The 72,089-nt window shown below is 44.6% G+C and overlaps 1 long non-coding RNA gene across 2 annotated transcripts; it reads right to left on the bottom strand.

Annotated features, from left to right (window-relative positions):
• Positions 1-19,117: 19,117 nt before the first annotated feature.
• LOC118089054 (uncharacterized) lies at positions 19,118-43,373 on the bottom strand. Of its 2 annotated transcripts, XR_004693079.2 has the most exons (3): positions 42,971-43,373; positions 36,826-36,901; positions 19,118-20,448 (listed from the first exon to the last, which is right to left on the bottom strand). It is a non-coding gene; the product is annotated as an uncharacterized LOC118089054 (long non-coding RNA). The 2 variants fall into 2 exon arrangements; XR_009557901.1 differs by lacking the exon at positions 19,118-20,448 and having other exon boundaries at positions 35,997-36,901.
• Positions 43,374-72,089: the final 28,716 nt, after the last annotated feature.

A 72,089-nucleotide genomic window follows, 5' to 3' on the forward strand; every position in this document is an offset into this window, starting at 1 on the left:
TGAGGTGTTCATAAACCGAGGTTCCACTGTACTTTTACCTTTTCATGCCATAAATAGGCGTGCTAACCAAAAATATTATAATGACCTTCTAAATCAAAAATATGTGAATTCTCCAATGTCATCCATTCCTTCAACCAACAAAGACAAGGTGCTTCATAATATAATTTCATATCCGGCAGGGAGAAACCTTATCTCTCTTTTGCATCTATCAATATTTAATATTTTATTCTTGTTTCCCCCCCTTGCTAAATGTATTTAGAAATATCATTTTGCCATGCATTGAAAGAATATGTCTTGCCGCTCACCAGAATTGATTGAAACAAAAATAACATTCTAGGTAATATATTAATTTTTGTAGTCAACACTCTACCTAACAGTGAAAGATTCGTTCTGTTCCAAATTTGCAATTTTCCTTTAATATCTTCCCAGGTTTTTAAATAATTATCTTTATACAGATTTATATTAGTTGCTGCTAACCATTCACCTAAATACTTAACCTTCCTTTCAATCTTCACAGGGCATAGTTATCTCATGGTAACTGCCTATTCTAGAAACTGGCATTGTTGCAAGATCCCGGTTTTTAAAAGCAGGCTATAACTTGCAGCAATGTGTTAACTACCCACCCATGGCAGGCAAAGTGTATTTATCATAGAGTTAGGCGATTACATCACTGCATTCTATAATGCATCAATCTGTGCGTCCCTCAGCTTTCTCTGGTTTTATCAACATGGTTGTGCGTGTATTGCAAAAGGCAGTGTTCCCATAAGAATTGCTTCATTGCCTCACTGCGCTGTTTCTCATCATGGACTGGCCCAGCAATGGAAAACAAAACGCTTTTGAGTTTCCCTCATTTCAAATTGCAACCGGCTTTTCAGTTGCAATTGTAACCCAAGAGCCTTAAAAATATCCCTTCCTCACTTAAATAAATGAATAAATATAAAATTCTCAATGGCACCTTTTTAGAATTCTTGCATTGCTACTTGGGAATTGTAGATTTGGGGCAGGGAAGGAAGCAGATTGCCTAGGCAGCTGTGGCACATTCTGCTGCCCTTCACATGGCACTGTGAACCACCATACGTACCTTGAACCACAGTGGGTACCTTGAACCACAGTGGTTTTTCCTCCAAATGGTGGAACCCACAAGGGCTTTGTTTTCCCAACAGCCAGACTTGCAGTTTGCCTTTGTAAAGGCCATATCCTCATGCTGGAGATGGAGAGAGCGTGCAATGTTTCATTTTGTTTTTCTCACTTGGCCAACCTCAGCCAAACTAATTACTAGGAGCCGATGTTCAGTTCTATAAATTCATTTTAGTCAGTTGAATTTAAGCAGAATTTTTGTGCTTCCCATTTTCCTTTGAGGTTTTGAGGGTTGCTTTATTTTAAATGCTATGTCATAAAAGGTAGTTGGGGTGGGGATCATTTAGATCAAAGGGAATGCTGGTTGACCCCAGAAAATGTCATTTGAGTTCATTTCATTATTTGCAGCTCCTGGAAGTTGTAACTCACCCACAACACATGGACCCAGAGTGGCATCCAACACCATTCAAACCAGATCCACTTGCACAACAGGAATTTTCCTCCTCTCCTTTCCCAATGCACCCCTGAAATCTACTCTAAAGGGTCCCCAAACCCTCTAGAGCAGATTTAATAGGTGTGAGGGAGGCTGCAAGGGAAGGAGAGGAAGGAGAGGTTCCGTTGCACAAGCAGGTATTTGTTGCAGAAGTGGAACAGGAGTGTCAACCACATCACATAACTTGATCTTCCCTTAAAAAAATAAAATCCTACATGCCCATACACATGCCTACAAATTGCAATGTATATGAATCACTCAGAAGCATAGCTGACAAGTCTCCCGCTGAAAAATGTGGGATCAGCAGCGGCGCAGCACCGGAAGTCGCTTCTACGCATGTCCGGACATGCGTAGAAGCGACTTCCGGTGCCGCGCTACCCATGTCTGGGCACCGGAAATCGGGCAGCACCAGGACCCAAAATGGAGCCTCCCTGGCAGGTAGGAAATCCGGGGGATTTACGGGGTTTTTTCCAATCCAGCGGGAAGCGGTTTAAAATACGGGGGTTTCCCATGAAAAACGGGAGGCTTGGCAGCTATGCTCAGAAGGTGTTATAACAAATCCTTCTTTTATTCTGCCTCCCTTTCAACTCCCACTTCCCCCAGTTGGGAGAAATTCCACCCCTACTCCCCACGTCCCCTCCAGCAGTTGGTTGCCAACTCACTTGGTGTAGCAGGCAAACTCACTTGGTGTAGCAGGCTATTATGAAACTAACAAAGCTTAAGCTTCAGGGCCCCAATCCCGCAGGGGCCCCAGAAGTGACTTTAGTCCAGGTTGCTTCAAATTTTGGGGTCTACAAGACCCGATTTGAATTGCATGACTCAAATGGATCTGAAGAAATGTGCTCTCAAATGAATCTCATACCAAAATAAAAACTTAGTTGGTCTTTAAGGTGCTACTGAAGGATTTTTTTTATTTTGCTTCGACTCAGACCAACACGGCTACCTACCTGTAATCAAATGGAATGATTTTTGTTGTAGGTATTTCAACAATCCTAAAATTTGAGAGTCAGTAGCACAGATGTTGCAAAGGTGTGGTGATCTGTTGTGGAACAACCCCATTGAAGAAGATAACAGGGGTTACCCAGACCTTGTTGCTGGTTACAAAGGGGCCCCCATGAGAGTTCAAGCTTCGGGGCCCCTAAAATGTAGGTCCACCCCTGCTGCTCCCAGCCAGTGTGGCCTTTGACCACAAAGAGATGGATGACACCCGGCACCTCCTCAGCTATATGTTGACTTCTGTGGGCCCTACAGTGAGGGTGTGTGGCAGGGGCAGTGGGGAAAAGGCTTGCCCTGGTCCTGAGAGCAGTGAACTCATCTATATCACTGCTGCCATCAGTGAGTTCGTTCCCTCCTCTGTTCTGGTGGAGTGTGGCCTTGGGTGGGATGCAGTGGGGCAGTTCTGGATCATGAAAGCTGACACCATAATAACATTTGTTAGTCTTTACGATGCCACACAATTCTGTTTTTGCTATAACAGACAACACAGCTTTCCCTCTGGAAGCAGCAATGGTAGGTGGTGCTGATCACATGGGTCTTTCTCATGAAATCACACACACACCCCATACACACACACACCTCTCACACACACAACAAGGCCCAAACACTCAGACCCCAACAGCCTCTGCTCAGTGACAAATAGTCTGTGTATGAAAGGGAAGAGTTTTAATAAAAGTCACTGTCATATGACAGACACAAGAAGCCTGTTGCATTAAGAATCCCATATGGCTGTGGTAAACTAGAATAATAGAAACCACATAATGACAACCACAGCATGACAACTCCCAGATCACATCTCCTCAACACTTTCTGATACTCATTCAGTGATCCCTTGTGGTATGTTAAGTGACGCTTTGGTCTAAACCACTGAACCTCTTGGGCTTGCCGATCAGAAGGTCGGCGGTTCGAATCCCCGTGACAGGGATGTCGCAACTCCTGCCAACCTAGCAATTCGAAAGCACGCCAGTGCAAGTGCAAATAGGTACCACTGTGGCGGGAAGGTAAACGGCATTTCCGTGCGCTCTGATTTCCATCACAGTGTCCCATTGTATCAGAAGCGGTATAGTCATGCTGGCCATGTGACCCAGAAAGCTGCCTGAGGACAAACACCGGCTCCCTCGGCCTGAAGCAAGATGAGCACCGCACCCCATAGTCACCTTTGACTGGACCTAACCGTCCAGGGGTCTTTTACCTTTTTTTACCTATGTTAAGTCTACCAGAGTTGGCTGAATAATTTCCTTTTTAATTAGCACTTTCCAAGCCCTGTCTCATGATTCTCCAAAAGTGAGAAGACTGCTGTCAGGAGCCAGAGTTAAGCGTAGGTCAGCAATAAAAAAACCACAGTGTGAGTGCTTTTTCAAAGCACTATTCAAAGAAACCAAAACAGTGCAGGAAACCCTTCCCAGTAGGTCTTGGCTCAATGAGGCAGATGCAAGGACCGAAGGTCCCTCCCCTCTTATCCAGGGTTTTTTCCAAGCAGTCACAAACTGTATCTGTGCACAACCAATCTCTGCTCTGCTCTTTTCACTACTATGTGTGTTCTGGGAGAACAGTGGGGAGGGGAGTTGGTCACAGCAGGAGGGGGAGACTCCTTGGCTTCTTCAGAAGCCTGCCTCATCTCTGCCTCTCAGCCTCCCTCCTCTCCAGCCTCTGCTTCTGTTTCTGTTTCTGGAGTGCTCTCTGCCATAGATCATCCTGCTCACTAAACCCTGTTGCCTCTTCAGCTTCCAACACCTCCTCCTCCTCCCAGTCTGTTCCCTCTGACCACTCATCATCATCCCACCACCGATTCCCCTGGGAGATTTTCCAGCTGGTGCCTCCCACTGTTCCTCTGCATCCTGTCAGTCCATGACAACTACCCTCCTGCCTACGTGCTAAGGTGCTCCAGTATCAGCAGCTTTTCCTGTTTGGACCAAGCACAATCCTCTACTCTGACTGCAACCTCAAAGTTAAAAAGGGCATATTCTCACCTATGCTTTGTCCCCCACCCCCCACAATTCTGCATCCAAAAAGTCTTTACAAACCTTGGTGTGTCTGAAGTAAATAAACTGCTAGCACATTTGCAGAACTGAACAGGGTTCAGTATGGCTTCAAACTGGATGGGGGACTGTGTGTTGAGATTCCTGCATTGCAGGGGGGTTGACTAGATGACACATGGGTCACCTTCCAAATCTACAGGTCTATGATCTGTATGCAGATATGTTAGATGCCCAGAGTGGCTGGGGAAACCCAGCCAGATGGGAAGGGTATCAATAAATAATTACTATAGAATACAAGTTGAGATAGTAAACTGTGGTAGTTGTTTTTTCTTTGATAGTGAACACTAAATGTTGACTTCCACTCACCCTTATGACTATTTCTCTTGAATAAACATGACTTAATTGGATACCTGTCTGGCTTAGATTCTTAGTTCCAGAGGCAAAGCCATGTTAATCAGTTTCAGCAAAATCAGCAAAGTGTCTAATGGCACCTTAGGGACGAACCCATTAATTATGTCATCAGTTTCATGGACAATAGATGCAGGAAATGTTATCCTCCGTTGCAGGTTGCTTTTTTTGAGGGCAGGAGTTATAAGCAGTGAGGTGGGCCAGCCCAAGGACGGGAGGCAGTTAATTTTTTTTTACAAAATGCGCGCACACAACCTAGATGTAAAGCTCTCCAGTTTTCAAGCAGTTTAAAAAAGAAAAGAGTTATGCCATCTAAGATCTAAGGTAGACATGAGATAATACAAAGTAGTCTTAAAGCAATGAGTGAGAGAGGAAATCTAGGGTTAAAGAAGTTAAGAAGGCAATAAAGAAGACAATGGCCCCTGAAGCATGGCGCAAGGCTGAATGTGGGCTGATGAATCTGGAAGAGCTTTCCAAGGAAGTGGGGGCCCAGCATAAGATTGCTCCACAGGTAAACCGGGAACCATCTCCCCCCTCCACTGTGGAGCAATCTTGTGTTGTGACATTTAGTGTGTCTGACTTGCCCCACCCCAAAGTCTGTACGTGCCACCTGTGACACAGAGGTAAACCTTCAGACATGGTGGGAAATAGCTTCCCACAGAGATGCCGTGATCTGCAATTACACTGGGGTGTTGCTAGTTCTTCTGTGCCAGCTTTGTAGTAGTATTATGAAATTCTGAAACCAAGGTTTGCCTTTTTTAAAAATAATATTTTCTTAATGTTGGGTGCCTACTTTGTTGGCCACTTTGTAAAGAATTGTTTTCTTGAAAAGCAATTTGCCAAAACTGCTGAACGAACGAACGAACGGCTAAATGGAGAGAAACAGAAACTGGCAGGTCCACCCATCCCTTCACCTCACACTAATATTTTGCGGCAGATCTCACTTGTAATCTTCAATCCCTTCCCAGCTAGGATCTGAAAAAGAGACAGCACAGCATCTGTTCTTTTCTTCCAGTTTGTTGGATTAGCTTTAATAATAATAACTGGAGCAAGCACTCCAGTTGGAGAACAGCCTTTACCAAAGGTGTCATCATGGGCTTTGAAGAATCTCGATCTCAGGACGCAAGGGAGAAACGTGCTAAGAGGAAGGCATGCTTGGCAAATCCACACAGTGATCAACTCCCGCCCAGAAACCAATGTCCCCACTGTGGAAGGACGTGTGGATTCAGAATTGGCCTCCACAGTCACTTACGGACCCATTGTTAAAACCGTGTTTATGGAAGACAATCTTACTCGGCTACGAGTGATTGCCAAAGAAGATTATTAGAATAAGCAGAGACTGTCAATGTCCATTTTTCTTCTTTCCACTAGAGGGAGCCCCAGCAACGTTAGTCTTATGGACATGCAAGTTCCTAATGGAACGGACATACAGTGGAATAATAATAATAGTAATAATAATAATTTTTATTTCTACCCCGCCCATCTGGCTGGGTTTCCCCAGCCACTCTGGGCGGCGTCCAACAAAAATTTAAAATACATTAAAGTGTCACACATTAAAAACTTCCCTGGAACCTCGTGTTACGTACCACCCTCCTTACGAATGCTTCGGGTTACGAGCTCCACTAACCCAGAAATAGATGCCCCTTGTTGCGAACTTTGCCCCAGGATGTGAGGGGAAGTTGCGCACCGGTGGCGCGGCAGCAGCGGGAGGCACCATTGGCGAAAGTGCACCTCATGTTATGAGCGGTTTTTCAGCTTAAGACCGGACCAGAACGAATTAAGTTAATAACCGGAGGTACCACTGTACTACGGTAGGTGGTGAACTCTCAGAGCATTGCACAGGAAATGTAGTTGGTCTAACTCAGGCATCCCCAAACTCGGCCTTCCAGCTGTTTTGGGACTACAATTCCCATCATCCCTGACCACTGGTCCTGTTAGCTAGGGATGGTGGGAGTTGTAGTCTCAAAAACATACGGAGGGCGAGTTTGGGGATGCCTGGTCTAACATTTATCTCCCACCTATAGCCATACTACTGAGCCTTAATTTGTTATCTGTGGCCCTCATCACCCAGTTCTATAGGGTGAATTTGGATGATGGGTGGGAGGGTAGTTGTTGTTGTTTAGTCATGTTGTTTAGTTGTGTCCGACTCTTCATGACCCCATGGACCATAGCACACCAGGCACTCCTGTCTTCCACTGCCTCCCGCAGTTTGGTCAAACTCATGTTGGTAGCTTCGAGAACACTATCCAACCATCTCATCCTCTTTCGTCCCCTTCTCTTTTTGCCCTCAGTCTTTCCCAACATCAGGGTCTTTTCCAGGGAGTCTTCTCTTCTCATAAGGTGGCCAAAGTATTGGAGCCTCAGCTTCACGATCTGTCCTTCCAGGGAGCACTCAGGGCTGATTTCCTTCAGAATTGATAGGTTTGATCTTCTTGCAGTCCATGGGACTCTCAAGAGTCTCCTCCAGCACCAGAATTCAAAAGCACCAATTCTTCGGCAATCAGCCTTCTTTATGGTCCAGCTCTCACTGCCATACATCACTGCTGGGGAAAACATAGCTTTAACTATATGGACCTTTGTCGGCAAGGTGATGTCTCTGCTTTATAAGATGCTGTCCAGGTTTGTCATCACTTTTCTCCCAAGAAGCAGGCGTCTTTTAATTTTGTGACTGCTGTCACCATCTGCAGTGATCATGGCAGGTAGTAGAAGGTTGCAAAGACGCTGTCACACTTTCAGCGGTGGTGGACAGGGGAAGGTATGGTCAGAGCGGAGGGACTGACACATCTAGGGTGGAGGCCTAGAAGTCTGAGCACTGTTCCTTGTTCCAGCCCTCTCACACTTCTGGAAAGCTTATCTGCTGGTTTGGTGGTTCCAGGTGGTGATCCTCCTGGAATGCCAAATTATTCCGTGATAAGAACATGCTCATCCATGGACTTGATCATGGATGAAGCGACTGGTCTGGCTGGCATTAGTGAGTGAGCTGGGGGGTGGGGCTGACCATATACTCAACTGGGCTCAGCTGGTACTTAGTACAGAACTAGGCAAAACTTTGGGGTGTTAAACGGGGGCGGGATTGCTATTGTCCATAAAAGCAGCATCTCCTTCAGAAGAAGCCTTCTTGATCTTGGGACAGGCTTAGAGGGTCTGCACCATGGGCATAGCCAGGATTAATTTGGGGGGGGGGCAGGCTTTATGTTGAGGGAGGGCAGAACCGAATTTTCTGCAATGCAAATGGTCAGTTAGTTAAGTATGTTTGTTTGTTTGTTTGTTTGTTTGAGGGGGGGCAGCTGCCCCCATGCACTCCCCTGGCTACACCCATGATGTTGGGCCAGAAAGACAGACTGTGGATGCTGCCGGTCTATCAAATGCCCTGTTTCCCAGCAGCACCCCTAATCAGGCTGGCCAAGGTACATCTGGGGGCCATGAAATGACTCAGTTCCATCCGCAGTCCCAAGAGGATGGAAGTGAATACAGTGCAAAGGTTTGATTCCACGAATGGTCACGAGAGGGCACAATTGTATTAAGAAAGGGATGCAAAGCCCTACTCGATGAAAGTGATGGATTGCACTATTTCTCCACAATTCTGGATATTAAATCCAAGCATAGGCTTGGATTGACTAAGGCAGCCTTCACCAACCTGGTCTCTTCCATATGTTATCACAAGCCAATTCCCATCGACCCCAGCCAACACAATCAATGGTCAGGGATGATGGGAATGTCATTGCAAGGCTTGTCTGAGAGAACAGGGGTCAGGAAAGGGAGCGTTACTGAGAGCAGATCCACGGGGAAACAAGGCACCATCTTGGTCCTTGCCTGGTCTGCTCTCCCAACCGGCATTGTGTGTGTTTGTGCTGCAACAGTTGTTTGACCTGTGGAATATCTACCTGCAGGAAGAGTGTTTGTGCTGTTTGTAGTGTTGATCAGGAGTGCCAACTTGAATAAAGTATCAGGAGGGGGCAGGTAAGCCCCCCCCCTTGCTCCTATGCCCCTTATGCCTCTAGCTTGTCCCCCAGATGTTGCTGATGAACCACAACTTGCTTTGTACCCCATGTGTGCTGGACCCTTGCCCCTCCTGGTTCATTAAAAAGGCCAGTGGGGGACTAGCCTGGTGCCTCCCCCCAAACCTCAGGTTTTTATATACATTATTTACACAATGAGTCCCGTCTTATTGGCTGATTCTGCTTCCCTCCTGGAGCCTGATTGGGCTGCTCCTGCATTGTTGCATTCTAGGATCCTACCAGCCTAATAATCTTAAGGATGTGGGATGCTGTGGTGCGGAGATCGCTCCGGCGCCCCCCCTCCCGCCCCATTTCTCGCCGCGGCTGGTGGGGTGTCGCGCGGCTCCGCCATGCGCCCCCCCCAATGACACGGCGCCCTGGTGCCCTGCGCCACCCAGCCTTCCTTTAGAGACGGCCCTGCTAATAGGTTGATTAACTTCCTCCTTGGGTCTGATTGGGCTGCTCCTGCAGGCCAATCAGGTGGTTGCATTCTAGGATCCTACCTGCCTATTGTTCTAGGATCCAAGCTTAGTACATAACAGCAGTGTTCCAGCAACCCTTAAGGAGGCAGTTATAATATGTTTATTGAAAAAGCCCCTCGCTGAATCACACCATACTGAATAATCACCGACCAGTTTACAATATCCTGTTTCTAGGCAAGGTACTGGAGTGTGAGGTGGCGTTATGAACTGGCAGGGCACCAAGGAAGGGGAAGAGGGCCCCGGTGAGGAGTGTAGCCACAATTCGGTACGCACCAGTAGACACTGCTGTTGTCCCACCCACTTTTGCCCTGTTCCCACCTAACGGCTGCATGTGTCCTTTCCACAGAAGGCTGCCAATGACGGAAAGTAGCTCTTGAACCTTCTCCATTCTGGCACTTTGGGTGTACAAGAGTAACCCATGCTTCTCTCTCCACTGACAGACAGCGGCTCTCCCGCTCCCTCCATTCCCAGACAAGATGTCTTTCTCAGCCCAGATACCCAAGGATACTTCCTTCAACCTTTAACCACTTGTGGCCTTTTAGAAGTAGAAGGGGTTTTTGACTTATTTCTTTTTCCTCTATTCTTCATATGGTTCTTAAGTGTCTATTGGTTACCCTGGGCAAGATAAAGCGAATAATATATCATCATCACCGATGCTGGTAACTAAAGCATCTTTTTCCTTTTCCCAAAAGAAAGGAAAAACCCCATTTCTCTCTCTTAGATCACTTCTGTCGTCTTCAGCAAAGCCCTGTCCTTTCATCTTCTGCCTCTAGAGGCAGGAGTTAAACAGGCAAGATTCTGGGCCCAATTATTATAAAGGGGCGGTTGAGATTGTTGTGACGTGGGGTTTGTGATTTCAGCTCTCTTGACAAAACATGCTGGAGACAGTTCTCTAGTAACAGCTCTTTATTAAAGTGAACAAGACTGAAGACTGAGGAGAGGAAAGCTACATTTATAGGGACAGGGGACTAGCTAGGAAGGGATACATTTTGGAGGGAACAATATCAAGCAATCACAGTGCTGCCTTTTGGAGGAAACCAATAAGACAGAGGATCCAAATACAGCAGCTTAAATGAACCAATAGTAGCTGTACCCTCTGGAACCAAAAGGCAGTTACTTTATCCTAATGCAAATACAGACAATAATAATACAGATATAAAATCCTTTGACTCAATACACAACACCCCTCCCCCCCTAGTGAGCACAGCAGACGTAATCCCTCAGGTACTGTGGGGTCCTACAACTTCTACCTGATCTCCTGACAACAGGTGTTGCAGGTTCTGGATTGGGTGTTACCTGTGGTGGAGGGGCTGCTATAGGGGTTTCGTCAGGAACAGATGGAGTCCCAGACATCTCAGGGTCCCCGACCTGTACCTCGTCATCATGAGGACTAGCAGACCCTGGTTCATTTGCTGAAGCCCCTGGTGACTGTACCTCTGGACCATTTTCACTCTGGTCTCGCAGCTGTGCGTCATTAGCCAGGGATGAATTATCTGACTCCTCCCTGCTGAGCGCCCGGCACCTCAGCTGATCTATATGTCTCTTCCAAACTTGCCCATTTTCCAAGGTCACATAATAGGACACAGGTCCACTAGCCCGGGTGATCACACCGGCCACCCACCGCGGACCTCGTGAATAGTTCCTCACCCAGACCAGATCTTCAGGGGCGAGATACCTTGTTGTGTCAGTCTCAGCCTGGGGGGTTGCTCTTGAATTACGGTTTGGCATTTTATCTGGGTGGACATAATCCAGCACCGTTACCAGTCTTCTACCTAAGAGCAGCTCGGCTGGCGACTTGCCCGTCACAGTACACGGCGTCGCATGCTGCAAAAATAACATTCGCGCAATGCGAGCTGACCAGTTACCCTCCATTAAGCGCGCAATGGATTCTTTGGCTGTTCTTACCATGCGCTCAGCCTGCCCATTGGAGGATGGGTGAAAGGGCGCGGATGTGACCCCTCTTATAAAGTTATCAGCCAAGAATGCCCTGAATTCTTGGGATACAAAAGCTGCCCCATTATCTGATACAATGGTCTCAGGTAACCCGTGGGTAGCAAACAGCTGCCTCAACACCTTGATTACGGCAGCTGATGCCATGCTAGGGACCATCGCCACTTCTAACCATTTGGAATATGCATCAACGATAACCAAAAAGACCTTCCCTTGGAATGGCCCAGCAAAATCTATGTGCAGCCGGCTCCAGGGAGTCCTGGACTGCTCCCACCAGTGGACTGGTGCTCTGGCCACTTCTGGCCGCACCTCTTGGCATGCCTTGCATGTTCGTACCCATTGTTCTATGTTCTGGTCCATTCCAGGCCACCACACATAACATCGGGCTAGCGACTTCATCCTGACCATTCCCGGGTGTCCCATGTGAAGCGTCTCAAGAACCCTGTTTCTCAGTGGTGCTGGGATTATCACCCTATCTCCCCATAGGAGACAACCCTTATGCATGGACAATTCGTGCTGCCTTGTCGCATAAGGCCTGAATTTTTCTTCATGCGGACCACCTGGCCACCCCCTCCCCACCCAAGTGAGCACACGGGAGAGAACAGCATCTTTCCTAGTTTTCTCAGCTATATCCGTAGCTGTTACAGGAGCCCCCGGAAGTGTTTCTAGCATCATAATGTGCTCCGCCGGAGCAGGATCCTCATTGCTCCCGCCAGGAAGGGGCAATCGACTCAGCGCATCAGCATGGCACAACTGTTTCCCCGGCACATGGGTCAAGGTGTACTGGAACCCATTCAGGAATATTGACCAACGCAACATTCTGGGGGAGAGAATTTGTGGCGTTTGTTTGTTGGGGTTGAACAACCCTAACAGTGGTTTGTGGTCCGTTTCAATGGAGAAATGGCGACCGTACAAATAATCATAGAACCTTTTGATTCCGGACACAATAGCCAGTGCCTCTTTATCAATTTGAGCATAGTTGCGCTCTGTGGGCGACAACGTACGGGAATAGAAAGAGATGGGCTTTTCCGACCCATCCGGTTCCCTATGACTCAGCACAGCCCCCAGACCGTATTGAGAGGCATCACATGCCAGGACCAGCGGCTTTGACTCATCATAATGAGCAAGGACGCTCCTGCTACTCAGCATTCCTCGCAAGGAGTCAAAAGCCTTCTGCTGCTCCCGCCCCCATCGCCACACATTCTTTTTCTGCAATAGTCTATGTAATGGTTCAGCTACCGAAGCTTTCTGGGGTAAGAACGAATGATAAAAGTTAATAAGTCCCAGGAATGACTGCAACTCCGTCTTGTTCTGTGGTCGTGGTGCCTCGATGATGGCCTTAATCTTAGCATCTGTGGGGTGGATGCCTGATGCATCAATTTTAAACCCCAAGAAATCCACAGTTGGCACCCCAAAACTGCATTTTTCTTTTTTCAGTTGCAACCCCACCTCCTTGAACTTGAGCAACACTGCACGGACACGCGCAACCAGTTCCTGTGGGTCTTTTCCAGCAATCAAAACATCATCAAAAAATGGCAAGACCCCCGGCAGACCTCTTAACAGGCGTTCCATGAGCCCTTGAAAAATCCCTGGGGCCACACAAACTCCGAACTGTAATCTGTTAACTCTGAACGCCCCTTTATGTGTGACAATAGTCTGTGCTTCCGCTGATTGTGGGGTTACTGGCAGCTGTTGGTAAGCTTGTGCCAGGTCAATTTTGGCGAACACCTTGCCCCCAGCCAGTTTAGCCAACAGATGTGATACGACTGGAATGGGGTATGAGTTTCCCCTGAGTGCCTTATTGATAGTACATTTGTAATCTGCACATATCCTGACTTCCCCATTTGCTTTAAGGGGTGTGACGATTGGAGTCTCCCACTTAGCAGAGTCCACGGGTGAGAGAACTCCCTGCTTGACCAATTTATCCAGCTCTGCCTCGATCTTGGGTTGCAGTGCAAATGGCACTCGCCTTGGTTTGAGTCGGATTGGAGCCACCCCGGGGTCCAACTCGAAGTCAACTGGGGGCCCTTTATAACAACCCAGTTTTCCATTAAAGAGACCAGAAAATTCCTTGCATAATACCTCACTCATCTCAGGGCAGGTTTGGATTGAATTAAGCCCTGAGATACTCAGTCCCAGGGCAGGGAACCAGTCAGTGCCCAGGAGACTGGGGCGACTGCCCTTCGCAATCACCAGTTTGAGTACAGCCTGTTTGTCCCGGAACTGTACTCTCACGGCACACATTCCCATAACATGGATGCGGCCTGCTGAGTACGACTGCAAGGTTGCCGGAAAGGGCTCCAGAGGGGGCAACTTACCCCTGGGGAAGAATGTCTTCGCGGTCTGGTCTGACACGATGGTGAATGCGGATCCGGAGTCCACCTCCATGTCGCACTGCTGACCCTCAATCTTCACCTTGACGTGTGCCTTGCCTTGCGCTGGAAACTGCACGGCCCTCCCGTTGATCTCCGTTACGTAGTGGCAGTCCTTTAGAAAACGAGTTGCTGTGGGCGGTCTGCGATGCTCCAGTCTAGGTGCTCCTGTCGCTCCCGACGCCGCCGATCTACAGACCCTGGCGATGTGACCCGTCTTTCCGCACGTCCGGCAGATAGCATTCCTGAAACGACAACTCTTCCTTTCATGGTTTCCGCCACAACCTGGGCAACTGCCTCGGCGATCTCTGTGCACTGTGCAGGCCTGACGCACCGACTCGACCCCACGGACTGGGCTCTGGCTCGGAGTAGCCTCTAGCTTGTCCATGGCATGCGCAACTTCTATCTGTGGCTTAGTGGCCTTGCGACTGGCATCAAGCTCCTCTCTTTCATAATTCTCCGTGGCGGTGGCCTCTTTCAAGGCTGAAGCAAGGGTAACCTCTTCTTTAGCCACGATGCGTCTTCTGGCTTTCTTGCTGCTCAGACCACCAATAAACCGATCCAGGAGAGTCTCTTCCAGATTTTGGAAGCCGCAGTGCTGAGCGAGCTTCCGGAGTTCAGCCAGAAATGTGGATACAGACTCCCCAGCATGCTGCTGCCTCTTATGGAACTCCATCCGCCGGGCCATCTTGGTCTCAGTAGGCGCCAAGTGGCTTGTTAGGCAGGCAAGAATATCTTTGAGAGATGTCTCACTCAGCTTCGCTGGAGCAAGTAATGCCTTGGCCAGCTTGAAGGTCTCGGGCCCACAGTAGCTCAGGAATGTGGCCCTTCTTTTGCTGGCATCGGTGATCCCTTGAGCCACTGCAAAGAACTCGAAGCGTTCGACGTAGTCTTCCCAGGTGTGGGGCTCTGATGGCTGGAAGGGCTCCAATACCCTTGGACTCTCCATTGTCCTAGCGGGCAGGGTCGTCTTCTCAGCTGGCCAGTGAGTCTTGTTCTCAGCTGCAATCCGGACTCTGAGGCAGGGTTGTGTTTAACCGCTCCTCAGCATTCCGGATCCCACCTTCGTCGCCAGTTGTTGTGACGTGGGGTTTGTGATTTCAGCTCTCTTGACAAAACATGCTGGAGACAGTTCTCTAGTAACAGCTCTTTATTAAAGTGAACAAGACTGAAGACTGAGGAGAGGAAAGCTACATTTATAGGGACAGGGGACTAGCTAGGAAGGGATACATTTTGGAGGGAACAATATCAAGCAATCACAGTGCTGCCTTTTGGAGGAAACCAATAAGACAGAGGATCCAAATACAGCAGCTTAAATGAACCAATAGTAGCTGTACCCTCTGGAACCAAAAGGCAGTTACTTTATCCTAATGCAAATACAGACAATAATAATACAGATATAAAATCCTTTGACTCAATACACAACAGAGATAGTGCAGATGAGTTGCTGGCAACAGCGTGTGTGCTTTTGCTATCATTATAGTGATCAGAGTTTCCCCAGGAAGAGTAAATCCAGATTAAATGAGGAAAAAATATGGGCAGCCATTTTGATGGCAATGGTGTCATGTGTGAAGACTGTCAAAATCATGTGTGCATGGGCGAATCACGATCTCACAATAAGCACCTGTTTGGAAGCACCTTCAGGGAACAAAGAAATGGAGCACTGGAAACAAGAAGCTGCTACCCACTTGTCAGCTTCGCAACGTGTCGGCTAGCCTGGCCTGCCTTCATTCCAGGCTCCTCCACAAGCACCAACACTAAGGAGCAATTTACAGCTCAGAGTCAGGTAAGGCTCAACCCACCCACAGCTTTTAAAGCAATGCCTTGGTGCACTGTGCATTCTGCATATCAAGTTGTCATTGCTCTTCGTTATTTAATGTTATTTAATGTTGCGTTGAACAATCAGGGTTGCTTAAGGGGAGCAAGCTACGCATTATTTCAGAATCTGACAAGCCTCTCCATGCCCTACTTGCTTGCTTAAAGCCAGAAGTTCCTGTTTTTTTACTTCTTGATATTTTTCTTCGTGGGAAAAAAATAGGCTGCATTTCCAGGAATGTTTGTAATTCCCATGAAGAATTTAAAACGTCAACAATTATCCGTGATCCTCTTAAAGCCAATGAAACTACTTTGAATAAATTGTAAACAGAAACTTATGTCCCGAATTATAACTATTTACAAAGGTAGCTGTTATGTATTGAAGTTCTCACCCTGGTTAGCAGGGGTATAGTGTATATAGTTTTCACTCAGGTCCATGTCAGTTGTTAGAATGTTGTCAGCTGGCTGCCTATAAAAGCAGACCAGCTGAGCTGTTCAATTAGTTCTGTTCCAGCTTACTAAGAAAGAGCTGCTTGGAGAAATTGCTGTGTTGTCTGCTATGTCTACCCACTATTTAACTCTGGTGATGAAGGTGGGATCGATGGACATCAGAGCGCAGCCAGATTCAGACACTCACTGAGCGGAATCACTGAGCAGAATCACTGACAGAACCAATTCAGAGCTGTTCTGGCTAAAGCACTGTGTTCCATCCATCGCCCTCCATGTCGGCATCGGAACTATGGCTTCATTTGTGCCTTTACCGCCGTTTGCCCCAGCCTCTGAATCATGGGACTCTCATACCTCGCTCGGTTCGACTGCTACCTCCAGGCAAAAAAGCTGACAGCAGGGTCAGAAGAATGTAAGCGAGGCCTCTTCCTCAGCCTCTGTGGACCCAAGGTGTTTGAAACAGCCCGAGCGTTGGTCGCGCCTCTAGCTTACCTTCCAAGTCCCAGAATGCAGAATCCGGGACCGGCAGCTGCGTGACAACTTCCGGTTGTCGCTTTGCCCTTCTATGGGCACAAAAAATGGCGGCCGCCGGCTTCAAAAGTCACATCTACGCATGTCCGGAAGTGCGTAGACGCAACTTCTGGTGTCGCTCTGCCCATCTATGGGCACCAAAAATGGCCGCCGCTGACACCGGAAGCTGCATCTACGCACTTCCGGACATGCGTAAACGTGACTTTCAAAGCCGGCGACGGCCATTTTTGGTGCCCATAGAAGGGCAAATCAGGAAAAAATGGCCACCGGCAGGAGAAAATAATGGAGAAAAACGGGAGACGAAGTGATACGGGGGGCCGTCGGGAAAAGGTAAGTAAAAACGGGGGTTTCCCGGGGAAAACGGGGTACTTGGCAGCTATGACCTCTAGCAGTCCAGGCAACGCCATGGGACACACTTCAAGAGAAGCTTCGCAACCACTACACTCTGAAGCCATCTAAAATTGCTGCCTGCCATGCGTTCTACCACTGGGACCAGGCAGAGGGAGAGTCAACCAACAGCTACATCGCCATCCTCCAAAAGGCCGCACTGCACTGTGAGTTCCGAGACTTAGAAGATGCCCTGATGGATCGAATAGTCTGTGGGGTCCGGGACAACCGTCTGCAACGGCGTCTCCTCGCCAAGCCAGACCTCACACTGCAAAAGGCTATTGAGGAGGCCGCGGCCTCAGAAGCTGCTGAACTCTCCACCCAGGAGATCCGCAAGGCCGGTAGCCCGCATCCTGCTAGGAAGCCAATTCCAGTGCACCACGAGGAGGCCAGCAATGACGATGCATCTTCCAGCAAAGACGATGACGTACATCAGACAATGCGGGAGCGCGGGAAGTTCAAACAGAGGTCCAAGGACCAACCAGAGTGTGCCGGTTGTGGAGGCAACCATCCCCGTGTCAAGTGTCGATTCGGAGATGCCATCTGTCGGCGATGCTCCAGAAGGGGCCACATCACTAAGGTCTACTGATCAGCTCCATCTGACAACCCCCATTCACTGTCTTGTAAGTCCAAGTCTTCCCCCCGGTCCACCAAGGGGAGCTGTTTTGCCCTCACCAACTGCCGCAACCCATCTGGAACCAGGATTGGCCAAACCGACTCACCGGCGCGAAGCAAGCTACACGTCACCGTGCTCATCGAAGGAGCTCCGTGTGACATGGAGATCGACACCGGGTCTGCCATGTCCATCGTGTCCTGGAGCACCATCAAAAGACTCGTGCCCAAGCTGTCCAAGAGGCAACTCGGCCCACACCGTATACACCTGAGAGACTACCAGGGAAACAACATCCCCGTGGTAGGCATCAGCAGGTTCCGGATCGCTTTCAAGAATTTTTTGGGCCTGCTCCAACTGGTGGTGGTCGAAGGCCTTATTTAACTGTAGCAGTGAGGCAGGTGGAGAAGGGAGGTATATACATTTAATACAAAAACAATAATAAATGATAAATAAATAAATCATGCTGCAGTTGGTATGGTCACCTACCTGCAGGAACCGCAGTGTGACAACAATTTTTCCTCCAATAAAATTTGTATAAAGAGATTATCATATGTATCTGTTGTGCTCTTTGCCATTTGCAAGTAATCCAAAATTACATGAAAACATTAAAGCAAAAATAAATCCACACACCACAGTACAGCTCGCAGGTTGTTTGGAAACAACCTCAATTTGCGTAATGCCCTCTGAACTATTTCATCACCCTTCAGTACACAGACTGGTAGCTCTCCTTTGGAATATCTTCATTCCCAGGATACTTTTGTGGTAATCCCACAAAAGGGCTGGAAGTTGAGAGGGAAAGTTGTAGAAGTAACTTTTAAACTAAAGATGAGAGCCAGATACTTCAGAATAACTTCAGTAGTTGTTATGAAAAGTGTTAAACGCTGAAAATCTCCCAAAGCACGTTTGAAAACATGACATGACTGGATTTTAACATTGCTATGTGCTTCCTAACTGCTAAGAAACTCCAGAAGTAGGTTAGGTTTCAGTTTCCTTTAAAGCTGGGGTCAGCAAACTTTTTCAGCAGGGGGCCACTCCACTGTACCTCAGACCTTGTGGGGGGCCGGACTATATTTTGAAAAAAAAATGAACAAATTCCTATGCCCCACAAATAACCCAGAGATGCATTTTAAATAAAAGGACCACATTCTACTTATGTAAAAAAACACTGACTGTCCGCGGGCTGGATTTAGAAGGTGATTAGGCTGGATCTGGCCCCCGGGCCTTACTTTGCCTACCCATGCTTTAAAAGTTTGAGAGTTAAATGTGTTGTATACATCATGAACATTTAACTCTTGAACCTTAGCATTTGTAAATCCCACTAAACTCAGCAGGGCTTACTTCTGAGTAGATATGCATAGGGTTGCTCTGTGAAGTGCTGAACTTTGGGTTAACTGTGTCTTATATTCCCCCCCCCCCCAGTGCTATATAGATAGAGCAATAAGAAGCCATGATCATCAAGGCTTGTTTTATTTGTTTGCTTAACTTTTAGTAAAACCCAAGCAGAGAGTTATGTACATTTTCTAGCACATCTCTGCATACCTCTCTGTATGTATACGGTGGTACCTCAGGTTACAAACACTTCGGGTTACAAACGCTTTGGGTTACAAACTCCGCTAACCCGGAAGTAGTACCTTGGGTTGAGAACTTTGCCCCAGGATGAGAACGGAAATTGTGTGGTGGCGGCGTGGCGGCAGCAGGAGGCCCCATTAGCGAAAGTGCACCTCAGGTTAAGAATGGTTTTGAGTTAAGAATGGACCTCCAGAATGAATTAAGTTCGTAACCCAAGGTACCACTGTGCATTTCTTTCCCTAAAAGTTACAAGGAGCTAAACCCACAAGAAAAATTTGCCATAGAAAGGCATTGTCTTGTCACTTCTTAGAAATCTGTCCCTTATTGTTTGAAAGTATGTAATTACATAGACTGTACAGGATCTCTTGTGCAAGCTCATTTTTCACAAGGAACACTCAGACTAATTGGAGGTATGATGAACAAGTTACAAAGAGGCTCTGGTTCCCAGTGACATGCTGTTTTCCTGGAAGCTGCCTGAGCTTCATCGCTATGCATCTTGGATAAAAGGGACCCGACTGCACTGAGGACAGACCGAGGTGAGGCACACTTGAGGAAATCTGAGTTTCCGGTGTTTGTCGGTAGCAGCAAACATTTAACAAAAGCTAATCTACAACAGATTCTAATCAGACCCAAGAGTGACCCTCAATAGCTTCCAAATACAGAAGACCCACCTCAACCACTTTCCTTCCAAACCACGAGCCATATAAATTCATACCAATTTAGGAATGCAAAGCGTCAGGGTGCAGAAGTGGGGAATCTGTCATTGACAAAGATCAGGAGTTCCAGAATGTGTTGTCAGCAATATGCTGATGACACATGGCTCTATTTCTCCTTTACATCTACAGGTGTGGTGGGTGGTGGATGTGCTTGATGAGAGCCAATAAGCAGATGCTCAATCCAGATAAGACTGAGACACAGGCTGGATCCATACACATTAAAAAAAAACAAAGTTTCAGGGAAATGTGCTGTAAAGCTCATAATGGGAAATCACATTGCTGAAGGACCGTATTCTACAATGCCATCTGCTGTCACGGTGTTATAACACATTTAAAATGCTTTAAAACAAAACAACAACAACAACCTAATGTAATTTTGTCCACTGTTAGTGGGTGGCTCCCCAGCCTAGATGAATGGGAGACTGCCTGCTCTTGAGGGGGTTACATTCCGTAACTTGGGGGTGCTCCTGGATCCATTACTGTTGCTTGAGGTCCTGGTGGCCTTGGTGCCGCAGAGTATCTTCTGTCAGCTTCGTCTGGTGGCTCAGCTACGCCCCTTTCTCGACAGGGATAGCCTAACATCTGTTTAGTAATCGGAAAATTGGGTAAAGGGATCTGGAATGTAAAATGATTTGCTTTATTTAAACAACCAGAATAGGAGGTGGAGGGAAGTCTGGGGATTGGGGTGGGGGTAAAAATGTGTTCTTTTTGATTATTTTTAAATGCTAATGAGAAATGTGTGGGGTAATCTGGTATTGATACAATGTGGCATATATTGGATTTTTTAAAATTGAAAACTACTGTAATAAAAATATTTTTTTTAAAAAAAGGTTGTACATCACTCTGGGATCTTAGGATAAAGGGTAGCATATAAATCAAATAAACAACAACAACAACAACAACATGGTTCTTCATGTCTATCATATACCAGGACCTGCATCAGTTCAGGCAGGGACTTTGCATATTAAACTTGTAACCCTTTCTCAATAGAAGGTGGATTAAACAGTTCCCAAATTAAGAATTTGCCAAGAGCAAACTCATCAGTGCATCGAGCTACAATAAAACTGACTCGGAAACATTTGATCCTGGCTTGTAGCAGCAAGCCCCAAGACACTTTGTATAATTGGTGCCTCTCCTCAAGAGTTCCTGCCTGCTATTAAATACTGTATAATGATAGAGGGAGAAGAGCCTTTTGGGCGCTCAGACTGCACCTCTCTAATACACTGTTCACACATCCTTTCCTTGGGTTACCTTACTTGTTCTTCCTTAAATAGAGCTCATTAAAATGTCTGAGATTACCTTTGACAAGACCCAAGGTGCACAAGGGGCAGTATTGTTCCTTTTTGCCCACTTCATCAAACCACAGCAAGGTTGAAGAATAAGCCCTAGGCTCTTTCAAACAGAAAAGGGATTTGGGAGCAAGATTCACTGAAGGCAACCTTGGTTTTAAACATAGGCTCTGTACACACCATTCATTTAAAGAACATGACTTCCCCAAAAGAATCCTGGGAATTGTAGTTTCCTCCTCTCAGAGCTACAGTTCCCAGATGACTTGGCAAATGACAGTTCCCAGGATTATTGGGGGGGGGGGCATCTTGTGCTTTAGATGTGCTTTAACTACCGTATGTGTTGTGTACACAGCCCTAGAATAAATCCAGCAATAAAACTGACCTTGCTTTGGGGCACACAACTTAGGAAATTCAGCATCATTTCTTCACTATTCCATCAGAAAGCAGAGATGGCTGAAGATGTTTTGCTGCCTAAAGCAAAGGACAAGATCCTCAGCCCACATACGCCCAATTTTGGAAGCCTACTGGACTGGCGGCTGAATACTGGCAATAGTAGGCCTACTGTGTCCTCCTCCACACCTGAGGGAATCTAGGGAACCCCCTAGATATGGGGGTCAAAAGGAGGTCATGGCCAGAGGACCCAGGAGGAACAGGTGGGATGGAGAGGCTACCACCATGGACATTGCTACAGTTTACCCACAGGGAACAAGCACTGGATCTTTTGCACTAGGCCCCAGATCTCCTGCCTTTTCCCCTCCTCTTTTTTTTAAAACTTTGGAAAATGTTTTCTCTTTACTCACATGGTGACTGAGAGCACCACAGTGCTGGTGAAACCCTGCTTACCCACATATCCACAATCTCCCCCGCCCCCTGAAGGCATCTGTACATGGGGAGGGGGGATTATTGGGTGTTTCTTGTTTTTCTTTTTGTTATTTATTTTGTGCTTTTATATTATGCTTTTATGCTGTGAACCACCCTGAGACCTGTGGATAGAGAAGGGCAGTATACAAACAACAACAACAACAACAACAACAACAACAACAACAACAACAACAACAAAGTCTACCGGTATGCAAGTTGTATGTGAATTAGTGCCAGGGGCCTCTGCTTAGATCAGGGGTGTCAAACGTTTTTCAAAGAGGGCCAGATTTGATGAAGTGAACATACATGAGGGCCGACCATTTTGCCTGACCTTCTTTGAACCATTAAAATCAAATGCAAATTAAATTAAATGCAAATTAACTATTTTATGCAAAAGTTTATTGCAAACGGCATAATTTTCATTTCGTCACATGGATGACTGACAAATCTAAACAGGTGTTAAATCACTCTGCCTTTCATATCTGAAGGCCAGAGGAGGGGGGAAAATCCAGGAATAATAATTTAATAATAATATTTTTTTATTTGTACCCGGCCCATCTGGCTGAGTCTCCCCAGCCACTCTGGGCGGCTCCCAATTGAATATTAAAACAATACAGCATTAGCACAATTACAAAAGTCAAAAACAAAACGTAAACCACATCAAAAAAATACACAACCAAATGGAAAACAATTTCCACATGAAAGCAGTCCTTTATAGAGCCCATCAGGCCCTGCCCTAGGCCAGGTGGGGAGTGGCAGGACTGGGGCCTTCAGGCGCTGAGCAGGGGAGTCCTCCTGGCTGGGAGCAGCAGCAGGAAGCTGAAATATATGTCAGGAACATTGCAAAGTACATTACATATTATTTATTGGTAATAAAGGTTGTCTGTCAACTTTTAAGTTGAAAAAAATATGAACAGGAACATAACACCAAGTTGGCACAAACCTCTTGATGAGGGTAGTAAACAAACCAGCATGCTCCAATAGACAAGAAGAATAGACAAGAAGGGTAGATTCACTATATTGGCCCAAATGAAGGGATTGGAAGAAATATTCCCAGGTTAGAGGCCCCAAACTCCGACCCTGCTAGCAATCTATTTACTGATTCTGGACCAGAGGAGCAAATGGGCATCTGGATTTCAGTAAGGCTATTGATAAAGTCCCCCCATGATATTCTTGCAGAGAAACTGATAAAATGTGGGCTGGATTAGGTAACTGTTAGGTCAGGCATCCCCAAACTTCGGCCCTCCAGATGTTTTGGACTACAATTCCCATCTTCCCCGACCACTGGTCCTGTTAGCTAGGGATCATGGGAGTTGTAGGCCAAAACATCTGGAGGGTCGCAGTTTGGGGATGCCTGTGTTAGGTGCATTTGTAGCTGGTTGACTGACCCAACCCAAAGAGTGTTCATTAATGGTTACTTGTCGTCCTGGAAAAAAGTGACAAGTGGGGTGCCGCATGGTTCAGTCGTGGGCTCGTTGACTTGGATGAAGGTATTCAGGGGATGATCATCAATTTTTCAGATGAGACCCAACTGGGAGGGGTAGCTAATACCACAAAAGACAGAACCAGGATTCAAGATGACCTTAACAAATTGGAGAACTGGGCCCAAACTAACAAAATGGATTTCAATAGGGACAAATGTAAGGTTCTGCACGTAAGCAGGAATAACCAGCTACACCAGTATAAGATGGGGGGGTGCGTGATTTGCCAGTAATACATGTGACAAGGATTTAGGGGTCTTAGTAGACCACAAGCTCAACATGAGACAACAATGTGATGCAGCAGCAAAAAGAGCTAATGCTATTCTAGGCTGTATAGTGTCCAGGACAAGGGAAGTAAAGTACCCCTCTATTGTGCCTGGAATACTTTGTCCAGTTCTGGGCACCACAATTTAAGAAGGATATTGATAAACTGGAAAGGGTGCAGAGGAGGGCAACCAAGATGATCAAGGGTCTAGAAACCAAGTCTTATGAGAAAAGTTGAAGGAGCTGGGTATGTTTACCCTGGAAAAGAGGAGACTGTTCCTTCCTATTCCTTCCCCTCAAATCGCCTTTTCCAGACTGCAATTCCCTTTCTATGAGATCATTTTCTTTGAAGGTAGCAAGTGTGTTATCAGCATACACATCCACTATCAATAGCCTTGGATCTGCAGGTCAAGGATGGAAAACAGTACCTCCAAGTCCATCTCCTGAGCATTCACACTGGTGTAGAAACAGATCTCTGAGTTCAAGTAGTAATCTTGATATTTGTCATTCAGTTGTTTAGCTACTGAATCTGATAGGAACTTAGCAAGTCCTTCTAAACCAATACAAAATAAGTATGTTTGTTACCAGCTGGAAATCATTATTACTATTAATTTGATTAATTACACATCCTATACCCTAAGGTCCCAGGGCAAGTCACAACATATTAAAATACAACATTAAAACAGTTTACCCTACATGATAGGGTAGGTAGCATCACTGGGAAGAGAGAAAATTCAATTAGGTGCATTAGGCAAGGTCTCAAACGAGCTGAAGCAGGTGCAGAAGGTGCAGTAAATGATCAAAGCAAGGAATGAAATGCTTCTCGTAAGAACAATGATTCAAGCGTTTCACTTCATTGGCTTAAAACAGGCATAGGCAATCTCATCCCTCCAGATGATTTGAGACTACAATTCCCATCATCCCTGACCACTGGTCCTGTTGTTATTATTATTGTTGTTCTTGTTGTTGTTATTGTTATTGTTATTTTTATTTATACCCCGCCCATCTGGCTGGGTTTCCCCTGCCACTCTGGGCAGCTTCCAACAAATACCAAAATACATTAAAATATCACAGATTAAAAACTTCCCTAAACAGGGCTGCCTTTAGGTGTTTTCTAAATGTCAGGTAGTTGTTTATCTCCTTGACCTCCGATGGAAGGGCGTTCCACAGGGCGGGCGCCACTACCGAGAAGGCCCTCTGCCCAGTTCCCTGTAGCTTTGCTTCTCGCAGTGAGGGAACTGCCAGAAGGCCCTCAGCGCTGGATCTCAGTGTCCGGGCTGAACAATGGGGGTGGAGACGCTCCTTCAGGTATATAGGACCGAGGCCGTTTAGGGCTTTAAAGGTCAGCACCAACACTTTGACTTGTGCTCGGAAATGTACTGGGAGCCAATGTAGGTCTCTTAGGACCGGTGTTATGTGGTCTCGGCAGCTTCTCCCAGTCACCAGTCTAGCTGCCACATTCTGGATTAATTGCAGTTTCCGGGTCACCTTCAAAGGTAGCCCCACGTAGAGCGCATTGCAGTAATCCAAGCGGGAGATAGCTAGAGCATGCGTCACTCTGGTGAGACAGTCTGCGGGCAGGTAGGGTTTCAGCCTGCGTACCAGATGGTAGACAGCCGCCCTGGACACAGAATTAACCTGTGCCTCCATGGACAGCTGGGAGTCCAAAATGACTCCCAGGCTGCGCACCTGGTCCTTCAAGGGCACAGTTATCCCATTCAGGACCATGGAGTCCCCCACACCCACCCGCCCCCTGTCCCCCCCCCAAACAGTACTTCTGTCTTGTCAGGATTCAACCTCAATCCTCCAACCGCCTCCAGACACTCACACAGGACATTCACTGCCTTCACTGGTTCTGATTTAAAAGAGAGATAGAGTTGGGTGTCATCCGCATACTGATGTTAGCTAGGGATGGTGGGAGTTGTAGTCCCAAAACATCTGGAGGGCCGAGTTTGCCTATGCCTGGTTTAAAAGGAAGAGGACTAAAAGGGATACAAGATCAGAAGGAAGAACTGTAGCTCAGGGGTGAAGCACACACTTTGACGAAGAATGACTTGAGTTCAGATTCAGAGTAGGGCTAGGAGTGTCCCCTGCTTGGCAACCTGGAGAGACGCTGCCAGTCAGTGTAGGCAATACTGAGGTAGATGGACCAATGGGCCAGTTTAGATTCATGGACCATACTGAGCTGGATGGACTAAGGCAGCTTCCTATTTTCCTATGCTAAAATATATATTGGACAAAGCACAGCATGAAGAAGCATCCCTGGTCCGGGGATCACAGTGGGAGAGGAGAGGGCAGGGAAGTTGTGCAGCATCCTTGCACTGGCAGGACTGTTGAGTTGGATGCCGCCCATGGACTCCATAAGCCTTTCTATCCATGTTTGCTTTCTTTAAGTAAGCTTGTTAATGCCCTGTTACCTTTTGTTTCCTTTATACCACCACCACCCAAGAGAAAAGAGGGAAAAAGCACAGGCTTTAAGAGTTTCACTTGATTGGTTTAAAACAGGCATAGGCAATCTCATCCCTCCAGATGATTTGAGACTACAATTCCCATCATCCCTGACCACTGGTCCTGTTAGCTAGGGACTCCAACACACGGGTTGGAGTCGGATATAGTTTGATAGGTTCCAACGCCTAAGCCAATCCCGCTCATCATCCATAATCAATAAAAGTTGTGGCCTTAACCACCCACTTATAACTTAATTCTTGTGTCTCGTGTCTTTATTTCCCGGGGAAGGAGGGACATTGCCACACAACCAATATAAAGATGAGCAACACGCTAATACTGCTACAGTACTTAATGCAATGTACCTAAGGGCTTTTAAGAGTTTTAGTTTCTTTTTCATTTGCCATCTTTCTGCTTTATGGTGCTTTTGACTGCCATAGAACTTTTTGAATATAAATTTGCTGCTTTTCTATAAAAATATAGAATTTTAAAAATTGGATCAAATTTTAACAAATTTTTCTTTTGACCACAGTGGGTGAAATTCCTAAGAATATTAGACAATCCAGAGTACATAAAATTCATCACAACAACAGGGAAATAGGTCTGGGGGCTTTTATGCTGGGCACCTCCAAAAATGTGATTTTTTTAAATATTTTTTTTAAAGGAGTAGTGATTAACTTTCTAATTTTGGAGTGGAATTAAATTAAATTTTCTTCTTGCCTCTGTGTGGATCTACAGCAGCTGAAGTTGCACCAATGCTTTACGTGCCCTTGTTTGGGCCTGAGTCACCACAGAGTGTAATTATGGCTTAAGGATTTAGATTTAGCACCAGGCTACAAGGGCTGGGTATGAATGAGCCTAAATATTTATTTCCTTGTCAGCTCCTGGTGATTGAATCTTAATTTAATTTGGTAATTGATGTGCAGCATCTCTGCTTTCATAACTGGTTCATTTACCTTGGGCAGGATAAGAATCAATGGCTCTGCTAAGCCGGGGAGATCTCAGCAAAGCTTAGCCACGCTTCTAGTCAACCTTATGAGAACAGATGGCGAAACAAATGCTAATGTAGCAATACAGTAGGAACAAGATAATTTCACTGCAACCCTAGAAACTCTGCCACCCACCCACCCACCCATCACAAGGGGCACTTGGACTTTCAAAAAGCTTCCAGCAAGGTACCTCACCAAAGATTCCTGAGTAAGCATTGCAGTCATAGAAGAAGAGGGCAGGTCCTCTTGTGGACCAAGAATCAGTTCAGTAGTGGCAAGCTGAGAGTAGGAATAGATGGGCAGTTCTCTGAATGGAGAGACTCAATCCATTCTGGGTTCATTTCAATCTGGGTTCAGGCCTGGCCATGGGACTGAGTTGGCTTTGGTGGCAGAAGGCAGAACTGCAGCAGTGTGGCCACGCTCCTGCTTCTTGATCTCTCGTTGGGTTTTGATCCCATGGCATAGACCATGGTACACTCTCTTTTTTCCCAAATAATATTTATTGATTTTCAAACATTTCAAAATACAAAAATTCACAAAAATAGAAAACAAAGAGCAAAAAGAAAAAAATGACAATATGACATAAACAAAAGAGAAAAAGAGGGGGGGGAAACATATCAATTCTTACATTAACTTGACATTATAGACTTCCTCGATTCCCCCCCCCCACTGAGTCCATTTTTAAATCTAAATTAAGCAATTTTCATTTATCATCTTAAATCATTCTAACACATTTTTTCCATTATCTCACAACCAATTCTAATCTAGGCAAAGGGAAAAAAACATCAACTATCCTCAACCTATAATTCATTAATCTGATTCTAAATTTATTTTCCCATCCATCACTAATTCTTCCTTTAGCCTCACAATTTATACCCCAAAATTTTTCCATACATTCAAATATTATTTATTCTATCAAAATAACCTTTAACCACTTTTATCTAATTCTACCCCCCCTTCCCCTGGACTCCGGATCTCCCAGATGCATCAACCAGTTCCATAAAACGTTCCAGTTTCGGACCATCTTAATCAATCAGAAAATAACCCATTGTTACTCCTCACTCTATTCCCACCCTTTCACCACCTATCCACCACTCTCCCTTCTTTGTCCCCTGCTGCCCCCCCCCCCATTTTCTAACTGTAGCACAATACCATCCAGCTATGTTTCCACTTTTCAGCCATGGTACACTCTTGAACCGGCTCTGAGGAATTGTAATTGGGGACACTCTGTTACAGTACAGTTCTTAACCTGAAACCGTTCTTAACTTGAGGTGCGCTTTCGCTAATGGGGCCTCCTGCTGCTGCCGCGCAATTTCCGTTCTCATCCTGGGGCAAAGTTCTCAACCCGAGGTACTACTTCCGGGTTAGCGGAGTTTGTAACCCGAAGTGTTTGTAACCTGAGGTACCACTGTAGTTCCAGTCCTGCCTCTGAGAACCACTTGAGAGACTAGCATTGGGAGAGTACATATTGCCTTGTTTCAGGAAATTGGATGGGAGAGGCTGAGAAACCTCTTCCCCCCCCCCCCATGAGCCTTCCCCACCATGAGGCAAAGGCAAAGGGTCTTTGCTGCACATTACCAAACTATCCTTTCCGTTTCCCCCGCCTTTCCCCCATTGATAAGGGCTTCCATCAAACCTCAATCATTTAGGTTCAAAACTCCATTCATAAAGTGCCTGTCCAATCAGAAACTCCAGATCCCTGACAGCCGCGCAACAGCGGCCCCTAGTGTCAAGAGAAAAACAGCCACATATCTGCAAAGGGGAGCTCAGCTCAGTTTGCAGAAGGAGAAATCACTCATTGTATCAATCTTCACAGTTCCAATGGCATTTAGGACCCAGGGAAGTGAGATATAAGGGGAGGGGTTAGTGAGCCCATTCCAGTCTGCCATAATCCCCGAGGTGTGCAGTCAATCCCGCAGGACCTTCCCAAGGAGTCATGACAAGTGAAAACCTTCTCAATCACAATGCCTACCCACCCCATAGTGGAATGAAACCCTAATAAGACAAAGGGGCATATTTAACTTGACCCAGGGGCCAAGGAATTGTAAATAGAATTGTGATGCAATAAGTGTGATTGACAGAAGCATACCTGGATCTTAGATTTCTGCCTGACACCACACCTTTTCTGTGACATATCTATGATGTCTTGATGATGCATTATGGGAAACTTTGGGAAACGTTTAAGAACTGATGTAACCATTGCTCTTGGCTATCTTTGTGGTAGTTGCAAGTCTTGTTGCAACAATAAAGATCACTCCTACTGGCCGCTGTTTTGCTTCTATCTCTTGGCTGAAGTCTTTCACTTTTGACGTCCGACCTGAGCCTGCAAAACTCCCTGCTATAGCCTCCCTCGTGATTATGCCACAGCTGTGTACACAGAGAGGGAGATAGCATCCACAGGGCACTATCTAAATCCCCAATGCTATTTAATATCTATATGAAGCAAGTGGGAGCAGTCATTAGGTGTTCTGGGTCAAGATACCACCTGTATGCTGATGGCTCACAGCTTTATTTTTGCATAACATCAGAACCATTCCCTGGACTGGTGCTTGGATGTAGTAGTGAGATGGAAGGGAAAAGGGGGGGGGGGGAGAGAAGCTGAGGTTGAATCCTGGCAAGACTGAGGTATTGTGAGTGAGTGGCTCCCTTAGGAGGGGAGAGGAAAGGTGATGAGTAAGAGGTGACGTGATAGTTTATAAAATTAAGCATGGCATGGAGGAAATCAACAGAGAAAAGTTGTTCTCCCTCTCCCTTTACCTCTCATGAAGGCAAAGACTATCAAGGGCTACTAGCCATTATGGCTATGCTCTGCCTCCACAGCTGGAAGCAGTTCTGAGTATCAGTTGCTGGAGGAGATGCTCTTTTGTTCAAGTCCTCCTTCCTGGTTTCCCACAGGCATCTGTTTGGCCACTGTGAGAATATGATGTTGGACTATATGGGCCATAGGCCTGATCCAGCAGACTCTTCTTCCAATGATAAGAACCAAACCATGGCTTCTGAAGCAATTCAGTGTGATTTAGTAGGGTTGCCATATTTCAAAAAGTGAAAATCTGGACAGAAAAGCTTTTTTGGAAGAGTTGTTGAGCTTATATTTATTTATTTATTTATTTGCTTGCTTGTTTGTTTGTTTGTTTGTTTGTTGCAAAATCTCTCTCTTTTTTGGGGGGGGGAGGGTTTGAGCTATTTAAGGACAAAAATGACACTGCCGACATGGGTTGCCAAACATCCGGATTTTCCAGGAAACTGTTTCTGACGGCCGATTAGCAGCTATTGTCCAGGAAATTCCAGACGTATGGCAACCCTAGGTGTAGAGATTTAAAAGGCCTGCAGACAAATGGGAAAATTTATAATTTATTTAGGAGACCACTGTAAGCAGATGAAAACATTAGCAGGATTATTAGAACACTTGCGGTGTAACAAACACGGTGGATAATATGGATAGATATAAAACATAGATTACGGTACAATATGCTGTTGAAAACGTTGAGATTAGGACCCACTGAGGGGATGGGGGGGGGGGAGTCATGGGATTCAGAGAAATCTCTGTATATGGTTTTGTTATGAATCTATATTTGGAAAAACAAATTAAAAAAATGAAAATGAAAAAATGAAAGGCCTGCAGACAGTGTACTGTATCTGCAAGAATGGAAACGTTTCTCCTTAAGCTTGGCATATAAAGAAAACACCTTGGGAGGCAAGGCTCTTTTGTAACTGACAGTTAAGTGGAACCAGCCCAATACATTTTGGCAGCTGAGGTGACCCACAAAATGGTACTTTCCCCCACCCCCAGGGGGTGAGTGAAGATCTACATCAGGAACAAGGGGCGGGGGATAAAGATCTACACTGGGAACAAGTGTGGGAGGAGACCAGCAGTGTCTCCTATTGGCCAAGAGCCCAATGTAGAGGCAGCATGGGAGGGGTCGATGTGGCCTCTAAGGAGCTCACCACAGCTGCGGTTGCCACTGTGGGAGTGGCAGCAGGCAATGCATTCCTTGGAGACCAGAAATGCTGCCCTTGACGCAGTTGCCTCACTTTGCCTCATGAGTTGGCCAGCCCTGCAGCTAGGGTTGCCAGACTCAATAGAGGACAGGACTTCTGTGCCTTTAATTGCCCTGCTCTCCTTTGAGTCTGGAAACCTTAAAGAGAAACCAGCAGACCCTTTGTTTAATTTCCAAGCAAAGGGTCTCCTGGTTTCTCTTTAAGATTTCCAGACTCTAAAGTTGTTGTTTAGTCGTTTAGTCGTGTCCGACTCTTCGTGACCCCATGCACGCCAGGCACTCCTGTCTTGCACTGCCTCCCGCAGTTTGGTCAAACTCATGTTGGTAGCTTCGAGAACACAGTCCAACCATCTCGTCCTCTGTCGTCCCCTTCTCCTTGTGCCCTCCATCTTTCCCAACATCAGGGTCTTTTCCAGGGAGTCTTCTCTTCTCATGAGGTGGCCAAAGTATTGGAGCCTCAGCTTCACGAACTGTCCTTCCAGTGAGCACTCAGGGCTGATTTCCTGAAGAATGGATAGGTTTGATCTTCTTGCAGTCCATGGGACTCTCAAGAGTCTCCTCCAGCACCAGAATTCAAAAGCACCAATTCTTCGGCGATCAGCCTTCTTTATGGTCCCACTTCCATACATCACTACTGGGAAAACCATAGCTTTAACTAGACGGACCTTTGTTGGCAAGGTGATGTCTCTGCTTTTTAAGATGCTGTCTAGGTTTGTCATTGCTTTTCTCCCAAGAAGCAGGCGTCTTTTAATTTTGTGACTGCTGTCACCATCTGCAGTGATCAAGGAGCCCAAGAAAGTAAACTTTCTCACTGCCTCCATTTCTTCCCCTTCTATTTACCAGGAGGTGATAGGACCAGTGGCCATGATCTTGGTTTTTTTGATGTTGAGCTTCAGACCACATTTTGCGCTCTCCTCTTTCACCCTCATTAAAAGGTTCTTTAATTCCTCCTCACTTTCTGCCATCAAGGTTGTGTCATCTGCACATCTGAGGTTGTTGATATTTCTTCCGGCAATCTTAATTCTGGCTTGGTATTCATCTAGTCCAGCCTTTCACATGATGAATTCTGCATATAAGTTAAATAAGCAGGGAGACAATATACAACCTTGTCGTACTCCTTTCCCAATTTTGAACCAATCAGTTGTTCCATATCCAGTTCTAACTGTAGCTTCTTGTCCCACATAGAGATTTCTCAGGAGACAGATGAGGTGATCAGGCACTCCCATTTCTTTAAGAACTTGCCATAGTTTGCTGTGGTCGACACAGTCAAAGGCTTTTGCATAGTCAATGAAGCAGAAGTAGACGTTTTTCTGGAACTCTCTAGCTTTCTCCATAATCCAGTGCATGTTTGCTATTTGGTCTCTGGTTCCTCTGCCCCTTCGAAATCCAGCTTGCACTTCTGGGAGTTCTCGGTCCACATACTGCCTAAGCCTGCCTTGTAGAATTTTAAGCATAACCTTGCAAGCGTGTGAAATGAGTGCAATTGTGCGGTAGTTGGAGCATTCTTTGGCACTGCCCTTCTTTGGGATTGGGATGTAGACTGATCTTCTCCAATCCTCTGGCCATTGCTGAGTTTTCCAAACTTGCTGGCATCTTGGGTGTAGCACCTTAACAGCATCATCTTTTAAAATTTTAAATAGTTCAGCTGGAATATCATCACTTCCACTGGCCTTGTTATTAGCAGTGCTTTCTAAGGCCCATTTGACTTCACTCTCCAAGATGTCTGGCTCAAGGTCAGCAACCACACTACCTGGGGTGTACGACACCTCCATATCTTTCTGGTATAATTCCTCTGTGTATTCTTGCCACCTCTTCTTGATGTCTTCTGCTTCTGTTAGGTCCTTACCACTTTTGTCCTTTATTATGGTAATCTTTGTACAAAATGTTCCTTTCATATCTCCAATTTTCTTGAACAGATCTCTGGTTTTCCCCATTCTATTGTTTTCCGCTATTTCTTTGCATTGCTCGTTTAAGAAGGCCCTCTTGTCTCTCCTTGCTATTTTTTGGAAATCTGCATTCAGTTTCCTGTATCTTTCCCTATCTCCCTTGCATTTTGCTTGCCTCCTCTCTCCCACTATTTGTATTTTTTTTAAAATATATTTTATTAATTTTCCAATTAAAACCAATTATATCACATTCATTATTTCAAATTATACACATATATATATCAATCAAACCGAATGTTATGCCAAATCGTCTAAAGAATTTTTTATTTGGGTTCCCATGCTTCAAGAAATTGGGGATTCCTCGCAACCGTCCACTGCCGTCTTTTTTCTAAAGTTCAAATCGTCCTCCAAGTTCATAATAATCCAGATCTTCCCCTTACAGTCACATAGATGTTTTCCACTTTCAACCGATGGTTTCCCAGCTGCTGAGATAAATATCAAACGAGGTTTCACAAATGTTCTTTCTCCTGTGTGGGCCAATCAGTCCAGCCTCCCCATAAATCTTCTTAGTCTGTAGCTCCCTGTTGCGTCGAAGCAGCGCCATCTTAAAAAGCTCAAATCACTTTCGTTTTCTCTCATAGCCATGAAGATTAACGATCTTTATGAAATTTACAGCTTTTCCAGACAGAAGACCCAAACATCAAACCATAAACTCTTGGTAAATTAATGGATCTCCTTGCCCTATAGCTGAACTTAGCTTCAGGTCGCTGCTCCAATTCAAAGTGCGTCACAGCTCATAAATCCTCCGAACGCGTCCAGGACTCCTTCCGTCCGACTAGGGGGGGGGGGGCTTTTCTCATCGGCAACTCCACATCTTTAAAAAATATGCTCAGTAACAACAGTTTATAAAGTTCAACTCACACAGTCTTTTGCTTCTCTTTCACTCCAAACAAGCCAGGACATCGCGTCTGGGAAGGTACGAAGTAACTCATATGAAGAAAAATAAAACTCCATTCCCTTATCGCTCCGTCCCCATCAATCCTTCTTCCAGATGATATACAGCCTTTAACTCCTCTCCCTCAGCAGCATAGATTTCTCAGCAGTAAACAGCGCTTCTTCCCCTCCTTCTGAAGTATGTCCATAGATTTAAGCCTAATTATCTTCTTTAACCATGGAAATCCCCGCCATGCAGATTAGCGTCCGGGAGTCCTGGCCCTCGTAAGTGCTTTTCAGCCCAAGCTCCCCCCACTCCATAAACAGTCGGAGTGGGTCTGGGGGCATCGCGGGCCAGCGGCCCCTCTCCGTAACCCCCGGAGAGGGTAGGGGGTTGCCATTTACTCCCCTAGCAACCGCCAAATTCCTTACGAAGGTCAGAGGGATGGAAAACAGGTCCGCCATTCCTGCCGGCGGAAACCGGAACTCTCTCCCACTATTTGTAAGGCCTCGTTGGACAGCCATTTTGCTTTCTTGCATTTCCTTTTCCTTGGGATGGTTTTCGTTGCTGCCTCCTGTATAATGTTACGAGCCTCCATCCATAGTTCTTCAGGCACTCTGTCCACCAAATCTAAATCCTTAAACCTGTTCCTCACTTCCACTGTGTATTCATAAGGGATTTGATTTAGATTGTATCTTACTGGCCCAGTGGTTTTTCCTACTTTCTTCAGTTTAAGCTGGACTTTTGCTATAAGAAGCTGATGATCTGAGTTACAGTCAGCTCCAGGTCTTGTTTTTGCTGACTGTATAGAGCTTCTCCAACTTTGGCTGCAGAGAATATAATCAATCTGATTTCAATGCTGCCCATTTGGTGATATCCATGTGTAGAGTTGTCTCTTGTGTTGTTGGAGAAGAGTGTTTGTGATGACCAGCTTGTTCTCTTGACAGAACTCTATTAGCCTTTGCCCTGCTTCATTTTGAACCCCATGGCCAAACTTGCCAGTTGTTCCTTTTATCTCTTGATTCCCTACTTTAGCATTCCAACCCCCTGTAATGAGAAGAACATCCTTCTTTGGTGTCATTTCTAGAAGGTGTTGTAAGTCTTCATAGAATTGGTCAATTTCAGTTTCTTCAGCACCGGTAGTTGGTGCATAAACTTGGATTACTGTGATGTTAAAAGGTCTGCCTTGGATTTGTATTGAGATCATTCTGTCATTTTTGAGATATCATCCCAGTACAGCTTTTGCCACTCTTTTGTTGACTATGAGGGCCACTCCATTTCTTCTACGGGATTCTTGCCCACAGTAGTAGATATGATAGTCATCCAAACTGAATTCGCCCATTCCCTTCCATTTTAGTTCACTGATGCCCAGGATGTCAATATTTATTCTTGCCATCTCATTTTTGACCACATCCAGCTCACCTCCATCCATGGTTCTTACATTCCAGGTTCCTATGCAATATTTTTCTTTACAGCATCGGGCTTTCCTTTCGCTTCCAGGTATATCCGCAACTGAGCGACCTTTCGGCTTTGGCCCAGCCGCTTCATCAGCTCTGCATCTACTTGTACTTGTCCTCCGCTCTTCCTCAGTAGCATGTTGGACGCCGTCCGACCTGAGGGGCTCATCTTCCAGTGTCATAACTTTTATATGCCTGTTGTCTTTGTCCATGGAGTTTTCTTGGCAGGGATACTGGAGTGGCTTGCCAGTTCCTTCTCCAGGTGGATCACGTTTGGTCAAAACTCTCCACTATGACCTGTCCATCTTGGGTGGCCCTGCATGGCATAGCTCATAGCTTCTCTGAGTTATTCAAGCCCCTTTGCCACGACAAGGCATTGTTCCAATGACTCTAAAGACTCTAAAGAGAACAGGGCAATTAAAGGCACAGAAGTCCTGTCCACTATTGAGTCTGGCAACCCTACCTGCAGCTAGGGATGAGGGACAGTTGGATTCTATCAGCACCACCACATCACATAATTATCCTCACAGTTTCAACCCTTTTTTACATAAACAGCCTCAAAACAACTGTAAAAGCACATTTTCACCAAATATAAGAGCAAAAATAATAACCTAAAATGCACATAATATTCATAAAAAGGTAGTTCCAATCTACACCAGTGAAAGGATGAGCACAAGAGGAGTCACAGATGTACCTAATAGCCCTCCAAATTAAGGGTATAAATATTTTTGCCTGGCACCTAAGAACAGCCATCGATAATTCTAGGAGTGTTGACTTGGGGAGAGCATTGCTTAGGCAGAGAACCACCCACATTTCGTCATCTCGTACCATCCTCCTCCATGTGTCCCTGGGAGTAGGCACATGGAAAAGAGCCTCGGATTATGAACACAAGTTATGTCTTGGTTCATGTGGAGAGAGGCAGTCCTTGTGAAATTAGGGTCTTTAGCCACACAAGGCTTTATCAGTCAAACCCAGCCCTTTCAATTGAGCCCATAGCATGATTGGTTGACAGTGTGGTAGCACTAAGACTGGTGTTATATGTTCAGACTGTCTTGCCTCAGTCTGCTGTCTCACAGCTTAATTCTGCACCAGCTGCAATTTGTGAAAAGGCAGCTTCATGTATAACACGTTGCAGTAATCTAAACTAGAGGCTACAAGAGCACGGTCAGCAGATGTCTAGATGCAGGCATGGCTGGGTCACCACCCAAAGCTTGTAGAAGCTACTGTATGCCACTGAAGCCACCTGTGCCTCAAGTGACAATAATGGATCCAGAAGTAACCCAAGCCAGGTATCTGCTCCTTCACAGGGAGAGTAACCCTACCCAGAGCAGGCCAAGCCTCACCCATCCAGTCTAGCGAACCACCCATTATTAGCACATCACTCTTACCTGAAGGAAGCTTCAGTCAAACTGGCTCTCATCCAGTCCATTGCCAGTTAATGATCCAGCACATCTACTGCCACACCTGCAGTTGTAAAAGAGGAACAGAGTTATGCATCGTGAGTGTATTGCTGACAGCACATTTCATCCTTTGAAAGTCATCCTTCAAAATTCACAGTTCTCCATATTCTGCAATGCAATGCTCCGGTGAGACAATTTGTTGAAAGGTACCATTGTTAACTTATTGTTATTTTCAAAGGACAGAATTTTGGAGTGTGCTGTCGACCAAATGCATATACTAGGATAAAGTGTGCATGAAATCACATATTGGTGAAAAATTACAAAAATACATTATATGAGGGAAAGATGTTTTGAAATAATTTTGAATTTTCATGAGGACTTAAAAAAAATTACAAACTGGTATGGAAGTGTGGAGAACCAAATTTAAAGTCTGGAAAAACAAGAAGCTGAGAAAAGCCAAAATTGAGAAAGGTATTACCAGGAATCCTATCGGAGTGCCTTGGGCAAGGGATGTTGAATGAATGCATTCTGTGTTCTACGAGTGGTGCTTGCTTGGAAGATGCTGGATGTTTGCCCTTTTGCCTCTACCATCTGCCCACACATTGACACCTGCCAAATCAGCTTTGAGCTTTAGCTCCCCCTCTGACTTTTGGTGACAAATAGAGCAGAATGCCTAGGGCAAAATTCTTGCATCAATCCTCCTGAAATTTGGCATGTTCTTTACGTAGGCATGTTCTCATGGGCATAGCCAGGGTTTTTGTTGGGGACAGGCAGGACTTTTGTTAGGGAGGACAGGACTTTTGTTGTGGGGGGGGGGAGCACCTACATGATTGGTCAGTTAGTTAAGTATTTCTATTGTTTTACTTGATGGGGGGGCTGCCCCCCTCTGCCCTCCTCCTTTGCTGCGCCAATGGCTCCTTTCTGTCTATTTGCAAACAAATTGCTCACAAAACAATAGCGAAGACTAAATGTATCCTTTTTCAGTCACCCCAAATTGAAAAAGCTGCAATTGCTGGGAAACCACTGTAGCTATCTTTTGAGATTTAGTAGGATTCTAATTCTACTCCCCCAAAAATGTTGTTGATTTTTAAAGTTATAGATAGTTCCTTAAATTCTTTTTTCAGGTACCCAGCACACGCACGCACACATGCACACACGCACGTGCGCGCACACACCCACATACACCCACACACACCACTTGGATTTGGAACAAAGGCAAAGCAGCCCAGTCCTGAATCAGGCTATTTTCCAAGACGCTGAATCACCATCAAGCCAAAACTTGTGGTTGGTGAACATCCCTAGTAAAAACCTTCCTTTTAAAGAAAGCTTTCGGTTTGTAGATAATTGTTATATTGCATTGGTTTTAACACTTGAAAATTTTGTGAGGAAAGGCAGGATACTACCGTTTTAATTTTGTTCCTTTCTCATTATTGGTTTTTTTCCTACTCCATCAAAAGTATTTAGATATTTTAGACCCGTATTGGGCAACCTGCCTGCAAGACCAGGTTGCCAGTGTTTCAAAAGTTTGCCATTAAAATGCTTGTTATTTTTAAATGAATTCTGGCAGCTCTCAGTACGTTTCCGAGCACAATTCAAAGTCTTGGTGCTGACCTTTAAAGCCAGCAGGCCCTCGGTGCTGGATCTCAGTGTCCGGGCTGAACGATGGGGGTGGAGACGATGGGGGTAGATTCTTCTTTTGCAACCCTAGCTTGAATTTTAAAAGTGTCAGATTCAAGCCAAGGCTGCAAGAATCTGGATCTGTCAGGAGCCCTCCCCTACCCAACACGTGCAGAATGGATTGCAGAATTCATTTCCAATGGTGGAACCTCTGTTGGAGCTGAATTCTGCTCTCTCTGGCAAAACATTTCAGATATGATCAGAACATTGGATGCCCAGTGGAATTACATCACTTTTGGATGGACACACTTTTTAGCCTCACGTGTCTTGTGTGGCAATGTCCCTCCCTCCCGTGAGAATAAGACACAAGACACAGATGATAGATTTTAAGTGGGCGAATAAGGCCACAACTTTATTGGTTACGGATGTTGAGCGGTATTGGCTTAGGCATTGGAACCTAACCGACTATATCTGACACCAACCCATGTGTTGGAGTCTGGGAGAAATTAACAACCAGTAAGAAGCCCAGTGATGTACATCTACCGGAACCCCTCATGTGGCCGCTGTTGGGGCGTGCCTTACAGCCCTGACCTCTCCAGGCTCCGGACCAAGCTCTGCCCCCGGAAACCTTTAACGGAATATTTCTCCATTTGCTGGGCAGGCGACCAACCGAAGTCCATAGCAGCGTCAGCTTAACCTAACGGGTGGGTGGGCGGGTGAACCGAATGCGCTGGCAAGCGGGGGGCAAAGAGGCCGAGTTCCCGCCTCCGGGCTGTTTAAAAGGGGACAAGCCCCGCCCCCCGGCCGTCCTAATTGGTCGGCTTGGGGCTGACAGAGGCGGGAACAACCCATCACGAGGGGGCTGAGCTCTCAGCCCCCATCGCGAGAGTTTGGTCAGGGCCTGCCCACAACACCACCTCCGTCGCAGGTGCAGAAGTGGATTTGTCCTGCCCCCAGACAAGGAAAGCTCATGTTGACAGTCTTTATTGACAAAGAAGCACTTACAGCAGCTCCCACAGCACTCCAGGGACGCACAATCTTCTAGCATCTAGGCAGCTGTCCTCAGATTTCTGCCTTGTGGAACAGTTGAAGCAACAGGGGGACCCCCCCACACACACACACACACCAGCAGCAGCTTATGAATCCTCATCTGATGGGGCATGTGCTCAACCTGAGGCGCCACTTACACAGAAGCCATTGCTGCTTTTCCCTCCTAAAGCAGTGTGGGAGATCATGGCAGGGAATCTACTGGCCCTGGCTCAGTCTCTTTCTCCTCCGCCACATCCCATGCACCTCCCTCTGTCTCGGGCTGCCCTGTCCCTTCCTCCTCCTGCTGCCCTGGCTCCTGCTTTGCAGGCAGCATCAAACACCTTAATTCACTGGCCCCCTCTCCAGGGCCGGTTCTAGGTAGAGTCCTGGTGGCGCAGGGTGCCAGGGCACCGGGCCGGCAGGTAGGGCGCTGCGCGGTAAAGCCGCGCGGAAGCCATGCTGTGTCCTGCGAGGGCGGGGGTGCCGGAGCGATCTCCGCCCCTCAGCACCAGGGCGCGCGACCTGCTTGAGACTGTCCTGCCCCTCTCCATAGACACAAGGATAATAAACCACTAGCCTACTCACAAGAGATTAGTGTGGTGAGTTGTGCTGTTGCTCGATGTTTTCTAGTATGTTTTTCATGCTTGAACATGCTAATGTTTCTGTTCAGCAACTTTTCCCAACAAACAATTTGTATGGAGCACACAGAGCTTATTATATTCTTGAACCGGCTGTTGCACCCAAGATGGTAAAGAAATGGTAAGAAAGGCAAAACGATTGCAAGAGGTTTGTTACGCCTGGAGCTGCACAGATGGGTAACACAGACACAATTGTGCTGAGAAAAGTGCTGCTCACAAACCTAGTAATTGCAACATACCTTTTTGCATAACGTCCCTGAGAACTAAGTGGGAGCTGACAGAGGCTCATGTACTGTGGTTAGATAACAAGGATAAGTAACAGGGCAAGAACAGTCTAGCAGCATTAATTTGACTGTGCCCTTTCTCATTAACTGGGTAAAAACTTTCAGGCAAAAATTGTCAAAATTGTTGTTGTTTTTACTGATGGTGCAGAAGGGGTAGGAGTTGAAATATGTCGTAGCATAAACACACAAGAAGAGTTGGTAACAATGTGGCTCACAGAGAAGCATCAGATGTGATAATTTCTCCACCTAAGAAAGTGTTATAGCCTAAGGTCTTGACCATTTCAGTTTTCGCTATTTTTTATATTTGCCAAAGTAAACACAAGATATTCAAATGTGATGCTATCCAGCTATTAACTCTGATGTGCAATGCATATGTGCTATAGTGCCTGTCAGCATTCAAATGTGAATTTTGACAATACCAATGGTGTATTTTTGAATGTCAGCATCCGCAGGGCATCACTGCTTTGAGACAGTCACCTAAATATCAGCATCCACCGGACCCCCTAGCCAGGTGTTTGCTTGAGAACACATGGAGAACACTGGTTGGCCACAGTGAGAAGAGGATAATAATAATAATAATAATAATAATAATAATAATAATAATAATAATATATTTATTATTTATACCCCGCCCATCTGGCCGGGTTCCCCCAGCAACTCTGGGCGGCTTCCAACAAAATATTAAAATACAGAAATCCATCAAACATTATTATTTTTTAAGCAATTTAATAGATTTTTCAAATAAAGACATTAAACACATTAAACAAAACAAAACATTCCACAGCAAACACCACACACACAAATTTTCTCTTTTTAACATCTATTCATCTATCTCAAATTCCCAATGCTCTGCCGAGCTTTGACTTCCCTCCCTCCCCTCATCTGGTTTTCTTATCAACTCTTGTCTCACAGTTCCTTTACTCCTTCTACTTAAAGTCATTTCGTAGGATTTATTTCAGTCCTGCAAGTGTCTTTAAACTTCTACAGTTCCTCTCCATATAGTCCATGAATTTACTCCAGTCTTTTTGGAACCTTGCCTCTCCCTGGTTTCGGATCCTGCTAGTCAGTCTTGCTAATTCCGCATAGTCTATCATTTTTGTCTACCACTCTTCGATCGTCGGTAACTCCTGAGTTTTCCATTTTGGGGCTAACAAAGTCCTAGCCGCGGTTGTCGCATACATAAATGATACTTGATCTTCTTTTACAATCTCTTGTCCTATATGTCCCAATAAAAAAGCCTCCGTTTTTTTGGGAAAGGTATATTTAAAAATCTTTTTCAGTTCATTATATATCATTTCCCAAAATCTTTTAATTTTTTTCGCATGTCCACCACATCACCATCCTTCTCTTTACATTTCCAGCATGTTTTACTACTCATCCTATACATCTTGGCTAATTTTACTGGTGTTAAATACCATCTGTACATCATCTTCAAGATATTCTCTTTCAGGGCAGTACATGCAGTAAATTTCAATGTTTGATTCCACAATTTCAACCACGCATCATATTCAATATTATACCCAAAATCTTTTGCCCATTTTATCATCACATCTTTTGTCAGTTCATCTTTCGTATACCATTCTAACAACAAATCATACATTTTTGACAACAATTTTGTCCTGCCTTCCAACAATTCTATTTGAAATTTTGACCTTTTGTCTTCAAAACCTATTATCTTATCATTTATAAACACATCATTTACTTGGTGATATTGCAAGCATCCAGTCAGAAATTCTTTAATTTCATCATAAGGTTTCAGCTTCCATCCCTTTTCTGATTTCCTCAGTATCTCCTCGTAAGTGGCCCTCCTCCCCTCCATATTTATCTTTTTAACCATCAACACCTCCACTGGTGAAATCCACCATGGGGTTTTGGTTTCTAACAGCGGTTTATTTATTTCCCACACCTCATATAAAGACCTCCTTATCACATGATTTGTAAAACCTTTATGAACTCTTTTTTTATCATACCAAAGATATGCATGCCAACCAAATCTGTTGTCGTATCCTTCCAAATCTAATAAGTCTGTATTTCCCAATGTTATCCATTCTCTTAACCAACAGAGACAGGACGCCTCATAATATATCCTCAGGTCCGGCATGGAGAATCCACCTCTTTCTTTTCTATCCACTAAGATTTTATATTTTATTCTTGGTTTTCCCCCCTGCCAGACGAAGCTGCAAAGCTTTTTGCCATTCTCTGAATTGTCCTATTGCCTTTATTATAGGAATCGTTTGAAATAAGAATAACATTTTGGGTAATACATTCATCTTAATTGCTGCTATTCTTCCAAGGAACGACAACTTCATTCTATTCCAAATTTCTAAGTCCTTCTTTATCTCCTTCCACACTGGTTCATAGTTGTCATTAAATAAATTGATATTTTTTGCTGTCATCCATATTCCCAGAAATACATCAAACATTAAAAGCTTCCCTAAACAGGGCTGCCTTAAGATAGTGAATTAGATAGTGAATTAGGATAGTGAATTAGATGAGCCATTGGCCTGATCCAGCAGGCTATTCTTATGTTCATGTGGAGAGAGGAACTGAACAGCGCACACTAACCTCACTTCCAGTGCCCACATCCCCACCAGCTACATCCTCATCAAGTGTTGGGAACACTTAGGGTCCTTCCCACCAGTGGAATCTGCTCCATTGGGGGCAATGAGGTATTGCCCCGCCAGCCTCAGTCTGTTTTCAGCCATCCTCTATCTGCCTTCCAACCGGTCCAGAAGGTGGCACTTGCGGTCACCTTCCTCCTACTCAGTCTCCAGGTTCCCTTTGTAGAACTTGGCCCAGAGGGGGATAGGTATGAAATGAGCTGCCTCTGTCTGCCGTTGACTCTGGCTCCATCAACTGCTAGCTGCCCTGCCTGCTGTCCTACTAATCCTGTAAGCCCTGGTCACAAAAGGTTCCCAGTTGCAGGGAGAATTCTAAGTGCACTCGGAAGAAGGATTCCCCTGCCTACAGGTTTGTGGATAGAACTGCCAGGGAGGGACGCTGATGGGGTGTGTGTGTATGTGTATGTGTATGTGGCATGGGTGTGTGACACGGGTGCAACCCATGTGAGGCAATAATGTCCGAATATCTATATCTGTATATCAGAAAAGTAGGGTGGTGTCTCTGTTTTCAGGGATTCACAGGAATAATCCAGGATTGTCAGTATCTCCATGTAAATCTCCACATCCTCAAAACTAGTTCTTGAATATGTTAAGGTTAAACAGCAAGAAAGAGTTGGCCTTCAAGAGCAATTGTTGCGGTTACTATTTTACCCCTGGAAGCTACAAAATGGGCAATATCCCACCTCCCAGTACTTTCTGAAGGAGAGGGAGCAGCAGAAAGGAAGGCTACATCTGTAATGTGGAAGTCATAAAGGTCTACAAAGGCTTGGGCACTCCCACTGATGTGTGGCATACCTAGAGAAGGTAGGGATCATGGGAACTACATTTCACAATTTCTCCAAATGCACTGTATATATATTGTGTGCCCACAGAGAAGCCTAAAACCTTTCTGCCACAAAGGGAATCCACCTCTCAGTCGTGCCTCCACCTATCAACCACACCTTTTAAAAGATCCAGCACACACACTTTCTAATCCTTGGTGGACCTCAGTTTGCTGTATTTTTTTTCTTCAGAGTTCAGGTGCACATATAGAGAAGGAAATACAAAGGCAGGAGACTCCAGGAAGGAAAATTGTCTGACAGGTGCACACCTTGTATGTTTCTGACTCATTCTTTTAATTTTAAAAATGCTCTTACTAGTTGTGCAGGGATCAGGTTAGGCTGTATTATTATTATTATTTATTAATACCCCGCCCATCTGGCTGGGTTTCCCCGGCCACTCTGGGCGGCTTCCAACAAATACCAAAATACATTAAAATATCACAGATTAAAAACTTTCCTAAACAGGGCTGCCTTTAGGCATTTTCTAAATGTCAGGTAGTTGTTTACCTCCTTGACCTCCGATGGGAGGGCGTTCCACAGGGTGGGCGCCACTACCGAAAAGGCCCTCTGCCTGGTTGCCTGTAGCTTTGCTTCTCGCAGTGAGGGAAACGCCAGAAGGCCCTCGGCACTGGATCTCAGTGTCTGGGCAGAACGATGGGGGTGGAGATGCTCCTTCAGATATACTGGACCAAGGCCGTTTAGGGCTTTAAAGGTCAGCACCAACACTTTGAATTGTGCTCAGAAACGTACTGGGAGCCAATGTAGGTCTTTCAAGACTGGTGTTATGTGGTCTCGGCGGCTGCTCCCAGTCACCAGTTTAGCTGCCGCATTCTGGATTAATTGCAGTTTCCGGGTCACCTTCAAAGGTAGCCCCACGTAGAGTGCATTGCAGTAGTCCAAGCGGGAGATAGCTAGAGCATGCACCACTCTGGTGAGACAGTCTGCGGGCAGGTAGGGTCTCAGCCTGCGTACCAGATGGAGCTGATAGACAGCGGCCCTGGACACAGAATTTACCTGTGGCTCCATGGACAGCTGTGAGTCCAAAATGACTCCCAGGCTGCGCACCTGGTCCTTCAGGGGCACAGTGACCCCATTCTGTACTTCTGACAGTACTTCTGTCTTGTCAGGATTCAACCTCAATCTGTTAGCCGCCATCCATCCTCCAACCGCCTCCAGGCACTCACACAGGACATTCAATGCCTTCACTGGTTCTGATTTAAAAGAGAGATAGAGTTGGGTGTCATCCACATGCCAGAGTCTCTTCTAATTCCGGGATCTGGTGATGATTCATCTGGCTGAGGCAACCCAGTTAGATGGGCTGAGTACTACTACTACTACATCTGGAGGGCCGCAGTTTGGGGATGCCTGCTTTAGCCTATGGTTTGCTAGTAAAACTGAATTACTGTGTTGTGAAATGATGTCTAAAAAGTGGTCACCAACATGAAAAGTTTGGGAAACTCTGCATTACATCATGAACTACTGCGGTAACTTGAACTTTTACTCTTTCAGTTCAATCATCAATTTATGTTACTACTGATACATTATATTCAAATGATCCTGTGCAATACCAGCACTTTCCCACTGTCTATATCCCTGTATGTTGCAATATATGAATTCATAAAGTTGAACACCACCCAAAATTGCTAGCAGTGCAAGATTCTAGGGCTTCCAGGCACTTACCCAGGGTTTGTTTTCCTTGGAATGAGGGGCACTGGAGACATTGGTGTCTTTATGATATATGGTTTATTTACACTTATATACAACCTGAGCCTATGATGGAAGGTCTCACAGCCTTAATACCCCCATAAGATATTGCTTCTCCCATACCTTCAGCCAGCGGCAGAGCTAGCCACTCGGGCACCTGGAGCGGCGCACATGCCATGCACCTGGGGGGGGTGCTCTGCCTAGAGGGTGGGGCGATCCGGCATGGCGGCGATCACGTGTGGTGTGTGTGTGCAATCTGGCACAGCAGCGATCACGCCTGGGGGGATTTTGTCACACACCCCTCAGGGATGACACCCGGGGCGGACTGCCCCCACCGCCCCCCTTCCTATGCCCCTGCCTACAGCCTTGAATTCAACCAGCGATCAAGCATGGCTCTCCCTCTTCTGCCTGCAGCCTGCTTTTAGTTTCTAGCTCTCACACATCCAACTATGGTTTCTGTCTTTCTAACTAGCAGCCAGCTGAGGGAGGGAGGCCCACCGATTGCCCTCTGGGACAGAGCCATTACCTTAATGACCCATAGTTAGGTGGCCATTTACCAAGAAGCTGCCCAGGGGGGAAGAAGAAGAAGAAGAAGAAGAAGAAGAAGAAGAAGAAGAAGAAGAAGAAGAAGAAGAAGAAGAAGAAGAAGAAGAAGTACTCTGCCCATCTAACTGGGTTGCCTCAGCCAGATGAATCATTGCCAGATGAATTACATCCAAGAGTATTAAAAGAACTGGCAGAGGTGATTTCAGAACCACTGGCAATAATCTTTGATAATTCCTGGAGAACAGGCGAAGTTCCAGCAGACTGGAGGAGGGCAAATGTTGTCCCTATTTTCAAAAAGGGGAAAAGAGAGGACCCAAACAATTACCGCCCAGTAAGCCTGATATCAATACCAGGAAAGATTCTAGAGCAGATCATTAAGCAAACAGTCTGTGAGCACCTAGAAAGAAACTCTGTGATCACTAAAAGTCAGCATGGGTTTCTGAAAAATAAGTCATGTCAGACTAATCTGATCTCATTTTTTGACAGAATTACAAGCCTGGTAGATGAAGGGAATGCTGTGGATGTAGCCTATCTTGATTTCAGCAAGGCCTTTGACAAGGTGCCCCATGATATTCTTGTAAAGAAGCTGGTAAAATGCGGGCTAGACAATGCTACCATTCAGTGGATTTGTAACTGGCTTACTGACCGAACCCAAAGGGTGCTCATCAATGGCTCCTCCTCATCCTGGAGAGTAGTGACTAGTGGGGTGCCACAGGGTTCTGTCTTGGGCCCAGTCTTATTCAATATATTTATCAATGACTTGGATGATGGGCTTGAGGGCATCCTGATCAAGTTTGCAGACGACACCAAATTTGGAGCGGTGGCTAATACCCCAGAGGACAGGATCACACTTCAAAATGACCTTAACAGATTAGACAACTGGGCCAAAGCAAACAAGATATGGTGAAAATTCATGCATCTTACATAAATACGTTATCTTAAGAAATCAGTTCACATACTTGTGCTAGGAGAGAAAACAACCCGCCAACCCTACAAACCTTGCAATTAAAATTTGCTATCTAAATGTACAGAGGTTCTGAACCTGGGTGAAATCTACCACATCAGTGTTTCTCAACCTTTTTTGGGCAAAGGCACACTTGTTTCATGAAAAAAATCACGAGGCACACCACCATTAGAAAATGTTAAAAAAATTAACTCTGTGCCTATATTGACTATATATAAAGTAATTCTCCCACGGCACACCAGGCAACATCTCGCGGCACACTAGTGTGCCGCGGAACAGTGGTTGAGAAACACTGTACCACATCACCAGGTTAGAAGTTGGAGTTTTTTTCTCAAAAGCTTTTCCACTCCTGGTTTACTCAGTTTTAGCATGACTTGACATCCCACTTTGATTTCTTCTTATTGGTTCCCCCCCCCCTTGTTGTTTAGCATTCTAATTCATTTTTAAATGGTCTGGTGTGTTTGATGTGGGTGCCAATGAGTCTCTCTTGTTGTCAATCAACTTGGGTGAAGGTTTTCTGTATTAATGCAGCTAACAAATTTAAATAAAATAATTTCCATCGTTGAGTTGGGATGTGGGCGGGGTGGAGTGAGGGGGTCTGGATCTGGACCCCTCTTCTGATAGTTCAAAAGGCTTTCACTAAACAGCTAATGAGTCTCGTTTAATTTCTGTGTTTATACTTTTGGCTTCAGCTATTATTTTGGGTGTCTGTGTGATATGGAACTAGTAAAAGAAGAAAGAATGTACAGTAAAGTATTGTTATCAGATGTCCCCGTTTCCCAGGGACAGTCCCCAGATTTACAAATCTAATCCCGGACAAAATCCGTCCCCAGAATGTCCCCGGATTTCATTTAATGTCCCTGGATTTATATTTTAAGTGTTGTGGATTTATTAGTAGGGAATGAATGTTGTGTGATTGGTTCAACGGCACAAGACACATCACATGGGGAATTACGGCGAGGCAAAATGGCGGGCGTCACGGCAGCAAGCAGCTACCAGGTTGCCTCCGGGCTGCTGAGACTGCCGCTGCCACCGCCACTGCCAAGGGGGAACCGCTGACCTCCCCCCCCCCGGCAACCCAAATCGAGCCAGGAGCAAGAGCACCCGGCCACCCGGACGACTGCCCAGTGGCACCCCAGGGCCAGGAAACCCCCAGAGTCGATGCAGGGAGAAGGAGGAGAGGAGAAAGAGAAGGAAGAGAGAGAAAGAGGAGGGAGAAAAAAGAGGGGAGCCCCGATGTTGCCAGGCCGCTGCTGCCGCCGCTGAAAAAAAGAGGTCGGAGAGTACCAGGAGGGCAAGGACACATGGCCGAGCCCAGGCCTGACTTGAGCCTACTCCGCGGCGGTTAGTGCTCCAAGAGAGCAGGCTGAGGCCCAGAGGAAGGCTGCACGACAGAGGAGACCACAGAAGAGAAGATACTACTACTTTTTAAAAATATATATATTTAACTTTTTTAAAAATAACTTTTTTTCTCTTTCTTTTTTTTAAAGTGTTCCCAGATTCTTTGAAATAAACCTGGTAACCTTAATGTAAAGGCAGGGAAAATCTTGTCCCCAGGGCACAACTCCTTGCCCATTCAGGAAGACTGGAAGGGTGTGGGAGGCAGGGTTAGCAAGTACAGCAAAGTTTTGAAACTTTGTGCTCTGTGGCATATTAGGAAAGTTACTTTCTTGCTTTTCTGGTCAAACAGGCACACTGTGTATGCACAAGTAGAGAAAATACCTCATCAGCAGGTTTTTGACACTCCAGGTATCAATGCACTTGATGAATTTCACCCATTAGAGCTGAGTACATTAAACATGCATCATTATTCACCAAAAGCTGACAAAGTTGGTGACGTTACTAAGAGGTTAACATATTATTTTAGGGACCATGTGTGATCATGCTCCATAAATATGAAATAGGCATGTTTGAATCAATTCCTGTCCAAGGGGATTAGATAAAAATACTAACTGCATGCCTAAGCTAGTTGCGGCAGCTTGGGAAACTGAAAAAGTTAAGTGCAACTGGCCCCGCCTCCCAACAGGGCTGATAGGTTAACTTGGGTTTGGCGGGAACCCCCAATGACTAGCACAGGAAGGCGGTCCAGCCCAACCAGCTGGTGAGTCCCACGTGGCCCGAGGTGGTGCGAGGTGCACAGTCCCACAAAGGGCACTACCAAGGAAGGTCTGAGCACTCATTATGTCATTCAAATAATAGGTTTATATAGGGGTTTTGTTTTTGTTTTGCCTTGGCATACACCACATAGGTGAAGCCTGCTCTTTGGCTAAAAATATGTTTAAAGTGTGGGGTTAAACCACAGAGCCTAGAGCTTGCCGATCAGAAGGGTTGGCAGTTTGAATCCCTGTGACGGGGTGAGCTCCCGTTGCTCGGTCCCAGCTCCTCCCAACCTAGCAGTTCGAAAGCACCTCGAAGTGCAAGTAGATAAATAGGTACCGCTACAGAGGCAAGGTAAACGGCATTTCCGTGTGCTGCTCTGGTTCGCCAGAAGCGGCTTTGTCATGCTGGCCACATGACCTGGAAGCTGTACGCTGGCTCCCTCGGCCAATAATGCGAGATGAGCGCGCAACCCCAGAGTCGGTCACGACTGGACCTAATGGTCCCTTTACCTTTACCTTTATGTTTAAAGTGTAAAAGCATTCTGGAAGACCACCACCCTGATCCAGTAAGAGATCTGTGCACAATGCCGGTATGATTGTTGGTGTACACCAAGATGTCACAACTCCATCTGCATTGAGGGAGTCACCCAAACCAGACTGAATTGGCTGGGTGGTCTTTTTTTAATGTTTTAAATCCACTTTATTTCTTATTAAAACATCCACAAATCATAATAAACAAACATAATCACAAATCATAACAGGCACACACATTCATAAGTAGCAAATCATGATAAACCAACTCATAATAGATAGTAAACCAACACACACACTTACATACCAAAACCGACAAAACATACAAATCATAAGAAAGAGGGGGGGGGGAGGATACAAAAAAAGAATAATAAAAAGACAACATAGCAACAAGAGAGGGGAAAAACAACAACAAAAAGAAAGAAAGAAAAAGAAACTTCCCATCATTTCAATATCGCTTCCCTAAGTTAGTATATTATATTATTATGCTTCTTCCTCGATGCATTCTCTGCAGTTTATCATTACAGTTTATAATTACAATTACAATTAAATTGTGGATCTCAGTCTAAGCATATCACCAGTTTTGTATTAATACCTTCCTTTTGTAAGTACTCTTCCACATACCTCCATTCCTCTTTATGTTTTTGCTTTGAGGTACCCCTTATCGCTGCCGTCATTCTTGCTAAGTTCATAACTGAACTTATGAACTTGGCTGGGTGGTCTTTTGATGTGGCTGTGGGTGCACACCCACCTCTGGAGGTTATCAGTTGTTGCACAGGACTAGTTGTCTGTCATTACAGCTGGATTAGGCCCATACGTGTGCTGAGAAATCTGCAGCCTACAGTATATTTCAAATGAACAGCCCAGTCCCATGTAGCCTACTAAGTTAGACCCACTAAGTTAGTCCAATAGGACTCCCCCTCCCCCCGGTAAAGCTGCTACACATCAGTAGACTTTTAAAATATTAAAATACTTTCACTATTTTTGTTCTATATCAGGGGTCAGCAACCTTTTTCAGCCGTCCCTCAGACCATGTGGTGGGCCGAACTATATTTTGGAAAAAAATATGAACAAATTCATATGCCCCACAAATAACCCAGAGATGCATTTTAAATAAAAGCACACATTCTACTCATGTAAAAACACGCTGATTCCCGGACCGTCCGCGGGCCAGATTGAGAAGGCGATTGGGCCGCATCCGGCCCATGGGCCTTAGGTTGCCTACCCCTGTTCTATATACTGTACATTCAAATTATGCTTCCTTATGTGGCTACGGATATATAAAAGAGCATAATTTCACATTTTCTTTGTAAAAAGAAAACACACACCATTGCCTTCTCTTGCTTCAAAAACAACTAAAATTGATTCTCACACTTTGATCCTGTAGGTGTAATGCCACAATTTGATCCTTTGATACGTGTAGGTGTAATGCCACAATGCAGATATTATTATTATTTAAATTTATCTATCATCTACAGCTTCTTGTGACACAGAGAACCTAATCTCAGGCCGGACCTGTAAGATTGGGATTGGATCACACCATCTGCTATTTTAGGGTGTCAGGCTGCAGGGAATCCAGTCCCTCCCCCAGGGGCAGCCAGTAAACAGACAAACAAGAGGAGTTATTACCAAGTAATTTATTCCATACTTTGCAGAGAGAGGCAAAGGAATGCAGCCTCCCAAAAATAATGGCATTGCGCCAAATAAAGTCCAACCCCCTCCATCCCTCCTATTCCATGTCACCCTTGCGACGGCTAATCTGATCTTTCTGCCTCTCAGCCTTCTGTTCTACTATCCTCAATGGAGGGGGCGGTCAGGAATGCTCTCGAAAGACACTGAGTCTGTCAGCTGTCTCTCTTCTGGTGCTGCTTCTTCCTGCTGCTCTCCCAATATTTCCCAGCTTTCCCCCTCTGCAGCTTCTGAACTATGTCTTTCTGCAAACCACTGTTCTAAATCCATACTGTCCTCCTGTTCTCATAGAATCATAGAATCATAGAGTTGGAAGAGACCACAAGGGCCATCCAGTCCAACCCCCTGCCAAGCAGGAAACACCATCAAAGCAGAACCTTCTCGGGAAGGTTCAGGAGAAGGGGGGTGACTCCCACCATTCCTCCTCAGTCTAGCCCCTGACATCGGGATTCTCCTGCCCCCACCTGCCAATTTGGGGAGGCACTGTGAGATTTTGGGGGGGAGCCCCACTGCGCAAGCACTCCAAGTACAATTCAAAGTGTTGGTGTTGACCTTTAAAGCCCTAAACGGCCCCGGTCCTGTATACATGAAGGAGCGTCTCCACCGCCACCGTTCAGCCTGGACACTGAGATCCAGTGCCGAGCGCCTTCTGGTGGTTCGCTCATTGTGAGAAGTGAGGTTACAGGGAACCAGGCAGAAGGCCTTCTCAGTAGTGGCACGCACCCTGTGGAACGCCCTTCCATCAGATGTCAAGCAAATAAGCAGTTATCCTATTTTGAAAAGACATCTGAAAGCAGCCATGTTTTAAATATTTAATGCTGTATTGTTTTAATACTCGATTGGGAGCTGCCCAGAGTGGCTGGGGAGACTCAGCCAGATGGGCAGGGTACAAATAATAAATTATTATTATTATTATTATAAGCAGAAGTCCTACGGCTCGTTAGGTGAATCCCCATCCAAGTTCCTAGAGCCAAAGCACATTCCAAAGCCTTCTTGAAATTTAGATTCCATACACCCCCTCACATGTCAAGAGAAGGATCAAAGGGACTCACAACCCAGCTGAGTGAGAAAGCAACCCATTGAAATGCATATCAGATGAGCACACGGTGGATTAAGAAGGTGTGAAGGTTTGGTGGAGGTTGTGGTATGACACACAGAAAGGAAAGCGCATGGAGGTAGGGGAGAGATACACCCTATCCCGCATGCACCCTGTCCAGCACTCTTTCACAACAGCCGCCATCCTTTCCAGCTTCAGGCAGCATCATTAAAATACTGTATTAATATCATTCAGATGCCGAGACAGTGTTCTCATTTTCCCAGGTTGTTTCATGATTTCATTTTCTTCCTTGCATCATTTCTCAAACCTGCTATTCCTGTTATGGATGGGTATTTTTAAAAAGCACAAATACTTTGTTTCATTTTTGTATTTTTAAAATATTGTTTTATTTATGCGTTTGTTCCTGTTCTGGGACTTCTTGGGAACTGCCCTTCCATGCACAAGCATATCCAACTGGAATTCAGGCAACAGAGCAGCATCCTCCATGGCACTTAAGGGCAGCAGACTAGATACAGATGTATCTAGGTGGCAGACACAGTTCCGTCCTATGGCAGAGGGGAATGGCTTGGGGGCTCAGGAGAAATAGCTGAAGGGGTGTGTGTTGCCATTGCTCCCCCTCCCGAGCACCTGCCGCCTGAGGCAGTTGCCTCACTCTGCCTAACGTTAGGGCTAGTGTTATCCGAGGCAACACATATGACCAAGTACAATAATACAATGTCAAATATCAACTCTTTATGAAATCTGTACAAACATTAAACGAAACGAAATATATAAAATATGAACTCTCTTCAAAACCAAATAAACAGAAATCTTATAATTCTCTGAAAGTCTTGAAATATAAACTCTTAATGGATTCTCTTCAAAACCTAGAACCAAATAAACACAAGTCTTATAAGTCTCTGAAAGTCTCTGAAGACTATGTAAGTCTTTGAAGTAAGCAATATATCAGATTCTTATCTGGTGCAAACAAGCTGTAAATCTTTGTTTTATGGCGTCCAACACTGCCGAAGTAGTCCGCAAACAGTCGTAGTGAACAGTGATTCCGGATATAACCCACTGTTTCATGAAATTCTTCTTCAGCACAGCAGAAGGAGATTATAATGCTTCATAAACCCATCTATTTTGTGAATGAATATGTATGAAAATATCAATTGCTATGGAGCAGTGGTCATAAAGTTATGTAGTCACTGCTCCATAGCAATTGATATTTTCATACATATTCATTCACAAAATAGATGGGTTTATGAAGCATTATAATCTCCTTCTGCTGTGCTGAAGAAGAATTTCACGAAATAGTGGGTTATATCTGGAATCATTAAAATGATACACAGGGGGGGAAACTAGCCCAGAAAGAGCAGAAACAGAGGCATCTGATTTTATTTTTACCTGCCTGCCTCCCACAATCTCCTTCTAACACACACTTCATTTTCTCCCAGTCTACGTATGAATCCACCCTCCCTGTCCTGCAACAGGTATTTCCTTTCTCTTCATATCATTGCCTGTGATTTAATATTCCCCTGTTCTCTCCCAAAGCATTCGTAGAAGAGAGGGGGGAAATCCTACCTTTTTCTCCCTCCCTACCTCCCATTCATATGTACTCCTCTTTGATAACCCTGTAGGTAGGGCCTGGGGGCAGGACAGTAGCTTTTCTACTTTCTGGATACATTATGTGTGTCCCATGTTCAACAACCAAGGCCATTTACCTTTTATTTTGCAACTAACAGGTATATAAAGGGTGATGGGGTGTTTCTAATACTAGATTTAAAAATTCCAATTTCAGGCATTTGTTGTCTATGTTGTTTGTAAGTTAATATATACAGATTTCATTAGATTCTTCTTTTTTCCTTTTTGAGAGTGAGAGCTAAGTGTTTTGTTGTGGGTGATTTCTCTCTATGTGCTTTTCCAAGTTGCACAAGTTCATCTCTACTGAAGAGCCCTAATTCATTTTGTGTGTTGAATCAAACCTGAAATTTATTCTTAGTCATATTGGAAAGGGAATGCGGAGCTAATTTGCAATAAGCAACCCTACTGATATGATCGTTCCCTACCCATGTTCAAACTTGAATGTGATGCTAATACTGTATACTTATTTCACATAAGGACAGCAAGCCTTAATTTCACATACAGTAATCAAAATTCTTGTTCTGTACATCATGGCCTCATGCTCTTTCCTATCACAATCATTCCTACACATTCCCTTTCCCTTTGTTTCCCCTAAATTACTCCCAAATGAAATTTCAGGTGTTTTTAGGAAACTGGGTCAAGCAATCATGATGATCAAGGAATAGTTAAGTAACAGAGAGCAGAGGGTAGAAACAAGTGGGCTGTTCTCTCAAAGGAGAGATATTGAAAGTGGAGTCCCCCAAGAATCATGATTGGGACTTGTGCTTTTTAACTTGCTCATAAATGTTCTAGAGTTAGAGGCAGCCAGGTTTGCTGGTGATAGCAAATAGTTTGTGGCAGTTGAAACAAAAAGGAATTGTGAAGAGCTCTAAAATAACCTTCAAACTGGATGAATGGGCAAATGCATTTCAATGCAAACAGTACTGCAAAGTAATACATGGTAGGGCAAAAAATATTCACTTCATATATATGTTCATTGTGTCTGAACTAGTAGTAACCGATTAGGAACAGGAATGGGTGGTGAGAGGGAGCCCTGCTGGTCTGCGGTGAGGGGTCTGCTCCAAGGTTGCTGTAAAAAGGCTTTGCTCCAGCAGAGGACAGCAGAACAGATCCTCAAGGAGTCCCCATTTTCCAGGGACAGTCCCAGATTTACAGATGTCATTCCAGTTTCTGATTCAATCCCAGAATGTCCTGCTTTTCTGCAGGACGTCCCTATTTTCATCTGAGAAATGTTGGAGGGTATGGAGTTATGTGACCTCTGAGCCAAGGAGATAAGCAACTATACAACGTTTAGAAGACATTTGAACGCTGCCTTGTATAGGGGTCTTTTTAATGTTTAATGTTTTACTATGCTTTTATATATGTTGGAAGCTGCCCAGAGTGGAACAGGGTGTCCCTATTTTCATCTGAGAAATGTTGGAGGGTATGGTAGAATGTCTGAGGAACTGTATTCCTTCGATGTGCTCAATCATTACATTGACTTTAAGACATGAAAGAGGGTGATACAGTTGGCATTGATACCTGGTTTGATGTCAAAGCTGATGATTCTGAGTGCAGAGATGCCTGTTGGCATCCACAGCTATTTATGAAGTTCCTTAATTCATTCAACCTACTTTAGTTAAGGGGTGTATTAAAATCTTGTGACATTGTGAATCATAATAGTATCTATAAATATTTTTATCAATTAAGAGCAGAAATGGGCAAACATTTGAATAGTTTAAAAATAATTTTGTACAATGGTTAATGAATAATCTAATATTTAAATCAGGTAACCTAATTTTTCATTCAGGTAGGTAGCCGTGTTGGTCTGATGCAGTCGGAATATATATATATATATATATATATATATATATATATATATATATAGTCCAGTAGCACCTTAGAGACCAACTAAGTTTGTTCTTGGTATAAGCTTTCGTGTGCATGCGCACAGGTATCTGAAGAAGTGTGCATGCACACGAACGCTTATACCAAGAACAAACATATTTGGTCTCTAAGGTGCTACTGGACTATTATATATATATATATATATAGACTAATTTTTCATTGTTTTCATTTTGGTTAACCTATCGTTACATTTGTCAAAGGAAATCTGCTTAGCCTGCTTAATCTTTGCTGAGAGCATAAGAAGGTGGTTATTAAGCTTGAGCATCCGATCAAGCCGATAGCCTAATTTCTCCTGTTTGTGGCATCCAATGTATGTGTCTACCCCAGCCCACTTGGCCTTCCCTTAGGAAAGACTGGGTAAGTCATTTTGGTGTCACCTATCGAAATAATAACAGTGACTGGGTAAGTCAAAATGGTTGTCACCTATCGAAATAATAACAGTGAAAAAAGTAAATAATGATGGAAAATGGATAAAGTATAAGGACTTAATAGAGGAAAAAGAAGGGGTATTTAAAATTAAAAAATATGAAGATGTTAAGCAGCAATTGGCAGGGTGGCTCCAATATTATCAATTAAATAGTAGGTTTCAAGAAGATATGAAAAAAGGAGGGTTTATGTCCGAACCATCCCTACTTGAAAAAAGTCTATTACATAGTGAACGGAAAATTATATCCAAAGTGTATAACACCATTCTAGAATGGGAAGTGAAGGATGAAGTCGTGAAGGAGACAATGACGAAGTGGGCAATGGATCTAGGGAAAGCAATAGAAATGGATAAGTGGGAAAAACTCTGGAGTGTAACATGGAAATTCACGGCGTCAGAAACAATTAGAGAAAATTTAATAAAAATGTTCTATAAGTGGTATCTGACGCCGGTCAAAATTTATAAAATGTATAAAGTTAAAGATAATCATTGCTGGAGGTGCGAAAGAGAAGTAGGTACGTTCCTACATATCTGGTGGCAGTGCCCAAAAATTAAATCTTTCTGGAATGGAGTGTTAGAAGAGTTAAAGAAAATATTTAAATACAACATAAAGAAGACTCCAGAATCTTTCCTATTAGGAATGGTTGAAGAGGAAGTGGCAAAAAAAGATGAAAAGATATTTTTATACTCGGTAGCGGCGGCGAGAATTTTAATTGCAAAAATATGGAAAAGTAAGGAAGTACCCACTATTGGCAAGAGAAATTAATCGGTTATATTGATTTAGCGAGATTGACGAATTCAAATAGGGGCGGTTCCAATAAAAAATTTATTGATAATTGGGGAAAATTTGGAGTATACTTAAAAGAACTTGGGTTTGAAACCAATATTTTGTAGTATTCCAAGGAGGAAAGTTAATGTAAGCAGTAGGAGGATAAACAATTTTATAGTCAGGATAGAAGAGAAGGGGAAGTCGAATTACAAAGAAGATGTGAAGACAGAATGGAAGATATATAAGACAAGTTGACGATATATTTGAGAAGATGGAGTAAGCTTTGTTTGAATTTGCATGATTATCTATGTATGTATTGATTTTGCTTTTATTTTAGAGAATTGTTTTGTTTTATATTGATTTTAAACTTAATAAAGATTAAACATTTAAAGGAAAGACTGGGTAAGTCAGGAGCTTTGGGTGTCACTGCCCAAAGGTGTCCAATAGCACATGCTCCCCTCCACACCACCTTTCCCTTCGAGCTCCAACCATCTTGCAAAATCAAAGAACGGCGTGTGCCTCTCCAGCCCATTGCTGGAGACAGGAGTGGAAGTGGCAGTTGCCTCCTAGTGCCTCTGATTTAATGCTCCATTTCAAAGATGCAGCATGAGGTCAAAGGAAAGGATGCTGCCCCTTAGGACAGGAGCATGTTCTGAAGGCCACAAGAGAGATGAGGGGGGCAGAAAGGTGGAGAGTAGAAGAGAGAGAGAAAGTGTGGCTACCGTACATTTATTTTTGCTCTGGCTCCATCCAATATAAGCTCCAGTCCCTGATGGAATTTTTCGAGTTTCAGTTTATTTCCTCATCAGTTTCAATTTACTAAACTGAGGCTGTGTACACACCTTGTGTTCAAAGCACACAAACTCTCCAGGAATCCCAGTGATAGGAATTGTAGCTTTCTAAGAAGTAATCTACAGTTCTCAGTGTTCTGGTATGTCTTTGTGCACGTATGCATACTTTAAAAGCGCTTAAAATGTATGATGTGTTTGCAGCCTGAATGCAAATGATATTGGAATGCAAATGAGCGTTCTTGGGGTAATGCATGTTTACAGAAATTTAATTTCCTGGCATCATGCATAAATTTGGACAATCAGCATTACATTTTTTGCCATGGTTGTCACACAGTCCTGATGCTTTTTAATGTTAACAATGACCAATAAAATAAAATAAAATCTAAGCACTTCATTAATGTCTTGGATATGTTCCATTGAGGAAATGAGCATAGAGCAAAATGCTTTCTTGATCTGCAGCGGATGATTGAATCAATATATTAAGGCCCCCCAGCCTTTTGGTATCCTGGGGGAATTCACCACTTTGCCCCTCTCTGTGTGTCCTGCTCTTCCTGGGTTCGTGGAGACGAAGCTGTCAGTACATAGGACACTCACCACTCACAGAGCCTGGCTGAGCCTGGCAGTGTGGGAAAGATACTCTGAAGTCCATAGCAATGGTGTGCCTTCATATCATTTACAGGAACCATGTTGTTCTCATTTTGATTCTGAATCGAAAAGCAGTCCTCTTCAGGTGTTCACAATCCAGCAACATTACCATTTGGGTGGGAAGGGATGAGTATGCAGGCTCCACCCCATGCGTTACTGATTTAGTCAGCTTCCACTTCCAAAATGGGACTCTGGTGTTGTGACCCTAGAATTCCACAATGCACAGGAGAGCCTTGACCGAGAGAGAGAAAAAAGGCTTCTCACTTTCCACAACTGCAGAGTTACTAGAAATAGAAATACTTTATTGTCACAGTACCACTTGTTTACAGTGAGATTAAATGAGCCCCCCCCCCCAATCTCTCAGTCCTTGTACACTGTCATACGACCACCAACCCCGAACGTCAGCTGCAATGTTGCTGTCTTCCATTCAGCAGCCTCACGACGGCCCATGGGTAGAAACTGTTCTTTAACCTGTCGGTGAGGCTTATCATGCTTCTATATCTCCTTCCCGAGGGCAGGAGATTAAAAAGGTGCTGGTCAGGGTGTGAGTCATCCCTGATAATGTTCCTCGCTCTTCTGATGTAATGGTTTCCTGCGATAGCATCTAGCGGACTCAGGGGACAGCCCACGATATCGTGTGCTGTCTTCACCACCCTCCTAGGGACTCTCTGTCCATGGCTGCCAAACCAGCATACCACTATTAACTCTAAAACTCAATTAATGCATATTATCAACTCTAATATTAAGTCTAAGGTTCTTAATGCTATTAACAACAAATGCTACTAATGCGAACTCTTATTTACATGCATATTAAAGGAGGGCCAGTCACTGAATGCACGTAGTAACTTTGTTCCTTGTCATATGCAATTCTCTCTCTTGGTGAAGAAAGATCTGTTGACATACAAGGAACAAAGTTCCTTGTTTATTTTGTCATCTAGTCCAACCTCCTGCAATGCAGGAATCTAAACTAAAGCATCCATAATAGATGGCCTTCCAACCTCTGCCTAAAAACTTCCAAGGAAGGAGAGTCCTCAACCTCCCGAGGGAGATCGTCACGATGAGAAAGAAGATACTACAGTTCAACACCAGAATAGGCAGTGACTGAATGTTAACCTTATATCTCTGATCTCTCCAACTTATAATTAATAGCCATTTCTTTTCCCGAGGCCCTTGAATATTTCATAGTACAACTACAATAGGCACAAGCAGCGTGTTTCCTTCTTGCAAAATTGTGGCACTGAAGGTGGTCAGAAAGATGAGTAGAAAGATTAACAGAGAAGCATTTTCCAAGTTGGTAGTTAAACAGCGGAAACAGGGTTCCCACTTGCATTGTCCATACACAAATCTATGCACCTTTTCCCATGACCCCTCCACTTTCACAGGTGAAGTGGGTGGTGAGCAAGGGTAGAGTATTTTGGGTGGGGGCACCCAGCTTTGGAATGCCCTCAACAAGGGTGTTCACCCAGTGAGCTCTGAAATCTTTTCAGCACCAGGCAAAGCGTTTTTCATTTGCCCCAGTCTTTAGATTCAGAGTTTGCCTGAGTCTTAAGATTTAGATTTACTGTATTCTGTGTGCTGGTTTTGTGTTGATATTATTTCTACATGACGACGTTATGATTTGACTGCATTTTCTCTCAGAGCCTTGAGGCTGACGAATGTCCTGTTAAATTATATGAATTTACTTCCTCAATCCTTCCTCTGTATATTTTTTTACTTACTCCAACACCATCAACCAAGGCCAACACAGGCTATGCTCAGGAATGATGGAAATTATAGTCCTAGTTACCACATGTGTGCTAATCCTTGTCCTTCCTGGCTCACTAAATAGACCAGTGGGAGACTAGCCGAGTGCCTCCTGAGTGCTTCTGAGTGCTGAGTTCCAGACTTAAGGAGGCAGTTGTAATACCTTTATTGAAAAAGCTCTTCCTGAATTGTGCCATATTGTATAATTATGTGCCAGCTCCCGGTATTCCATTTCTGGGCAAGGTACAGGAGCATGAGGTGGCATCTCAGCTCCAGGAGATCATTGGTTTCCAACCAGCTAAGTACTGCATACCCCTCCAATTTTTCAAAAGCCAAGCCATGGACCCTCTACTTTGAAAATTTTGATATCTCTATGGTAGTTTTTGTTATGTGAATGGTGCTATGAACCCCCTGGGTGGGTTATGTGGACCCCTTGGGGTCCATGGACCACCAATTGGGAACCACTGATCTAGATCCATTTCCATTCATTTTCAGGCCTGGTTATTGAACAGAGATGGCTTTGGTCACCCTTGTGACTCAGCCAGGAATTGGGCAGGGTGAGTGTGTTCCTGTTGGTTCTGCTGGACCTCTCAGCAGCTTTTGATTACCATTGGCCATGGTATCCTTCTGGTCCACCTTGCTGGGATAGGACTTGGAGGAACTGTTTTGCAGTGGCTCTGTTTCCTTCTGGAGGAGTGAACCCAGAAGGTGGTGCTAGGTGACTACTGTTCAACACCTTGGCCATTGGCCTGTGGGGTCCCTCGGGGTGTTGTTTTGTCCCATGTACATGAAACCACTGGGAAAGGTCATTGGGAGTTTTGGGGTTCAGTGTCACCAGTATGCTGATGACATCCAGCTTTATTTATCCTTTTCATCTAAATCCAAGGAATCTGTCTTGGTTCCAAACTGGTGTCTGTAATCAGTAATGGACTGGATGAGAGCGAACTAATTGAAATTTAATCCAGACGAGTTGGACAGAAGCCTAATGAGGAAATAGGAATTCAGCCTGTGGTGGATGTGCTCCTTGATTCAGCTCTGAGTCTGGATGCCCATGTTTCTGCAGCAGCCAGGAATGCATCTGCACAGTTAAAACTAGGGCACAAGCTGTACCCATTCCTGGAGACATCTGATATAGACACAGTGGCACACACCTTAGTTGCATCCTGTTCAGATTATTCTAACACACTGTACGTGGAAAAGACTTTTATTCCAACAAGCTTTTTGCAACTGACTCATTTTAAGGATAGGGTTTTTAAATAGTACTGTATTCTTTTCCTATCTGCATTATAATATACAGCGATACCTCGTTTTTGAATGTAATCCATTCCAGAAGACTGCTGAAATGTTCAAAAACCGAGGTGCAAAGGGCCGCCTGCAATTTCCATTGAGAAAATTGGGGGAAAACTCAGCAGAAGTCATTCGGCTTCTGAAAAGTGTTCCATAACAGAAGCAATTATTTCCAAGTTTTCAGCATTCAAAAACTGAAACATTTGGCTTCCAAGACGCTTGAGAACCGAGGTACCACTGTATCTGTTTTTTAATATATTGTTATTTTGTTTAACTTATATTCTCATTTAATTACTTTTAAAAACTATTATCTTCTATGTTTCTAGCCTTCTGTATGTTATCTGTGTTGTTTTAATTTATGTAGGTCGTCTTGAGTCCTGGTCTGGGGAAAAGGTGGGATATAAGTACCGCATATACTCAAGGATAAGCCGACCCGAATATAAGCTGAGGCAACAAATTTTACCTCAAAAAAACTGGGAAAACTTATTGACTCGAGTATAAGCTGAGGGTGGGAAATGCAGCAGCTACTGGTAAATTTCAAAAATAAAAATAAATACCATCCTATGCCTTTCCCAGCTGTCGGCGGTGGGGTGGGGGGAGAAGGGGCGAGGAAGGATCCTTTCCTCGCTGCTTCTCCCTCCCCACTGCCTCACACAGAGCAGGCATAGGACGGGGGTTTAGAGAGTTGCAGCACAGCGCTTCTCTGAACCCCCTGTCCTGTGCCTTTCTCCACCACCGCCCACTGCACTCGAACATAAGCCGAGGGTGGCTTTTTCAGCACATCTTTGGTGCTGAAAAAGTAGGCTTATACTCGAGTATATATAGGCAAATAAATATAGCAGCAAAAATTCTGTTGGCCACAGGAAGCCACTCGTTCTCCATCCCTGAACTATAGGCCAGTTACAAATATCCCCTTCCTGGGCAACATTCCCTTCCTGGCTCATGATGCGGGGTGAGGGAGCCGCCTCAGGCGGTTGCCCCCGGTAGTGGATCTGCCGGCTGCCACCAACTCACCATGGCACACATGCCCACCCACCCGCTGCCACTGCCTCTCTGGTGGGGCATAGCATTTTCATTTTGGCCCAGCAAAACGTCCTGGACCAGCCTTGCAGGGCAACATGTTAGACAGGATAGTTCTTAGCTGTCGGATGACACTGCTTTTCTAGATAAATTTCTTCCTTTAGACTCAGTTTTGGAACAGAAACTACTTTCGTTGTCATGTTTTTGCCAACAGAGACAGCAGGTAATGTGTCCCTTTCGTTCTTCGAAGTCTTAGTAGTGTTTATCACTGTGGCATCCACCTGGAGAAACTATCTGAGTTGGGGGTTGGAAATATTGCGTGGCAGTGCTTCTGCTGTTACCTATCTGATTCCAGAAGGTGTATCTGGAGGCAGTGGCCGACTTTAGGCTCTCTAATTTCAACAGCACCCTATGCGATGCTAAAATTCAGTGTACGCCCCTGCCCCTTTGAGCTCTGTTCTATAACATTGTTGTGCCACCTCCTGTAGCCCAGTATCCAGTGAGGCCAAACCAGTCAGCTGGAGGATTATCCTTCTACCCCATGGAGATAAGTGTGGGATTTCAGAGAGCTCTATTTTGTCCCTCCCCCACCATCTATTTCATAGTTACTTGAAACCACTGGGAGAGGCCCTCTGGGTGTGTGCAGATGATATCCAGTTTAGTATCATGATCAGGTGAGGTATTCTGAACCAGTGCCAGGACTTGGCAATAGACTAGATGAGGGCCAATAAAGTAAGACAGAAGTATTGCTGGTTGGAAGCTTGTCTACCCAGTTAGCTGGTGTTCAGCCTGCTTTGAATGGTGGCTCACTCTCTTAAAGGAGTAGGCTTGTAGCTTGGGGGGTACACCTAAATCTAGTATTGTTGCTTGAGGCTCAGGTGGCTCAGAGCACCATTTATCACATTATCTATAATTTCCCATTTGCTATAATTTCTCATTTGCATTGTATGTGGGGCTGCCTTTGAAACTGATCCTGAACAAGAAGATAAAAACTTTAAACTTTTAAAAGAGGACCAAGAGGAGCTCCAGACTTTGAACGAAGTGCAACCGATGAGAGAGGTTGCACAGGAAATGTGTTATAACAAAAGAAATGCTTCTCCCAGTGAGGGAGGGAGAGCAGGTTCTTGGCAAAAACAACCAAGCTGTGTCAAGAATCAAAGAGGTGGTCTGGATTCGAACGTCCTTAGTGAGAGAAAGGAGGCAAGAACCAGGCGAAGGACATGTTAACTGGGGGGACAAGAAAAAGAGGAAACTGGAGTGGGGTCGACAGAGGGGCTGTCGGAGAGAGGAAGCTGGGCTGGAGTGGTCGAGAGACGGAGTGGGTTGAGATTTAGTGTAATTAAGGGACGGATTAAATGGTTTGAAACTGGACTGTATACAGGAGCTGGTATCCAGGGGAATGTCGCACGGTTGAGGAGAGGGGATTTAGAATTTAATCTGATAAAGGTGAGATGTTATAATTGTTAGAGTGTATAAGTTAGAATATTTTTAGTGAAATTTAATAGGCTAAAGGGTATAATTAGAGGAAGAAGTAGTATATTATGTGGTTTAAAGAAATTTACATAAGGTATTTTTTTCTTTTTAAAGATTTAAATTGATGGTTTTGGAATCATTTAATTATGAAAATTGCTAATATGGGATATAATTAGACTCGGGAAGGGAGGAACGGGGAGGTCGAAGTTACGACAGAGTTATTAATATAAGATTGGTTTTTTGTTTTTTGTTTTTCTTTTTGTAATTTTCTTTTTTCTTTTTTCTTTTTTCTTATGCTCTTTTTTTTCTTATGCTTTTTATAGGATATTATGATGTAATATGATGATGTGAATGGAATCTTAAGTTGAAAATGCTAATAAATATAATTTTAAAAAAAGAAAAAAAGAAACTGATCCTGAACAGGGGGGACATGCTGATGGCTGGGTTTGATAATTACAATCATACCATACCAGCGCGTTAGGTTGGAAAGATAGAGAAAAATGGACAGTAGAGGTCTGGACTAATTATTTGTTTGAATTTATGCAGTCAGACATCATGGCAGTAACATCACAGGAAATAACATGGAAGGCCAAGTCTACTACGATAAGGACCAGATGGAACTTCTACCTTCAATGGATAACTACTGGACCAGAAGACATTCAGTGGAAATTAAAGACATTGTGCCCGTGGCTGAGGACAACTGTTTGAACCCTTCCAATGGATTATGGGTGGGGGAGGGGTGGGAAGGGAAAGGAAAAATGGTACGGGAAATTAAAAATTGGAAGGAGAGAATATAATGTATGTAAAAATTCTCGTACTTCAATAAAAATCTTTTTTTAAAAAACCATACCAGCACTTTGCCATTTGCACTGGCTCCCTGATTGTTTACAATTCAAATTGAATGTGTTGGGTTTTTTTTTTTAATGTAATGTCCTAAATAGCTTTGAGCCAGGCTACTTGAAGGATTGCCTTCTCACATGCAGATATTTGTACTCTAGACTGTAACTGTGTAGGACTTGAAAACTGTTTCTATATACAGTGGTACCTCAGTTTAAGAACAGTCTGGTTTAAGAATGATTTGGTTTACAAACTCCGCAAAACCAGAAATAGTGTCTTGGTTTGAGAACTTTACCTCGGTCTAAGAATGGAAGGCGAATAGTGGAAGGGCACCAGCAGTGGGAGGCCTCATTAGGGAAAGCGCACCTCAGTTTAAGAACAGTTTTGGTTTAAAAACAGACTTCTGGAATGGATTAAGTTCATAAACCGAGGTACCACTGTATGTTTCTGTTGATTTTTTAAAATTGTTAAATAACTTCAGGATGCTTTACACGAAGCAATGTAAAAACCAAACAAACCTTTCCCCAGAGTCCCTTCTTCAGCAGCTCCCAAGGCGAGCAGTGATCAGGGGTAGGGCCTTCCTGGTGGTGGCACCCCACTTGTAGAATGCCCTCTCTAGAGACGCTTGCCTGGTGCCCACCCTGTTATCTTTTAGGTGAAGACTTTTTGTTTTGTACTGGACTATTTTAATTCTAATGGCTACATCTATTCTCCTTGCTGCTTTCAAAGTTGTTATTGTACTGAGTATATTTCAAAAGTGTTTCTAGTTTCTATGCTTGTGCTGCTTGAAGCTGTTTTGATTTGTTTATATTTAATTGGCTTTAGTGCATTTTCATCAGAGCTGACCTACCTATGAGGAAACCTCCTCAGGCGGCAGAATCCACAGGGACAGCAGATCCCGATGTAGATATAGCAATATTAATATTATTAATAATAATTTATTATTTATACCCTGTCCACCTGGCTGGGTTTTTCCAACCACTCTGGGCGGCTTCCAACAAAACCTTAAAACATTAAACATTAAACATCTATTAAACATTAAAAGCTTCCCTAAACAGATTTAGGTCTTCACTCGTCCTTGCTTCCCTGGCAGGGAGAGGTGCCATTATTGTGGTTCACCTCAGGTGCCAAAGTGTCTTGGGCTAGCCCTGATTTCCATCCTTTAAATGTTGTGTTGTTGTTAATAGTCCATAAACCATCCACAGAACTTGGCTATATCCAACCCTGCACAAGTGGATTTTTACTCACACAATGGGACTTCCCTTTCTCTTCTCCCAACCCTCTGTGGAAGATTTTGAAGGCACACAAGGGGAGGTAGCTGGAGAGGGAGGGGAAGTTCTGTTGCACATACAGAAGTCCACTGCAGCATTGGCTACATTCCATCAGATTTATACAAAAGAAGGAAAAATAAAATTTGAAGTGGTGAATGAGCAGGCGGCATCTTTTCATGAATGCATTTACATGGTCCTCTCTTTCAAAGGGCTACAACTGGAGTAATTTTCAATTAAAAGAGGGCTGGTGAAATCCAACTAACTCTTACTCAGAATATACCCATTCACTTCAGTGGGTCTACTTTGACTATGATTAGCATTGGCTATCATCCAACATGTATTTATCAGAGAAACACAAGCAGGTACAGAATTTGCTTTTGCACTCCAACAGCTAGGCTCTTCAAGCACCACAATCAGTGCTTCCCTCCTCCTGCTTCTAAAAATTATGCTAAACTTCTAAAAATTATGCTAAACGCCTCAAAATGTTTGCGTCATTTTTCTTGAAGACCAATAGTAGACAGGTAGGCTCTATGTCAGAGACTAAGTAGAGAGAGGTAATAATAATAATAATAATAATAATAATAATAATAATAATAATAATAATAATTTATTATTTGTACCCTGCCCATCCGGCTGGGTTTCCCCAGCCAGTCTGGGTGGCTTCCAACAAAGATTAAAATACATTAAAATGTCACACATTAAAAACTTCCCAAAACAGGGCTGCCTTCAGATGTTTTCTAAATGTCAGGTAGTTGTTTATCTCTTTGACATCTGATAGGAGGGCATTCCACAGGGCGGGCGCCACAACCGAGAAGGCCCTCTGCCTGGTTCCCTGTAGCTTTGCTTCTTGCAGTGAGCGAACCGCCAGAAGGCCATTGGCACTGGACCTCAGTGTCTAGGAAGAACGATGGGGGTGGAGACGCTCCTTCAGGTATACTAGGCCAAGCCATTTAAGGCTTTAAAGGTCAGCACCAACACTTTGAACTGTGCTCGGAAGAGAGAAGCAATGAGCTCTTATTCCATCACTGCTGCACATAAAAATTGGCAAAGAAAGTACATAGCTCTACATAGCTCTACACTGAGTGTAACTTGGGCCACATCTGCACTTTAAAGAGTCATGACTTCCCCTAAAGAATCCTGGAGCACAAAGTTTGTTATGGGTGCTGATAGTAGTTAGGAAACTCCTATTCCCCTCATAGAGCTACAGTTCCCATAATGGTTTAACAATCAATTCCTCTAAGCCTCTTTCCAGGGCCGGCCCTACGGCCAGGCTGGGTGGCGCAGGGCACCACGGCGCCAGACCGCCAGGGGGGCACCACGGCGCCAGACCGCCAGGGGTCCGCCGCGCAGGGGTCCGCCGCGCAGCTGCGCCCACGGCAACTGTGCTGTGCCTGCCCGCCCGCCGCACAGCAGCGCCTGTGGCAGCCGCGCTGCGCCCACCCGCCCACCACGTTGGGAAACGGGGCGGGGGGGGGGGGCGCCGGAGGGATCTGTCGCACCACGGTGCCAGGGGCGCTTAAGACGGCCCTGCCTCTTTCCATGGAACTCTGAGAATTGACTCAGAACTTTCAGCACCCTTAACAAACTACAGTTCCCAGGACTCTTTGGGTGAAGCCATGATTCTTTAAAGTGGCATGATACTGCTTTAAATATAAAGTGCAAATATGGCTTAACATTGGATATCACCAGTGCTTTTTTCTGGGGGTACTCAAGGGTACTGGCAGTTTTATCCCCCCCCACCACCCATATTAAAAGTGTGCCACTTACTGTAACAACTTCATTATGAGTACTGGCACCTTTTTTTCTTTCAAAAAATCACTGGATAACACACAGTGTATTTGTAGCACATATAAGCGAAGTATTGTTGTGAAATGCAAGAAAATATTAATAATGCTGAGGCCAGCTTAAACAAATGAAAGAGATAATGCAAAAATATTATTCTGTTATAAAAGAAGGTTAGGCTTATTTAATAACAGAGGGTATAGCTCATTTCACAACCAAGCTTTTAGTGTCCGTTTTTATTGCCATTATGATGTCATGTTGGAACACTGAACTATTTATTTTATTTTATAAGTCCCATTAACAAAAAGACAGTGAAAATAAAAAGGTCTTTGACTAGCACCAAAAAGGCAACAACACAGGTGGCATGTGAGTGTATTCTGCAACTGAGCACCACTACTGAAAAGGCTGTTTCCTTAGTAGCCATCCAGAGCCCACATCATCTCACACCATTTTGTAGCAATACTTGAAGAATAAGCTGCTCATCTAGACAATGAAGGTCAGGGGCCAGATCCGGCCCAATCACCTTCTAAATCCAGCCCGTGGATGATCCGGGAATCAGCGTGTTTTTACATGAGTAGAATGTGTCCTTTTATTTAATGCATCTCTGGATTATATGTTGTTCTTGTTTAGTCGTGTCCGACTCTTTGTGACCCCATGGACCAGAGCACGCCAGGCACTCCTGTCTTGCACTGCCTCCCGCAGTTTGGTCATAATTCAAAAGCATCAATTCTTCGGCGATCAGCCTTCTTTATGGTCCAGCTCTCACTTCCATACATCACTACTGGGAAAACCATAGCTTTAACTAGACGGACCTTTGTCGGCAAGGTGATGTCTCTGCTTTTTAAGATGCTGTCTAGGTTTTTCATTGCTTTTCTCCCAGGAAGCAGGCGTCTTTTAATTTTGTGACTGCTGTCACCATCTGCAGTGATCAAGGAGCCCAAGAAAGTAAAATCTCTCACTGCCTCCATTTCTTCCCCCTCTATTTGCCAGGAGGTGATGGGACCAGTGGCCATGATCTTGGTTTTTTTGATGTTGAGCTTCAGAACACATTTTGCACTCTCCTCTTTCACCCTCATTAAAAGGTTCTTTAATTCCTCCTCACTTTCTGCCATCAAGGTTGTGTCATCTGCATATCTGAGGTTGTTGATATTTCTTCCAGCAATCTTAATTCCGGCTTGGGATTCATCTAGTCCAGCCTTTCGCATGATGAATTCTGCATACAAGTTAAATAAGCAGGGAGACAATATACAACCTTGTCGTACTCCTTTCCCAATTTTGAACCAATCAGTTGTTCCATATCCAGTTCTAACTGTAGCTTCTTGTCCCACATAGAGATTTCTCAGGAGACAGATGAGGTGATCAGGCACTCCCATTTCTTTAAGAACTTGCCATAGTTCGCTGTGGTCGACACAGTCAAAGGCTTTTGCATAGTCAATGAAGCAGAAGTAGACATTTTTCTGGAACTCTCTAGCTTTCTCCATAATCCAGCGCATGTTTGCTATTTGGTCTCTGGTTCCTCTGCCCCTTCGAAATCCAGCTTGCACTTCTGGGAGTTCTTGGTCCACATACTGCCTAAGCCCACCTTGTAGAATTTTAAGCATAACCTTGCTAGCGTGTGAAATGAGCGCAATTGTGTGGTAGTTGGAGCATTCTTTGGCACTGCCCTTCTTTGGGATTGGGATTTAGACTGATCTTCTCCAATCCTCTGGCCATTGCTGAGTTTTCCAAACTTGCTGGCATCTTGGGTGTAGCACCTTAACAGCATCATCTTTTAAAATTTTAAATAGTTCAGCTGGAATATCATCACTTCCACTGGCCTTGTTCTTAGCAGTGCTTTCTAAGGCCCATTTGACTTCACTCTCCAAGATGTCTGGCTCAAGGTCATCAACCACACTACCTGGGGTGTACGAGACCTCCATATCTTTCTGGTATAATTCCTCTGTGTATTCTTGCCACCTCTTCTTGATGTCTTCTGCTTCTGTTAGGTCCTTACCACTTTTGTCCTTGATTATGGTAATCTTTGTACGAAATGTTCCTTTCATATCTCCAATTTTCTTGAACAGATCTCTGGTTTTCCCCATTCTATTGTTTTCCGCTATTTCTTTGCATTGCTCGTTTAAGAAGGCCCTCTTGTCTCTCCTTGCTATTTTTTGGAAATCTGCATTCAGTTTCCTGTATCTTTCCCTATCTCCCTTGCATTTTGCTTTCTTGCATTTCCTTTTCCTTGGGATGGTTTTCGTTGCTGCCTCCTGTATAATGTTACGAGCCTCCATCCATAGTTCTTCAGGCACTCTGTCCACCAAATCTAAACCCTTAAACCTGTTCCTCACTTCCACTGTGTATTCATAAGGGATTTGATTTAGATTGTATCTTACTGGCCCAGTGGTTTTTCCTACTTTCTTCAGTTTAAGCTGGAATTTTGCTATAAGAAGCTGATGATCTGAGTTACAGTCAGCTCCAGGTCTTGTTTTTGCTGACCGTATAGAGCTTCTCCATATTATTATTATTATTATTATTAGCCATTGAAAGCCTTTACCTCCATGAATTTGCCTCATCCTCTTTTAATTCCACCCATTATTAATCCTCTTTTAATACCACTCCTAGGATTTTCTCTAGGCGTCTCCTATTGACTATTTGGGAAGTCCAAGGCTTCCTAATTTCCATATATTACTCTTGCCACTCCAGCACACATGCTGGAGAAGATGGGCCTGTCCTTAACTCAGCCAGACTTCTATTATATTTTTATCTATGGATGCCAATGATCAAGGGTGCTATGCAACTGTTTTACTCGGAGTATTCCTGCTGAAATTCATGGACCTTGATAATTATATTGCTAACTTGGAAGCAAAATATGCAGAGGAGAATTTTGTGGGGTACCTTTAATCTCTACCTCAAAGCCTTAGGGTAATATAAAAAGTTAAAAGAGTATGGTAGATCTGCTGAGATAGGGTGGACTCCCGAGTATGACTTAGCTAAATATCTAAGTATTTCAATCTATTGGTTGCATGTAAAATAACTCCAAGTTATAAATCATACCATAGCTCCAATAAAAATCTAAATTTTCGTTGCTGCCTCCTGTATGTTCCTTTCATATCTCCAGTTTTCTTGAACAGATCTCTGGTTTTCCCCATTCTATTGTTTTCCTCTATTTCTTTGCATAGCTCATTTAAGAAGGCCCTCTTGTCTCTCCTTGCTATTTTTTGGAAATCTGCATTCAGTTTCCTGTATCTTTCCCTAACTCCCTTGCATTTTGCTTGCCTCCTCTCTCCCGCTATTTGTAAGGCCTCGTTGGACAGCCATTTTGCTTTCTTGCATTTCCTTTTCCTTGGGATGGTTTTCATTGCTGCCTCCTGTATAATGTTACGAGCCTCCATCCATAGTTCTTCAGGCACTCTGTCCACCAAATCTAAATCCTTAAACCTGTTCCTCACTTCCACTGTGTATTCATAAGGGATTTGATTTAGAGAGATGGGGGAATATTAAGGCTTGCAGAGCGCCCCCTGCTGGCACGGCTGCGGAAATGACGACATTTACTGTTTTGATAACGGGCGCTCATTGCCGGGAGGCGAGTCAACAGCTTCATCCTGCGCTTTACAGGGATTTTACCGGTTGCTTTCCTTCTTGCAAAACTTCGGGTTTGTAGTGCAGATCGACATGGGTTGCGCAACCTGGGTTTGCCTGGAGGCGATCGAATCCGACCTCCAAAACACCAGCAGCCTGGAAGCGCTCAGAACTCAACCTGTGAGCCTGTTGAGCTGCTGCCAGTCACAGTTGACAATACTGGGCTAGATCATGGACAAATAGCAGCTTTGTAAAGCTGCTCACCCACCCTGTAAGAAACAGGTGCCGTGCATTTTTTAAGACTTTAGGGAAGTTTTTAATGTTTGATGCTGTACTGTTTTTAATATTCGGTTGGAAGCCACCCAGAGTGGCTGGGGAAACCCAGCCAGATGGGCGGGGATTAAATAATAAATTATTATTATTATTGGCCCAGTGGTTTTTCCTTCTTTCTTCAGTTTAAGCTGGAATTTTGCTATAAGAAGCTGATGATCTGAGCCACAGCCAGCTCCAGGTCTTGTTTTTGCTGACTGTATAGAGCT

This window comes from Zootoca vivipara, chromosome 1, assembly GCF_963506605.1.
Source record: "Zootoca vivipara chromosome 1, rZooViv1.1, whole genome shotgun sequence".
In the NCBI taxonomy this organism is placed as follows: Eukaryota; Metazoa; Chordata; class Lepidosauria; order Squamata; family Lacertidae; genus Zootoca; species Zootoca vivipara.